The sequence below is a fragment of the Lolium rigidum genome, unplaced genomic scaffold (genome assembly GCF_022539505.1).
Source record: "Lolium rigidum isolate FL_2022 unplaced genomic scaffold, APGP_CSIRO_Lrig_0.1 contig_42592_1, whole genome shotgun sequence".
NCBI classification, from domain to species: Eukaryota; Viridiplantae; Streptophyta; class Magnoliopsida; order Poales; family Poaceae; genus Lolium; species Lolium rigidum.
In genome coordinates this window covers 983-73,071 of record NW_025900542.1, presented here as the reverse complement: position 1 = coordinate 73,071, position 72,089 = coordinate 983, and the positions used below count along the sequence as shown (strand labels likewise).

At 44.9% G+C, this 72,089-nt stretch overlaps 3 protein-coding genes across 4 annotated transcripts; 2 read left to right on the top strand and 1 right to left on the bottom strand.

Annotated features, from left to right (window-relative positions):
* Window positions 1-12,905: 12,905 nt before the first annotated feature.
* Window positions 12,906-20,902, top strand: LOC124681442. Of its 2 annotated transcripts, XM_047216362.1 has the most exons (12): window positions 12,906-13,127; window positions 14,819-15,178; window positions 15,262-15,556; window positions 15,975-16,152; window positions 16,281-16,503; window positions 16,757-16,899; window positions 17,050-17,339; window positions 17,432-17,644; window positions 17,731-18,216; window positions 18,350-19,003; window positions 19,740-20,270; window positions 20,379-20,902. In XM_047216362.1, exons 3-12 carry the CDS (start codon window positions 15,287-15,289, stop codon window positions 20,616-20,618), a joined length of 3,228 nt encoding a protein of 1,075 aa, XP_047072318.1. In that variant the 5' UTR covers window positions 12,906-13,127; window positions 14,819-15,178; window positions 15,262-15,286; the 3' UTR covers window positions 20,619-20,902. The 2 variants fall into 2 exon arrangements, with proteins under 2 accessions (XP_047072318.1, XP_047072319.1); XM_047216363.1 differs by lacking the exons at window positions 12,906-13,127; window positions 14,819-15,178; window positions 15,262-15,556; window positions 15,975-16,152 and having other exon boundaries at window positions 16,340-16,503; window positions 16,740-16,899.
* A 31,455-nt stretch (window positions 20,903-52,357) lies between these two features.
* LOC124681444 (FT-interacting protein 7-like) lies at window positions 52,358-55,728 on the top strand. The gene has a single exon (XM_047216365.1). The coding sequence runs from the start codon at window positions 52,429-52,431 to the stop codon at window positions 55,537-55,539; it is 3,111 nt and encodes a 1,036-aa protein (XP_047072321.1). The 5' UTR covers window positions 52,358-52,428; the 3' UTR covers window positions 55,540-55,728.
* A 296-nt stretch (window positions 55,729-56,024) lies between these two features.
* Window positions 56,025-70,436, bottom strand: LOC124681443 (proline--tRNA ligase, chloroplastic/mitochondrial-like). Its single transcript, XM_047216364.1, has 11 exons — window positions 70,095-70,436; window positions 69,418-69,474; window positions 67,341-67,451; window positions 67,107-67,193; window positions 66,892-67,005; window positions 66,570-66,776; window positions 66,195-66,332; window positions 57,144-57,305; window positions 56,777-56,976; window positions 56,522-56,605; window positions 56,025-56,436 (listed from the first exon to the last, which is right to left on the bottom strand). The coding sequence occupies exons 1-11, from the start codon at window positions 70,422-70,424 to the stop codon at window positions 56,295-56,297; spliced, it is 1,632 nt and encodes a 543-aa protein (XP_047072320.1). The 5' UTR covers window positions 70,425-70,436; the 3' UTR covers window positions 56,025-56,294.
* Between the last annotated feature and the right edge of the window lie 1,653 nt (window positions 70,437-72,089).

The window sequence follows — 72,089 nt, the reverse complement described above, 5'->3', positions numbered from 1 at the left end:
ATAGATCTTCTATAGGAGGTAAATTCTTCACATCTTCAGATTTAATACCTTTCTCCACAAGAGATTTCTTGGCTTCCCGCATATCTTCATCATTTAATTCAATCATATCCCTCTTCTTCAATACTGGTGTTGGGGTTGGTTCAGGTGTAGACCAATCATCATGATTTTGGCTTATTCTATCCAATAATTCTTCAGCTTCGTCCGGAGTTCTTTCCCGAAAAACACAATCACAGACAACTATCCGGGTATGCCCTAGACTCAATGGTTAGTCCACTATAAAATATATCAAGTAAATCATGCTTTTCCAAATCATGTCCAGTGCCGAGCTCTAATAAGAGAACAAAACCTTGCCCAAGCTTCAGGCAATTTCTCTCCATCTTCTTGATCAAAACTATAAATTCTTCTCGGCAGAGCAATATGTTGAGCACTAGCAGTGAAAATATTTTCGAAAGAAAACTTCAAGCAAAAAACTTGGACTATCAATAGAATCAGAGGTAAACTATTATACCAAATCTTAGCATCATCCTTTAATGAGAAAGGGAAAATTTTAGCAACAAAATAAGTACGCATCTTAACATCATCAGAAAACAAGCTACTTAAAGTAGAAAGCTCATTCATGTGCTCTACAACACTCTCTTTTTCAGTACCACAAAAAGGTGTTTTCTCAACAATAGATATATGAGATAAATCAAGAGAAAAATCATAATCTTTATCCTTAATATTTCTAGGAGATGTGGCAAATTTAGGATCAGGAGACAGTTTGTATCTAACAGCATGTTGTGCAATAAGCTTTTTAAGGTTATTTGTACTAGTAGTAGCATTGCATTTATCAATAAAATCATCATCAAGTTTCACATAATCTTCATCAAGGTCATCGACTCTGTGAATTAACAGTGTATAAGTATTTTCATTAGGAGTTTCAGTATTTTCAATTTGTCTAGACCTAGCAATTGTAGCATCTAGAAAAGGACCTAATGAACCAAAGCATTATCAAGCACAAGAGAAGCATCATCAAAATTATCGTAGGAATTTTCAGTATTCAATGTAGTACCAACACGTGAAGCTTGTGGTGGTGAAACAAGTTGACTTATCACGTATGGTGAATCAAGAGCAGAGCAGGTACTCGTAGTTGTACCTTTTCTTGTAGTGGATGGTAATATGGCGACTTTAGCATCGCGAGTTTTACCCATGATGGAGGATTTGCAGCGAACAATATCAATTCAGTGAACTTGCAAATAAAGCTATGTTCCCCGCAACGGCGCTTTAAAATAGTCTTGATGACCCACAAGTATAGGGGATCGCAACGCTCTTCGAGGGAAGTGAAACCCAATTTATTGATTCGACACAAGGGGAGCCAAAAAATATTTGTAAGCCTTAACAAATGAGTTGTCAATTCAACGCACTCGGAAACGGACTTGCTCGCAAGAGTTTATCAGCAGCAACAGCTTTATAGCAAGTAGGAGTGAGTGAAATAACAAAGCAAAGGTGATACGCGTGATGCACACGCTCCGCTGGGAACCCCAAGAGGAAGGTGTGATGCGCACAAAGAGCAAGTTCCTGAAAGAAACCGAGGTTATCGAAACCAAGTAGGAGCCAAAGAAGCTATGTGAAGGTTGTTGCAGGAGGAGTGTAGTGCGGCGCAACACCGAAGAAACCGGCGCCAACGTGGAACTTGCACAACACAATCAAGATACTTTGCCCCAACGTAACAGTGAGGTTGTCAATCTCACCGGCTTGCTGAAAACAAAGGATTAAATGTATCGAGTGGAAGATGATGTTTGTTTGCAGTAGATTGTAAAGAACAATGATTGCAGTAGATTGTATTCAGATGTAAAAGAATGGACCGGGGTCCACAGTTCACTAGTGGTGTCTCTCCAATAAGATAACTAACATGCTGGGTGAACAAATTACAGGTGGGCAATTGACAAATAAAGATTCAATACATATCAATGATGATTACTACTGAGATTTAATCAGGGCACTACGACAAAGTACATAGACCGCTATCCAGCATGCATCTATGCCTAAATAATCCACCTTCAAAGTTAGCATCCGCACTCCTCCAATATTAAGTTGTAAACAACAGATAATTGCATTACATGGTGCGTAATGTAATCCAACACAAATATCCTTAGACAAAGCATCGATGTTTTATCCCTAGTAGCAACATCACATCCACAACCTTAGAACTTTCTCGTCACCGTCCTGCATTCAATGGAGGCATGAACCCACTATCGAGCATAAATACCCCCTCTTGGAGTTATAAGTATCAACTTGGCCAAGAGCCTCTACTAGCAACGTGAGAGCATGCAAGAACATAAACAACACATATATGATAGATTGATAATCAACTTGACATAATATTCTAGATTCATCGGATCCCACCAAACACAACATGTAGCATTACAAATAGATGATCTTGATCATGTTAGGCAGCTCACAAGATCTAAACAATGATAGCACAAGCGGAGGAAGACAACCATCTAGCTATCGGCTATGGACCCATAGTCCAAGGATGAACTACTCACGCATCAATCCGGAGGCGGGCATGATGATGTAGAGGCCCTCCGCATGATGACTCCCTCCGGCCAGGGGTGCCGGAGGCGCATCTCCCCGAATCCCCCGAGATGGGATTGGCGGCGGCGGTCTTCCGGAAGGTTTTCCGTATCGTGGCTCTCAGCAGGGGTTTTCGCGACGAAGGCTTCAAGCAGGCTGAAGGGTAGGTCAAGAGGCGGCGCGAGGGGCCCACACCATAGGGCGGCGCGGCCCCCTTCCGGCCGCGCCGTCGGCTATGGTGCCGGGCCCTCGTGGCCCTCTTCGTAACCCTCCGGCCTTCTCCGGAAGCTCCGCGGAAAAATAAGACCCTAGGCGTTGATTTCGTCCAATTCCGAGAATATTTCCTTTGTAGGATTTCTGAAACCAAAAATAGCAGAAAATAGCAACTGGCACTTCGGCATCTTGTTAATAGGTTAGTGCTGGAAAATGTATAATAATGATGTAAAGTATGTATAAAACATGCAAGTATTGTTATAAAAGTAGCATGGAACATAAGAAATTATAGATACGTTTGGGACGTATCACAGTGTAACAAAGACAGCAGTAGTGATTTTAGTAAACAGCAGGATTAAAATATTGTAGGCACAGGGATGGTTGAACGGGCGTTGCATGGATGAGAGAATTCATGTAACAATCAAGGTAGGGCATTTGCAAATAATAATAAGCGGTATCCAAGTACTAATCAATCCATAGGCATGTGTTCCGTATATAGTCGTACGTGCTCGCAATGAGAAACTTGCACAACATCTTTTGTCCTACCGTATGCATAGGCGCCGGGCCTCTAGGGAAACTATCGTGAAATTAAGGTACTCCTTTAATAGAGTACCGGAGCAAAGCATTAACAGATCCGTGAACACATGTGATCCTCACATCACCGCCTTCCTCCGGTTGTCCCAACTTCGGTCACTTTGGGGCCTCGGTTCCTAGACGTACCAATATGTGTATACAACTTGCAGGTAAGATCATAAAACAATGAATATCTTTCATGAATCAATAACATGTTCAGATCTGAAATCATGGCACCTGGCCCTAGTGACAAGCATTAAGCATAACAAGTTGCAACAATATCATAAAAGTACCATCTACGGATACTAGACACTATGCCCTAACATCTTATGACTATTACATGATCAATCTCATCCAATCCCTACCATCCCCTTTAGCCTACAGCGGGGGAATTACTCACACATGGATGGGGGAAGCATGGCTGGTTGATGGAGAGGAGTCGGTGGTGATGGCGGCGATGATCCCCTCCAATTCCCCGTCCCGGTGGAGTGCCGTAACGGAGTTTCGGTCCCGAGGCGGAGTTTCTCCGCGATGGCGGCGGAGTTCTGGACGTCTTCTGGAAATATGGTCGAACCTGATGCGCGTAGATGTACACGTCCGTTGGGAACCCCAAGAGGAAGGTATGATGCGCACAACGGCAAGTTTTCCCTCGTAAAAGAAACCAAGGTTATCGAAACCGCAGGGAGCCAAGAAGCACGTGAAGGTTGTTGGTGGAGGAATGTAGTGTGGCGCAACACCACTAGAAACCGCGCCAACGTGGAACCCGCACAACACAATCAAAGCACTTTGCCCCAACGTAACAACTGAGGTTGTCAATCTCACCGGCTTGCCGAAAACAAAGGATTAAGCGTATCGAGTGGAAGATGGTGTTTGTTTGCAAAGAACAAGAAAACAAGAGAGAATGTATTCAGATGTAAAAGAATGGACCGGGTCCACAGCTCACTAGTGGTGTCTCTCCAATAAGATAACTAGCATGCCGGGTGAACAAATTACAGGCGAGCAATTGACAAATAAAGATTCAATACATATCAACGATGATTACTATGTGATTTTAATCAATGTAGCATTACGACAAAGTACATAGACTCGCTATCCAAAGATGCATCTATGCCTAAATAATCCACCTTCAAGTTATCATCCGAACCCTTCAAGCATTAAGTTGTAAACAATGAGATAATTGCATTAAGTATGGTGCGTAATGTAATCAACACAAATATCCTTAGACAAAGCATCAATGTTTTATCCCTCAGTAGCAACAACACATCCACAACCTTAGAACTTTCCGTCACCGTCCCGCATTTAATGGAGGGATGAACCCACTATCGAGCATAAATACTCCCCTCTTGGAGTTACAAGTATCAACTTCGCACGCAGCCTCTACTAGCAACTGGAGAGCATGCAAGAACATAAACAACACATATATGATAGATTGATAATCAACTTAACATAGTATTCTCTATTCATCGGATCTCGCCAAACACAACAAGTAGCATTACAAATAGATGATCTTGATCATGTTAGGCAGCTCACAAGATCTATAACAATGAAAGCACAAGCGGAGAAGACAACCATCTAGCTACTGCTATGGACCCATAGTCCAAGGATGAACTACTCACGCATCAATCCTGAGGCGGGCATGATGATGTAGAGCCCCTCCGTGATGATTCCCCCCTCCGGCAGGGCGCCGGAGGTGATCTCCCGAATCCCCCGAGATGGGATTCGCGACGGCGGCGTCTTCCGGAAGGTTTTCCGCATCGTGGCTCTCGGCACAGGGGGTTTCGGCGACGGAGGCTTTGGCAGGCGGAAGGGTAGGTCAGAGGCGTCACGCGGGGGGCCCACACTAGGGCCGTGCGGGCCCCCCTTGGCCGCGCCGCCCTAGCGTGGCGGCGCCCGTGGCCCCACTTCGTCTCCCTTTCGGTCTTCTGGAAGCTTCGTGTAAAAATAGGCCCCGGGCGTTGATTTCGTCCCAATTCCGAGAATATTTCCTTACTAGGATTTCGAAACCAAAAAGCGTAAAATAGAAAGAACTGGCGCTTCGGCATCTTGTTAATAGGTTAGTGCCGGAAAATGTAAAATAATGCTGTAAAGTATGTATAAATCACTCAAGTATTGTAATAAAAGTAGCATGGAACATAAGAAATTATAGATACGTTTGAGATGTATCAGAACCCCCTGGCGTTTTTAGGTCGAAAGGGTTTTTTAGTCGAAAGGGGAGCGTCGGGGGGCCGTCGAGGCGCCCTCACCATAGGGCGGCGCGCCCCCCTCCAGGCCGCGCCGGCCTGTGGTGTGGGGGCCATGGGCCCCCTGGCTTGCCCTTTTGGCCTCGTATCTTCACGGTGAAAATAGGCCCATTGCGATTATTTCCGGGGGATTTTCCCGGAAGTTGAGTTTCGCACTAAAAACAAGACACCAAGCAGGTAATTCCGCCGAAGACAATCGTTAGTCCGTGTTAGTTGTATCCAAAATACACAAATTAGAGGCAAAACAATAGCAAAAGTGTTCGGGAAAGTAGATACGTTTTGGACGTATCAATGGACGTCAGGGGGCCCCACACCACCCGTTGGCGCGACCAGACCCTGGGCCACGCCAACGGCAGGTGTGGCCGCCCTATGGCATCCCTTCGTCTCTCCTCTGGACTCCATCTTTTTTACTGTAAAATATGAACTTCGGCTTTTGTTTCGTCCAATTCCGAGAATATTTCCTGTACAACTTTTCTGAAATACAAAACAGCAGAAAACAAGGAACTTCCACTATGACATCTTGTCAATAGGTTAGTGTCGGGAAATGTATAAAAGTGCAACAAAGTGTAAGCAAAACATATATAAATTGGTGTAAAACAAGCATGGAGCATCAAAAATTATAGATACGTTTGCAACGTATCAGTTAGCCATGTATTCAAGAAGGTACAAGAGAAGAGTTATACCCTGGTTATTCAAGCCTATACTTGATCTAGAAGGTGATAACCATATTTCACTAGTAATACCCTAGAAAGCCAATACCATGATCATCACAATTTGGTAATGATCATAAACCCTAAGAACTTGAGGTGAGAAGAGCTATGGAGAATAATTTGATTATGTCTATGCATGATCATGCTTTGGGGATATAATATAAGTTAAAAGTAACAGGATAAGAAGATATCATCCATCACATGAAACCATAGGGAGACCACTAGCAACCCTAAACCATTGCCAATATCTTAACTAGGGACACAATTGTAGGACAACCACAGTTTGACTAGCCAAGCAACTATGTTAACCCTAGTAGTATTTTGAAGCAAACCATCTTATCAATATTGAGGAAGAACAAACCCTAGTCTATCCTCAACATCTCTAATGAATTCCATGTCATTTAATACTTGGAAACCGTAGACCCACATCTCAGCTCTACTAATGCTTCAAGTAGTAAGCACAAGGAAAACCCTAGTACTAAACCCTGCTGAATGGGTATTAGGCGCGACTAGAGGGGGGTGAATAGGAGCTATGAAAAGTTTTAGGCTTTTCCAATTTTAGGCGTAGCAGAATGTAAAGGTGAGAGCTTTTCACAAGAAAGGTGTTCCTACAATGATGCGATGCAAGCAAGCGATAAGATCAAGTAACGAGCAAGTGTAAGGGGATTGAAACAACCGGGTGGACGGTAGCGGAGACGAGACGCACGATGTGTTTACCGTAGTTCCCTCCACTAAAGGAGGTACGTCTGCATTGAGAAGGTGTGAACCACGAAGGTGCCAACAACCACAAAGGCCTCACATTATTCCTCGTGAACACCCCGCAAGTGTAAGGGGTTTAAAGTTTATGTTCAATCTCTTAGTTTCTCCATATGTTGCTAAAGTTGAGAAGCAGTTAAACAAGCATCATCTGTCATAATAGAAAAATATGCGGAATCTCCTCCGTATCAAAGCAGAGTGAAGGAAAATTTACTCACCGTTGTTGCAAATAAGAGTGCTAGAAGATGTCATGAACCATAAGAAGAAATTGATATGAAGCATCAAATTTCGGCCATTAAGGAATTAAATGAAGAAACTCCTTGTGATGTTTATTTATGTGAAGATTCCACTAAGGTAATTCAAGGTAATACCACTAAATTTTGTAAACCTATTATATCATGTGCTATTGGAACTTCATGCTATCATGGTCTTTGTGATATTCGAGCAAGTATAAGTGTGATACCATATTCTCTATATCTTGAAATCAAGCTTGACATTGATCCCATACACATGGAAGAAACATGTATAACTATTCAACTTGCTAATAAAGGTTATATTTGTCCTCTAGGCATGGGTAGAGATGTTGAAGTATTAGTAGGAAAGATTAAGTACCCCGCTGATTTTATTGTACTCGGTTGCACCCAAGATGCATTTTGTCCTATTATATTTGGTAGACCTTTCTTACATACTGTGGGTGCTGAAATTAGTTTACCAAAAGAGAAAATATTTATTAAATGTGCTGGTGAAATATTAGAATGTAACTTCTAAAAGTTTACTGATAAGCATTTAGAAAAAGAAAATTTTCCAAAAATATATAGTGGAAACTCTTGTTTCTATGGCAGACGTTTCATCGGATGCGGTGGAACGATATGTACTTAATCAAGAAGAGCCATTTAATAATGAAGAAAGAGAAGAATTAGAACAAATATTATATCAACAACTACCACAACTGCAATTGCATATTCCACCTGATAATCCAGGAGTATTACCACCACCAAAAGAATATCCTAGCTTTGAATTAAAATCTTTGCCTGAGAATATAAAATATGCATTTCTTGATGAGAATAAAATATATCATGTTATTATTAGTGCTAACCTTTCAGAAGAAGAAACAAAATTGCTTGAGGTGATGCGTGCTCATAGGCCAGTTATTGGCTATTCACTTGATGATTTGAAAGGTATAAGTCCTGCTTTATACATGCATAATATTAACTTGGAAGAAGATGCAAAGCCTGTTGTTGATTACCAACGCCGTCTTCATCCAAAAATGAAAGAAGTGGCAAGTAAAGATGTAATTAAACTCATTGAAGTAGGTATTAGTTATCCTATAGCTGATAGTAAATGGGTAAGTCATGTTCATTGTGTACCTAAGAAAGGTGGAATCACTGTGGTTCCAAATGATGAAAATAAACTTGTAGCTCAGCGTACTATTACTGGTTATAGAATGTGCATTTATTTTAGAAAGCTAAATAAAGCTACTCGTAAAGATCATTATCCTTTGCTATTCATTAATCAAATGCTAGAAAGATTATCTAAACATTCACATTTTTGCTATCTAGATGGTTATTCTGGTTTCTCTCAAATTCCTATGCACAAAGATGATCAAGAAAAAACTACTTTTACTTGTCCCTTTGGTACTTTTTCTTACAGGAGAATGCCATTTGGTTTATGCAATACTCCTGCTACTTTTCAAAGATGCTTGAATGCTATATTTGATGATTATATTGAAAAGATTATGGAAGTATTCATGGATGATTTTTCTTTGTATGGTACCTCTTTCATAATTGCTTATTCAATCTTAACAAAGTTCTGCAGCGGTGACCAACACTTAGTCCTAAATTGGAAGAAGTGACATTTTATGGTAACAAAAGATGTAGTCCTTGGACACCGAGTTTTAGGAAGATGCACTGAAGTGGACCACGCAAAGATAGAAGCCATAGAGAAGCTACCATACCCCGCGGGATATTTAAGGTATAAGAAGTTTCCTTGGGCATACTGGTTTATTTAGAATTATTCATTAAAGAATTTTCAAAAATATCAAAGCCTCTTGCTAATCTTTTGCAAAAGGATGTTCCATTCTCTTTTAGTGATGATTGCGTAGAGTCTTTTAATGTTTTAAAGAATACTTTGATAAGTGCTCCTATAATTCAACTGTCTAATTGGAATTTACCATTTGAGATTATGTGTGATGCAAGTGATTACGCGGTAGGTGTTGTGTTAGGACAAAGATTTGATAAGAAACTAAATGTCATATATTATGCTAGTAAAACTCTTGATGGCGCCCAAAAAAATTATGCTACTACTGAAAAAAATTAGTTGTGATCTTTGCATGTGATAAGTTTAGACCTTACATGTGGACTCTAAAGTCATAGAACACTCTAATCATTCTGATATTAAATACCTTGTAAATAAGAAAGATGCTAAGCCTAGACTTAGAGTTTGATTTACATATTATTGATAGAAAAGGTGAGGACAATTCAGATCATTTATCTAGAATGGAAAACATTTTGGTAGATCCCACTCCTACTAATGATAGCTTTGCTAATGAAGAACTTGCAAACATTAATGTATCAAGTGCAAGAATATTTTCTCCATGGTTCGCTAATTATGCTAATTTTATTCTTGGAAAAGTTATATGTACCACCTAATTTTACTTATCAACAAAGAAAGAAATTCTTCTATGATCTTAGGCATTATTTCTGGGATGATCCATTTCTTTATAAGAAGAGTGTAGATGGTATTATTAGACGTTGTGTGCCTGAGTTTGAACAACAAAGCATTATAAAAGATTGTTATGATAGTCCCTGTATATGGAGGACACCACGCACGAGATTGCACAGCTACACATGTATTACAATATGGTTTTATTGGCCTACTTTATTTAAGAATTGTGCTACTTATCTTAAAACTTGTGATAAATGTGAACACGTGGGAAGCATTGGTAAGAGAAATGAAATGCCTATGGATTATTCACTGCCTCTTGAACCATTTGATGTATGGGGATTTGACTTTATGGGACCATTCCCGGCCTCCACAACAAAGCATACTCATACTTTGGTTGCAGTGGGCTATATTACAAAGTGGGTGGAAGCAATTCCCACAAAGAGTGTTGATCATGCTACGGCAATGGAAATGCTTAAGGACATCATCTTTTCTAGGTTTGGAGTACCTAGATTTTTTAATTTTGGTGGTGGTTCTCATTTCATTCATGGAGTCTTTAGGAAAACTTTAGCTAAATATGGTGTTAATCATAGAGAAGCGTCTCCATATCACCCACAAACTAGTGGTCAAGTTGAAATAAGTAATAGGGAAATAAAACTCATATTAGAAAAGACGGTCAATAGAGCTAGATCTGATTGGCCAACTAAATTAATGATGCTCTATGGGTCTATAGAACTACTTATAAAAATCATATGCGTATGTCTCCTTATAGAATGGTCTATGGAAAAGCATGCCATCTCCCGGTTGAACTAGAACATAAAGCTAGATGGGCTGTTAAACAACTTAACTTTAATTTTAAAACTGCGGGAGAGAAAAGAATCCTATACTTAGATTTACTAGATGAATGAAGAAATGAAGCTTATAAAAATGCTAGATTATTTAAAGAAAAAGTTAAAATTTGGCATGATAAAAAGATTAAGTGGAAGAAAATTTTCCTTGCCTTCGTATGGGTTGTTGTTGGAAGGTCTTTAGTGCTCCAAATCATCATTATTTCGCCCAAATATGGATCATTATGCCTTGGTTGTGAATCCTCCTCATTATTTCAAAGATCCTATGAAACAAATAGAATAGTTGCATGCTAATGCCGCGGTAAAATATGGAATTCCTAACACTACTTAGCCATTTAGGTGCTGTAAAACACATTGCCTTTTGCTTATATACATACTTAATTCCTTACCGCTTAGGGTCAATGACTATGCATATACATACTTAATTCCTCGCGTCCCCATCTCGAATAATTTGGAGTTAATTTGTACCTCGGAGAACACATATATACCAAGATGTTGCTTTTTTTCCTGCAAAAAAAAGCGTTGATTTCTTGGATCCAACTGGCCTAAGGAAATCTGTCTTCAGATTTATTGACCTCGTCGGGGTCTACTGATCTAGCTGGTGGCTAGTGCCGTATTTCAACGATCATAGCTAAGCTTAGGGAACGGATCTTTATTTGCAGACGTTAGGGTCAAGTGCATCTGCTTGTTCGATCCATCTCCTTTGTTCCATGGACCTCGTGAGTATATATAACTTCTCCTACATGGCTATATGTTCCTGGCCAAATAGACAAATCCGATGGTTAACCGCAGCCAAATACAACTATAACCGGTAAGGTTCTCTTAATGCGTGCTGATGCAACTACATTCTAGTTTGTTTTTCCGGTGCCGTGCCTACCGACGATCAACGACCGATGGGTTCACAAGCAACTTGCCCATACATACAGTCTGGCCATGTTCACCAGCCAAATTTGTGTGCAAGGTGACCCTGAAATTGATGGAGTTAGGCCAGAGTTCAGGTTAAGTTAGTTGTAGCGAAAGCATCAGTAGGTCAATCCGCTTAACCACACACCCATGATCCATGTACACGACCATTAATTGGCTACTCTAGCACCTACAAATAATAGTCTAAACCCACAATGAACACATTTTAACTAAGAATAACCGGCTTGGCATCTTCTCCTGGTTACCTGCTGATGATCCCCTCCATGCAGATGGAGGCATGGCCAGTCTGTCCATCGATCCACATCGCAGATCCAGATTTAGGGCTCCTCCTGCACGTGCTTGCTCAAATGGAAAGGATAAAGACATCGCCTCATAAGCTAATTTTAGTCTAAACTTTTCTAACGCAGTTACAGGTTTAAGCATGACTTCTCACGGCCTTCTCTGAGACGCGACCTTGACAGTGCAATTCAGATAGCCCAAAGACAATACAGTAAATTGCTTAAAATGCGCGGCTAGCTTTTTCCCTTATTCTTGCAAAATACAAATGTCCCTGCAGAATTTTGAGTTTTCTGAAAAACCTCGAAAGGTATAAATTCTGATCGCAATTGCTTGCAAGGTATAAAGCACAATACAAATACCACGTGATGGACTGAATTTGGGGCGCAAGGAAGATATATTAGGCCGGCCATGTGTTCTTCTCTAGCAGGAAAGAGTGTTCTTCTCTAGCAAGAAAGAGTGATATGGAAAATTTTAGTACCTGCATGCCACCACGATTGCAAATTAAGAAACAGTTTTTTGAGAGAAGAATTAAGAAACAATTATGTGGACGTTTTATGGTTTTTCCTAGATTTTTCTTCCACTCACGCCAATTCTCTCGTATTGTTACATTGTGTCACGTTTCATCCTTGTTTTCTTGATGGATATCAATTAGTACGACCATTTTAGTTCCATAAAAGGGATGCAACTTTAAGTTTCTTCTACGTTATAGATAGAGTATATTGTTTTTCATAAAATGTTTCGGATGCTATGATATAAGACCAATCCGATGACATACTACCAGGTCATGATAATTATCCAGAGGATTGGCACCGCGATGACACGATCTTCCTTTTTTCAACAATAATAACTTGATATTAGGACTTCTTTCTTCGCATGATCATCTCCATTCATTCACTGAATAAGACCAAAAATCCTACGCTCCAACGAAGTTGCTAGAGCTCCATGTCGTTTCTTGACCGTGTACGACACTATTTCATTCCACGGCTAAAAGTCCTTGTACGTCAATGAAAGAAAGCTCAGGGGCTATAAAAGCATAAATTTTCAGCAACGAACTCGTGAATGACGTACCGTGGAATAAAGATTTCCCAGGGATATCCTTTTTGTGTGTGAGATCACCACGTATCTCACCGCTCTGTGTCCTCCAGGAACTCCCCCACCTCACAGCGACAGACCACGCGCACCAAGCGAGAGAGAGAGCGGTGGCCGAGTTTGGGAGCAGTTCCTCCTCCTGCGTCGCGCCCGAACCGGAGCATATTCCACGCCGGGATCCCCTCCCTCCCTCCCACATAAACGCAGCCCTCCCCCGGGGAGATAGAGGATGAGATAGGACAGCATGTGTTCTTGACGGGAGTCCAATCCAATCCAAGGTCAGTTGATCCTTCCATTCCCTTCTTTCTCTGCTACCAGGTTCATCTTCTCCTGTATGAGAGAGTTAATCTGGATTGATGCTGCTCGGGGCATAGCTTTTGAGGGGAGAGATCGCCATGGGCGATGCTGTATAGTCGTAGATCCGTTTCTTGGTAGGAGAGGAAGGATTTCGACGGCGGTTGCTCGGCGCAATGCTGGTTATGTTCGGTTGCTTGATCCAATTTGCGCCGCTGTTTTTGCAGTTGTAAATGGGCGTTTTTCTTTTCTTTTGTGGTCGGTTACTCTTATATCGTGATGTAAATGAAAAAAGATTTTTATTTTAGACTTGTATTCTGATGTTCAATTGCTTTTTCATTTGGGCTTTCTTGAAAGTTTTCTATCAAAATGGATAATTTTGAGGAGACATTTGATGATTTGGTCTTCTGCTCGTTGCAGTGTCATATTCATCTTCAGGTGCAAATGCTGAAATGTTCCCTTATTATTTCTTTTCGTATCAACTTTGCTTTTGCCGTTAGTTTTTGGCTTGACCCTATGTTTTCGTTGGCAATGTGATGCTACATCTGCTTTTCCTACACATTAAGGTAGCATGTGGCTGGGGCCGAAAAAATTGTCATCTTCTGAGCGTATCACATTTTTGGGTGATAGCGTGGGTTGTTGATCAATTTGCTAGACGTGTTCTCATCGTTTTGTGTTTAACTAGCCGATCATCCCAAACATTACTTAAGGCTTACTCAATTGCGTTCAATCAGTTGTAAACTTGAAATGTATCATGTATGTGTGTATACCTTACAGGCTTCAAGATTGAAGGATTGTGGTTAATTGCTTTACCCTTTTTTTTTGTGTCGGAAGCATTCTTACTAGTTGAAGCCTGAATCAGTGTAGATGACTCTTTTTGATATTATCTAGTATGTTCCTTCTCTTGTTTCAGTATAGGCTCAATTTGCAGTTTCTATGCTTATCTTTAATAAATCTCCTATGAAGAAAGAAGCTGCGGAAAATCTGTTCCTTTGTTTGGTAAATCAGATCATTAGATAAAGTCCGCTAACATTGTCCAATTGTTGCCCTCTCATCTTTCACCATAGTGTTGTTGAACGCAGTAATATATTCTTTTGCAACTTTATTAAGACAAAAAAGCTACTGGCCAAGAAGCATTAAAACGACCACCTGGCAACCTATACTTATTGATTGAAGCAATCGATGTGCTAGATTTTACTAGGATGGGATGGCTATTTTTCTTTGAAAACAAGAACAAGAATACAAGAACACAAGGGGTCAGTGTTTAGGATTTCTATGTTGTGTTAGATACATACAAATTTTCTAATGTTTGTTTTGGTAGGTTGTTTCTAATACAAATATAAAGTTGCACATGACCAAATACTCCTGCTACTTTGATTCTAGACTTGCAACTCATTTTTTTTATGCTGGCTTCTTTCTCACTAAATACCGGTATTGCTGACAATTATCAACCTCGCAGTATTACATTAACTATTCAATAAATTTATTCTGTTGAGAGCTATCTTCAAACTGAGCTATATCAGTTCACTAGACTTGTTTATTTTTCCTGTATCTGAAAGAGTCTTTTCCATCATTCAACTTATCTCCAGTGGAACTGAGCGCATACAGTCTTTCATATGTACATCAATTTGCACATCGGATCGTTTTACTTATTTACATCCATTTTACTTTTCAGGTTGATCTCTATTCTATGGATGCTTCATTATCTAGCATCCCATTTTGACATGGAATAGCATCATAACCTTATTTAATTCTAATAAAATAATTGGGCTCAGGATGAAGATCTAGTGCCATGCTGTCCTAGATCACTTGCTTAGTTCTTAGGATAACAAAACAGTCTCAGATAGTGGAGATGATATTCATCCAAGTTTTCAGCCAATTCTCCTTGCGGAGATAGAGCTGTAATTATACTAGACTTGTATTTTTCTTAGAATCAACATAAAACTTAGTTGTCATCAGTCAAACAGTACTGGAACAGTGGTGCCGTCTTGAAATACTTGTGGCAAGCAGTTCAGCAGTCCAGCTGCATTTCTAGGTAATATGACATTTTAAATTGAAGAAATGTTATTGTCTCATATTGTAGTGACATAGTACTAAATTGCCTCAGTAACCTTGCAGATACTTTTTGCGTCCCTTAAGTGTCATGGAGACTTCCGTATCTCCGCCAGGCACATCAAAGCAAGCTGTTGCTCGTAGGCCTTGTCCTGGAAGCTCTCTGAAGGATCTATGCCTTGTTTCAAAACAAGGTTCAATAGCTGAAGTGGAATCTGCTTTGATCTTGTTGAAAAAGAGTGGTGCAAGCATTGACGGTAGAAATGCATTTGGCCTTAGTGCCCTCCACCTTGCAACATGGAGAAATCACCTTCCAATTGTCAGGCGGCTCCTAGACGCTGGTGCTGATCCAGATGCAAGGGTATGAACAACTGTATTTTTGTAGTGTGTTTCATATCCTTTTGTTTGAAGACTACTTTTTGTTTACCTAGCCTGAAATCATCAAATTACTGTGTTATTAAATTGGCATTCTACAAATTATATGCCTTAGCAAGTGGGAGCTTGCAGTGCAGATACCACAAGAAAATTGTAAAAATGTTTTTTATCGAGGAAAAATTGAAAAACATATATACTCCCTCTGACCCACAATATAAGATGTTTTGGCAAGCTGATTCCAGCTTGTGGGGCAGAGGGAGTACTTAACAACCACATTGTTCTGAATTTGAAGTAGAATCTACCTATGCTTGGATCTTTACTTGCTTAGTCCAGTTCGATTGCATTATCAAGTGTAATATTAGTTTTCTCTCTAAAGCAATGTATTTTTTTATTTTTTTTTGCAGGATGGGGAATCTGGCTGGAGCAGCCTCCACAGAGCACTTCATTTTGGCCACTTGTGTATTGCTGGTGTTCTTCTGCAGTTTGGTGCATCCCTCAACTTGGAAGACAGCAAGGGTCGTACACCTATTGATCTTCTCTCTGGCCCTGTATCACAGGCCAATGGGGATTCTCCCGATTCAGGTAGCATAATGCTCCATCGGTTTCAGTTTTATCCAGTGCTTTGGTACTGAGTACTGATGTGATTATGTCCTTTTGGCAATTTCTTTAGGCTATGCTTTACAAAATCCTTGTATCTTTTTCAATTTTAGTTGCAACGGAAGTCTTCAGTTGGGGAAGCGGAACAAACTACCAACTGGGAACTGGCAATGCCCACATACAGAAACTACCATGCAAAGTAGACGCCTTGCATGGATCATACATCAAAACAGTTGCTGCATCTAAGTTCCATAGTGTAGCACTTAGTTCTGATGGTGAATTGTACACATGGGGGTTTGGTCGAGGTGGTCGTCTTGGTCATCCAGATATTCAGAGGTAAACACTCGCACAGTATTACAAAAGAACTTCTGTAGAAAGGACAAAAATGATTATCCCTACACGACTTTAGTGCTAACTTGTCTTATATGTATAGATTTTAAAGGACACCAATGAAGCCTAAAGTCGCTAATTTTTTTTTTCAAAAATAGTTGAGCACTAGGGTTGTAGACGTATTTGGTATTAGAATTCCCATTCCTCGTGCTCTTTGTGAAGTTTATTTTGCATAGCTACAGCTATTGTTTTGTTGCAGTGGCCAGACTACAGCTGTGATTACCCCTCGCCAAGTGACAGTAGGATTAGGCCGTAAACAAGTCAATGTTGTGGCTGCAGCCAAACATCATACGGTGATTGCTACAGAGTCTGGGGAACTGTTTACCTGGGGATCAAACAGAGGTATTTGTGAATGTGTGATGCATCTTGAATGCATTTCCAGCAATAAGGAACTTCAAAAATTAGAGCAGCGCACACATGTTATGTTGTTTTAGTCATTGATACTGTTATGGTGTTCTGACGACCTATAACAAAATGTTCTTCATGATGCAGAGGGTCAGCTTGGTTACCCTTCTGTCGATACCCAACCAACACCAAGGCGTGTTAGTTCGCTCAAACAAAGGATAATTGCTGTAGCTGCTGCAAACAAGCACTCAGCAGCGGTTGCCGACACCGGTGAAGTGTTCACATGGGGTTCCAATAAGGAGGGTCAGCTAGGCTATGGCACTTCAAACTCAGCATCCAATTGCATTCCAAGGATGGTAGAGTATTTGAAAGGAAAAGTATTGAAAGGTGTATCTGCAGCAAAATACCATACACTAGTTTTAGGGGCTGATGGTGAGGTAAGTTGATACTTATTGGAACTCTATATTGTATACGCATATTCTAACACCAATAAAGCTAACAGTCCTGGTGATGTCATCCTCTTGTCCAGGTGTTCACTTGGGGCCATCGCCTCGTGACTCCTCGCCGTGTTGTAATAGCTAGATGTCTTAAGAAGGGTGGGAATACAAACGTGAAGTTTCATCGTATGGAGCGACTTCAGGTGATATCAGTGGCTGCTGGAGTGATGCATAGTACTGCTCTAACAGTGGATGGTGCTCTTTTCTACTGGAATTCATCAGATCCTGATTTAAGATGCCGACAGGTTTGGTTGTTACATGTTGAGTTACTACCTCTAAAAGCCAAACTATGTTTTTTTTAGTTATTTACATTTAAACGTTGTCTGAACAGATATTCTCAATGTGTGGAAGGAATGTTGTGAGCATCTCGGCTGGAAAGTACTGGACTGCACTGGCTACATCAACTGGTGATGTTTTCATGTGTGATGCAAAGAAACGTAAGGAGGAAACTCCAATGTTTACTCGAGTGAATGGTGTTAAGCGAGCATCATCAGTTTGTGTTGGTGAAACGCATATGCTTGTAATTTCTAGTATTTACCATCCTGAGTATCCGCCCAAACCCAAAATCCAAGATAAAAAGTCCTCGATAGAATGGAGTGGTATGATGGAAGAGTTGGATGAAGATATCCTTTTTAATGATGTCCAGCCTGAAACTGATCCAGCTGGAAACAACTGTGCAATGAGCAAAGGCATACCCAGTCTGAAAAGCCTCTGTGAGAAAGTTGCAATTCAGTATATAATGGAGCCAAAGAATGCTATACAACTTCTTGAAGTTGCTGATTCTCTGGAAGCCAAGGAGCTCAAGAAGCACTGCGAGGTAAATAAATTAGTGTGCTGCAGCTTGCATGCACTATACATTTGTCACATACAGATATGTATTCATCCTTTGTCTATGCTTAATAAATTTTCGTATAGTGATTTCTGGTACTCTGTTGTTCACTATGATGCAGGATACAGCTATTCGCAACCTTGATTACATTTTCACAGTAGCAGCTCCTTCAATTATGAATGCCTCTCCTGAAATTCTTGCGAGCTTGGAGAGGTTGCTGGATGAAAAATCCTCTGAGCCCTGGAGTCATCGCCGTCTTCCCACAGTGACAGCTACTTATCCTGCTGTCATTGACAGTGATGCAGAGGGAGATGGCACTGGAGGATCCCCTAGATTCAGGGACAGTCAGAAACCTGCATTGAAGTCATATGGAATGCCAAGTTATGGTAACTTCCTTCAGAAAGAAAGCAATGCTGAACAAGCTGTCTCCAAGCAGATCAGGGCACTTCGCAAGAAACTGCAGCAGATTGAAATGCTTGAGGCTAAACAACTGGATGGTCATAATCTTGACGATCAACAGCTAGCAAAGCTAGAGTCTAGAGCTGCCCTTGAAAGTGAGCTTGCAGAGCTTGGCTTTCCATCGGAAGCATTCTCAAGACCTTCAGTTTTTGTGCCAGAAGGTAGGACAAACAAAAAACATGAGGGATCTAAGAAACAGAAGAAATGCAAGCAGGCAGCACAATCTGATACTCCCTCTATAAAAGATGAGGAAAAGGAGCAAAACCACATTAAGGAGCTTTCAGAATTCTTGCCAGCCCAGGGCTCTTCAGAAAAGGTTTGCACACATTCATCTTATAATATCTATATGGCTTCATTTTTCTTAGGTTCTTATATAAACATATATTGTGTCTGCAAATGTGCTTATTATTATAAGATTTCAATGTTTCGTGCCTGGAGTCCTAGCCAGTGAAAGATCTTCAAGCTTCATTAACTGGTCATACTTAGGTGTCTGCAACTCTGAATTTCCGTGCAAGTATCATCTACCTTTTCATCACTATTCATGCATTATATTTTATAACTTGTCAACAAAAACAAAACAGAATATTCTGGCTTCAAATTGATTTCAGAAAAAAATAAGGTTGTACTGTCCAATGCTCTTACCGGTGATCCGTGGTATAATTTTGAGACTGATAGTATCCCTGATCCTAAGTTGCTAGCATCGTTTTGGTATATAATACATTAGGCTTATCTTGGTGGGTTTGTGTGACTTAAGATTTTGCATCGTTGCTTTTTGTGATGCCAACTTTATTTTCTGTGGTCTCATTAAGACCTAGTGCTGAGAAAGTGAGAAGCCATGCCTATCTTTATTCTTTTGGTACCTGTTCTGTGTGTTGCTTCAATGGGAGGCTAAGTATTTGATCCTGCAGAGTATCTTGTTTCTTGCTTTTAAGTAGGATCCTATTTTTGTTGGTATTTCGTTGCAGTACTCTTTTTAATCATCCTTTTGTTGATTATAGCATTCATTATGTTAAAAAAAGCAATGGCACTGATGAAATTATATATTCAAGCAGGAAGCGCGTGCTACTGGTCCAATCAAGCCATCAGAGGATGTCACTTTCAGTAACACAAAAGCCATCTCTTGTCCATTAGGGAACAAAGCTTCCCGGCCAACTTCTTCAAAGAAGAAGAATAAGAAAGGTGGTTTGTCGTTGTTTCTGAGTGGTGCTCTTGATGACACCCCAAAACCAAGCCTGCCTACTCCTGTTGTGCTTGTCACGCCAAAGCAAGAAGGGCCTGCCTGGGGTGGGGCTAAGATAACAAAGGGGCCTGCTTCTCTTCGGGATATTCAAAGTGAGCAGAAGTCGAAAACGCATGATCTCATGACAAGCAAACCAAAAGATCGCCATGAGGATTCACCTGACAGTGCTGGGCGTATGCGACTTTCTTCGTTCATGCCAGATGTGTGTTCAAGTCCAATATCTGTTACGTCTGCTCGCGCAGTTCCTGCTCATGAAGGGGACAAGAGTACACCACCCTGGTCATCTTCAGCTACCTCGCCAAACATATCACGCCCTTCACTCAGGGACATACAGATGCAGCAGGTTGAGCTCATTTTAAATTTTTTCCTTGCGGAAATAAAAGAAAATAACAAACGTGCCCGCTTTTCAATCACATGTCTCTGATCCACAAACCAATTATCTTTTGAGCAGGAGAAACGGCAGCATGGCATCGTCTCCCACAGTCCCAAAACCCGGACATCAGGCTTTGCGATACCATCCCAGGGTGCAGTAGCAGAGATTGGTGGCATCAGGGATAACATCCCCAATCGCTGGTTCAAGCCAGAGAGCGACTCCACATCGTCCATCCGGTCGATCCAGATCGAGGAGCAAGCGATGAAGGACTTCAAGCGCTTCTACACCAGCGTGAGGATCATGAAGCCGCAGGTCTAAGTAACGACGGCCTCGATCATCGAAAAGAGTTACTGATCTTAGGCTCACCGTCCTGTCCCAGTGTACATTCAAGTGTACAGTCAGTCTCCAACTAACTGTAGGAATATACCGTCAAATAAAAAGTTTCAAAGCTTCTCTCGGCTTTCGTTTTTCGCAGAAAGCAACTCATTTAGCTGTGAGATCTGATCACCCTGCTTGGCGGGCATTACCGTCTGCCAATGTTCATAAACTGGTGCTCTTTTGCACTCAGCTTTTCATTTATTTCAAGTCTCACTTTGGGCACCCATTTTGGTTTTGGTTGGTGTGAACTGTTGATCGGGTCTCCCAATCTTCTAACTTGGAGCTCGGTTCCTTGGAACCTTTTTCTTGCCATGCTGGGAAAGTGTAAAAGCTATATTGACTATGTTTCCTCTCATGTCTGGTGAGTTATCAGTAGGTGATTGTAGCTCTTGTTGGTTTGTCATATGAATAGGGTCTATGCGTGTCTGTCTGTGTATGCATGGCACGATATCTTTTTGACACGAAAGTGAGAAAACAGCAAAGACATGTCATGTGCTCCAATAATGCAGCGTACTGATGCTAACCAAGCCTACGGTGCATAATTTACCGGCTGGTAAGCACCAAACCGTAGATCGGTTGGTGCCTTGGTTGTCTCATTTATCTGGAAAAGGGTTCACTGGAAATAATACTGAACAACATTTAGTTATTCAGTTTTTACAACATTATGGCGTCGGCTATTTGCAGCGGTGGAATATGTTTTACCACCATTATACTAATAATATAAGTACTTACACCTTCCAAATTAATTGAAGTTCTAGATTTGACAATTACTTTAGAAAATATACCAGCATCTATACTATATTAAATTGTTTTCATTCGATTCATCGTACAATAGACTTGGTCAAACTAAAAAAAAGTTTAACTTAGCATAAACTTCAAATTAATGTTCCCTACAAAAGAAAACCTTCAATTTAATTTGAAACGGAGGATGTGGCACATTTCAGCTGTTTCAGAAGTTCATAACTACATTAGCGAGTCTTCGACAGCCTTTAGAACTTGAGGTTACACGTATAGAGAAGTAAGAATTAGCAAAATTGTTTAATTTTATAGTGTGAAGTAGTTGATATCAACCTAACTATCTCGCATACCAACACTTTTGAATCTGATTGATATATATACTTGTCATGCTTTTTAAGAGCATTTCCAGTCGCGTCCCCAAACCGTCCCTCAAACCGATTTGGGCGTGCCGGACAAAAAAAACGCTTCCAGCCGCGCCCTCAAAGCCGATTTTTGTCCGGCACCCCGAGCCGTCCCCGTCCCACATGGGACGCACCGGGCATGCCGGACACAACGAAAAGCGAGGCGAAGCGACGCGGGACCGACCCGCCAGCGGCACAGGGAAAATTTGTCTCCCACTCCCGCCAAATCCCGCCCCTCCTGCCACATCGCGCCTATCCCGCCGCGCATTTCTAGCCTCCCAACACATATCCTGCCGCCGATTCATTTCTCCTATCCCGCCGATTCGTTTCTCCCTCCCGCCGTCCACCCGCCGCCGCTACCCTCTCCCCATTCCATGGCGCCGCCGACAGCCCCCAAAACGATGGCCAAGAAAGCGGCCAAGAAGCCGCCGGGCAATGAGACGAAAGGGGTGAAAGCGCCCTTCGCGAAGCCGCGGAAGGCGCCGGCTCCGAAGAAGAAGCCGGAAGGATGGACCGATGATCAATGGCATCAAGATTGTCTGCGCCGGAAGATGGCGACGGCGGAGCGGAAAGGACGGAGGGCGGCGCAGCAGGAGAAGAAGGCTCTGGTGGCGCGCCAGCACCAGCACATGATGGCCGGGTGTATCGCCGCCACCAACGCGAGCCCATGGAGTATGTCTGTGCCGGCGTACGTTCCGGGAGTGATCTCTCCATCGACATCCGCCTTCTACAACAACGGCCCCTCCGCCACTCCCGGGTGCGTGACGCCTAACTTGTCGCCCCACTACCAGGATGTGCTGCCGCATGGCGGTTTCAACCCCAACAACCTCTTCTACTCCCCGGCGTAAGAGCAAGCGCCTCAGCGCGAGCCAGGACCCTGTCCGGACAGCGCCCCGTTCACTGGCCGCAGGGGGCGCTCGAATTCGACGGCGCCGGTGCTGAGGAGGAGGAGGACAGGGGTGAGGAGGAGGAGGAAGAGGAGGGGGTGGAGGACGACGACGACGACGAGGACGGCAAGGAAGAGGACGAGGAGGGTGCCGGTGAGGATGATCTCGTGGAGGTAGACGCAGACGACGTGAGGACGAAGAAGAAGAAGGCGTCGGGCACACGAGGCCCCAAGTGGACGGTTTTGGAGGATCTATGTCTGTGCGAGTCGTGGGCGACGGTGAGGCATGACTCCATCATCGGCGCCAACCAAAAATACGGGAAGTATTGGGCGAGGATTAAGGCCGAGTTCGATGAGCGCAAGCTCATCAACAACGACTACAACAAAGTGACAATGAAGAAGAGCCAAAAGGCAATGTCGACGCGATGGGCCATCATCCAGGCGTCGGTGAACTCCTTCCATGGGTACCATCACGACTTAGTGACCAGAGGCAACAGCGGCGCCAACGTCGCCCAACTGGTACGACTCTTTCTTACATAATCTGTAGCGCCTACATTGTGTTCGATGAAATGATTCCGCTTCCTTTGTTTAGTTCGACAAGGCAATGGATTTGTACCGGAAGAACTCGGAAGGTCACAAGTCTTTCACGTTGATGCATTGCTATAGCAAGCTCAAAATGAACCACAAATGGCAGTTGACGCGTCTGTCGTTGTCCAAGGGGAAAGACGACATTGATCTGGACGCGCCGCTGGCAACGTCGGCATGGCGTCCTACTGTCAACAAGGCTGCCAAGGCCACCATGGCCGACGCTGCGTCGTCTGAGAAGACGCAGGCGTCGATCACGAAATGTCTCGCCGACGTCTCTTCGACCTTTCTCTCCCGCGACAAAAAGGTCGACGAAAGGTGGGCGGAGCTGCTCAAGAGGCAAGAGGAGAAGTTGGAGCTCAAGAAACGCAGGGACGACATGTCCCTGCTGAGAGCGTCGACAGAGGGAATGTCTCCCCGGACGCGGGCGGCGCACAACTTCTTCAAAGGCCAGATCCTCGACGACATCGAAGCCAAAATGGCGGCGGCCGACGCGGCGGCCCAGGCAGCGGCAGCAACCCCAACCCCGGAGCAAGAGCCGGCAGACGCGTCTACCGCAGCATCTGCTGATATACCTGTGTCGGCCTCTGCCTCGGCGTCGGCGACGGAGCAGACGGAGCATGCACAACACCGGGCAGATCGCGACGAGTTCATCGTCATCGACGGGCCTACGTCGACTCAGGATGCGTCGCCGTCGCCCAACCCCTTCTTCTAATTTAGCATGCACCACCGGTCTGTAATATGATCGCGCGCCCAGTACTTTGATCGCCGCTACTCTGATCGCGGCGATTCGGCGGGAACGATCTCTTTTGAATGCAAACTATTTGAATTTTTGATTGGGGGTGGCATTTGGGGAACGCGGCTGGGGAGCGACGTCCCCCAAACACGGCACGAACTAAACACGTCCCCCAAACGCTCAATCCGACGCTTTGGGAGACGGTTTGGGGAACGCGACTGGAGATGCTCTAAACATATTTTTTATGCAGTGAGTGCATCTAGTACAACCATAGCTCGTTTAGAACCGATGATGATTTTTACTCCATGTGAAACCTCAGTTCCTAAATCCGAATGGGACGAGCGTTTGAAGTGACGATCATGTGTAGGGCACGTGAGTGATAATGGTAGGGCGTGGGCGGCAGGATGGGGACAAAGAAAGGGAATGGTCGGCGTAGATTGGCCTCCACCTTTTCGCCTTTCCTGACTCACTGCTTTGCCATTCTCAGTCAGATCTTACAGCTAAACATGAGCAGCACCGCACCACCGTAAAGGACATGCAAAAGCCGTTCTGTTATTCCACGTCGCACCTGCTTCTTTCACACACACACACACACACACTAACGGGGATCTTCTTTGTTCTCAAGATAATACTACTGTAGTAGTATTGTTCTTATTTTCAGAATATGCAGTGGGAAAAGGATTCTTGGAATCTTGATCTCCTGAGCTTTAAGCTTTATAAAGATGAGGTCTAGTGGTAAAAGTATTGTGCCTGGTAGATTCCATATCCTCTGTGGGGGCTCTAGCTGCTGTTTTATCACCGACTTTGATATTATCGGGTTCGTGTTTAAGGTTAAGTCTTTCAGGCGCAATACTAAGTATTGCAAAGTACATGGAAATAAGTAGTTTTGACAAAACAAACGATAAGACATGAACATAAGTGAAAAAAGGTATATTATAAATGCTGAAATAGCTACAGAAATTAGATAGAGCATAGAACACTTTTTATTTTATTTTCTTTTTTGGTTGTGTGCATTCTTGATGTCTTCGGCATCTTTGTGGTGCACAGGATAGGTATAATTGGATCTCGGTGATATTAATAATATTCCCTTCATCAAAATAATAATAATAATAACTTTTCGGGAGTTCCAAAAATAATGACTTCCTAGTTTCAAGAATTTCTGGGACAATTACGCACCTCAAACATGCATTGTATGAATTCTCGGATTTCTGTCTCATGAGTTTGTGTTCGATGGCCTTGTTTGCAGGCACCAAGTTCACCTCCTCTATGTTTCTAACGAATTTTTGTTCCGCAAAAATAATGTTTTGATCATTGACCATTAACCACATGTGGTTTACCTTTAACGTTCCCCTTGAGTCGTATGGCCATAGAGCGGTACAGCTCTTGTATTATGAATGATTCTTGCCACCTTGAAACTAGCTTGCCTGCAACTTGAAACGAGAGTCGAATAGTAAAACTTGATCCCCTACATTGAATCCCCTCTTCTAAATTTTCTTATCATGATAAATTTTAACATTTTCTTTATATATCTTAGAAATTTGATATGCTTCATTTCTCCATTCATGTAGTAGATTTATATCAAGAATTCTCTTTTCACCACCAGTTTTAAAATCAAAGCTTAATTGCATTGCTGCCAAATAAGCTTTGTGTTCTAACTTTAATGGAAGATGTTATGATTTACCATAAACCATGTTATAAGGACACATGCACATGGGTTTTTTATAAGCAGTTCCATAAGCCCACAAAGTATTATTGGTTTCCTTGTCCAGTTAGATCAAGATTTACTATCTATCTTTGTAACATTAACTTGATTTATATATTGATTAATTCAACTTGACCACTAGTTTGAGGATGATAAGGTGATGCAACTCTATGTGTGTCATGATATTTTGCAAATGTTTTCCTAAGAACACCATGCAAAAAAGTGAGAACCAACATTAGTCATAAGGAACCTTCGTACACCAAACCGGGGGAATATTATGTCTTTGAGCTTCTCCGTTGCGGTGAGATGATTTGCGCGCTTGGTTGGAATTGCCTCCACCCATTTAGTAACATGATCAATGATGTCTACGCACGCTTCTATTCTTGTAGACAGTGTTAGGCCTCCAAATGCAGAGGTTTGTAGAACAGCAGCAAGTTTCCCTTAAGTGGATCACCCAAGGTTTATCGAACTCAGGGAGGTAGAGGTCAAAGATATCTTTCTCAAGCAACCCTGCAATTACGATACAAGAAGTCTCTTGTGTCCCCAACACACCCAATACACTTGTCAGATGTATAGATGCACTAGTTCGGCGAAGAGATAGTAAAATGCAAGTGATATGGATGAATATGAGTGGTAATAACAATCTAAAATAAATATGGCAGCAAGTAAACATGCAGTAAAACAGTAAATAAACGGTGATTCGATGTTTGGAAACAAGGCCTAGGGATCATACTTTCACTATTGGTCACTCTCAACAATGATATCATAAAGGAATATAAATATAAGCACTTCACTATGCTACTATGAACTACTCTCCGGCTGGATAACAAACACTAATTCACTGCGTAGGGCTGCAAAAGCAAACCTTAAAGATGTACTCCCAAGTACTAATGATCACCCCACTCCGTCACTTTGAGCATTCATGGGAGGTACTAACACACCACAATTTCATAGAGACATCCAACTCAAATCATAATTCAGTGAACAAGTATTATGTGAAATATAGCCTAAGAGACACACACGGTGCACACACCGTCACCTTTACACACGTGGGACAAGGAGTCTCCGGAGATCACATAAGTAAAATCCACTTGAATAGCATAACGAAGTCTAGATTACAAAGCTCATGGTCACATAAAGATCACACCATGTGAGAGAGGGATAAACCACATAGCTACCGGTAGAGCCCTCAGCCCCGGGGAGAACTACTCACTCCTCATTATGGGAGTCAGCAAAGGTGATGGAGATGGCGGCGGAGTCAATGGAGATGGCTCCGGGGGCAATTCCCGTCCCGGCAGGGTGCCGGAACAGAGACTTCTGTCCCCCCGAATCTTGTCTGTGGCAGCGGCGGAGTTACGGAATTTTTCATGGATGGAGGCTGATTGATTTAGGGTTTTGCGTCGGGAGCTTTATATAGGAGGAAGGGCGAGGTCGGTGGAGACCTGGTGGCCCCAGACCACCCCTAGGCGCGGGCCAGGGCCAGGCCGCGCCTAGGGTAGGTCTTGCCACCTTGTGGCCCCCCTTCGTCCAATTCCGAGAATATTTCCTGTACAACTTTTCTAAAATACAAAACAACAGAAAACATGGAATTGTGGCATCTTGTCAATAGGTTAGTGCTGGAAAATGCATAAAAGTGCCACGAAGTGTAAACAAAACATATAGCAATTGGTGTAAAACAAGCATGGAGCATAAAAAATTATAGATACGTTTGCAACGTATCAACATCCCCAAGCTTAACTCCTGCTCGTCCTCGAGTAGGTAAGTGATAACAAAATAATTTTTGAGGTGACATGAAGCCAACACAAGCTTGATCAAGCATGTAAAGCATTGTGAGCTGGGATCAAAGTACTCTAAACATAGGTCATGATAGATATAATTCAATAGAACTTAGCAACTATGTTATAACATGAAGAGTAACTCAAAGAAAGGATCATGAATAATAGTGAATTGAAAGCAATTGTTTGTTTATTAGCATAGAGTAAACATAACAAAGTGGTACTCAACATGTCCTAATGGAGTAGCAAAACATAAATGCTAGGACACCTTCAAAGTTCATAGGGTGACTAGATACAAGTAATTTAAGAACAAGCAATGGCATAATCATGAATCAATCAATAATAATTTTGGGACTATGCACATTGCACTAAGAATGACAACTATGCTCTCTTAATCGGTGCATAAAGTAGAAGGTGAAGACTCAACATAATAGTAAAAGAGAGACTCTTTGGAGAGTAAGCAAGATAAACAAGTTTTATAAACCTTCCAAAAAGTATGGTACTTATTAGCTTTGAGATCTAATTGCCCCTATGATAAGCATCTTGAATGGTTAAAGTTAATGTGAGTCAAAAATGAGCTATATGCTTGCAAATCATAAGTTGAAAATCTCATGCCCCTTGAATGCGAGTACATAAACCTCATGCTACTCAACTTAGGTCCCAAATAATTTCTTGTCATTGTAAGTATACATGTATCATTGAGAACCGCCAACGGGGTACCTCTTGCGCGATGATAAGGAGGTACTCTTGTAAGAGCAATCCCATGCCAAAATGATAAGACAAACAGACAGTGAGCATCTCAGCAATTTTTTATTTACTATGGGTATAGCTTTTTATTGCAAATGCTTCATAGAATGCTCATTATGGCTTAGCTGTAAATTTCCACCATGAATAATGCATGGCTTAGATTAGCGGCCCAGGCGTTTCTCTAACTCATATACAAACTACATGGACTTACAAGTTTCCATTTTATTTCGCACCGCTAGGCATCCATAAACAAAACAACATGACATCAACTAAATATAAGTGCAATGTCGAAAGTGTTCCCCGTGAAAGCATGGTTATAATAACTCCCAAATTGCAATTTGCAAGCACATAAACTTCATAAGATAGTCACAATGATCAAGTTTATTAAGTGCAAGAAAGTAAATGTGCCATCAAGTTCGTGAGAGCTTTACTGACTAATTTTCTCATGCCAAAATTTAATTTGAAAGATAAATAAAAACATGATGAATTACTTGGAATAGCAATAATGCTACTAGGTAGATATGGTGGACACAATTGGCAAACTTTGGTTATTGGTGGTTGGATACACGAGTAGAGTTCATACTCAGCACAGGCGAAGGATAGCAAAAGCCTGGGAGCGACCAACTAAGAAAGCAATAATGGCCATAATCATGCATAGCGACAAAACATTATCAATCAAAGCATAAAGTGATATTACAAGTTAAAAACTAAATGATCATAGAGGCACATGCTTATACCATGTTATTCGATGTTTGGAAACAAGGCCTAGGGATCATACTTTTACTAATGGTCACTCTCAACAATGATATCATAAAGGAATATAAATATAAGCACTTCACTATGCTACTCTGAACTACTCTGCGGTTGGATAACAAACATTAATTCACCACGTAGGGCTGCAAAAGCAAACCTTAAAGATGTATTCCCAAGTACTAATGAACACCCCACTCCATCACTTTGATCATTCATAGGAGGTTCTAACACAACACAATTTCATAGAGACATCCAACTCAAATCATAATTCAGTGAACAAGTATTATGTGAAATATAGCCTAAGAGACCCACACGATGCACACACCGTCACCTTTACACACGTGGGACAAGGAGTCTCCGGAGATCACATAAGTAAAATCCACTTGAATAGCATAACGAAATCTAGATTACAAAGCTCATGGTCACATAAATATCACACCATGGGAGAGAGAGATAAACCACATAGCTATCGGTAGAGCCCTCAGCCCCAGGGGAGAACTACTCACTCCTCATCAAGGGAGTCAGCAACGGCAATGGAGATGGCAGTGGAGTCGATGGAGATGGCTCCGGGGGCAATTCCCCGTCTCGGCATGGTGCCGGAACAGAGACTTCTGTCCCCTGAATCTTGTCTGCGATGGCGGCGGAGCTACGGAACTTTTCTTGGATGGAGGTCGATTGATTTAAGGTTTTTGCGTCGGGAGCTTTATATAGGCGGAAGGGCGAGGTCGGTGGAGGCCTGGTGGCCCCAGACCACCCCTAGGCACGGGCCATGGCCAAGCCGCGCCTAGGGTAGGTATGGCCACCCTGTGGCCCCCCTTCGTCTCTGCTATGGACTTCATCTTTGCTTCGGGAAAAGTAGGAAATTTGGCTTTTGTTTCGTCCAATTTTGAGAATATTTCTTGTACAACTTTTTTGAAATACAAAACAGAAGAAAACAGGGAACTGACATTATGGCATCTTGTCAATAGGTTAGTGCCGGAAAATGCATAAAAATACCACGAACTGTAAACAAAACATATAGTAATTGGTGTAAAACAAGCATGGAGCATAAAAAATTATAGATATGCTTGCAACGTATCAATCAACTGCAGCCAATATGTGACTATATCCACTTGATGATGGAAAAAGGCCTTATGAAGTCAAAACCTTACACATCAAATGGTTCAAGTGGTAAAGAGAAATTCATGGGTATTTCTTATCTTTTAATAGCATTGCCCACTTTTTTACGTTCATCACATGTTTAACAAATTCATTTGCATCTTTAAATGGAGTAGGCCAAAAGATACCAGATTGCAATATCGTTGCTCCAGTTATCATACCTCCGTGATAACCCCCATATTGGCTTGAGTGGCATTTCATTATGATTTCTTGTTGTTCAAACTCGGACACACAATCGTCCAACAATGACATCAATACACTTCTTATACAAGAATGGGTCATCCCAAAAATATTGCCTTAAGTTATAGAAGGATTTAATTCTTTGTTGGTAAATAAAGTTAGGTGGAGTAACTTTTGCAACAATAAAATTAGCATAATCAACGAGCCATGGTGATTCAACTTTAATACTTTCAAGTTCTTCATCTCACAAAAAGAATTGTCAATAGGAATATGATCATTAGGTATATTTTCCATCCTAGACAAATGATCAACAACATGGTTATCTGGGCCTTTCAAATCAGCAATACGCAAATCATATTTTTGCAGAAAAAACATCATATTAATCTTGGTTTATCATCTTTATTATTCATTAGGTATTTAATAGTTGAATGATCAGTATGCATAGTGACTTTAGAATCTACAATATATGATATAAACTTATCTCAAGCAAATATCAGAGCTAGAATTTTTTTCAGTAGTAGCATAATTTTTTCGAGCACCTCACGTTTACTAGCATAATGAATAGCATTCAGTTTCTTGTCAACTCGTTGACCAATAATAACTCTTAGACCGTCACACATCAAATGGTAAGTTATGATCAGTCGGTTGAATAATAGGATCAGAAGTTAAATCCTTATTTGATGTTTCAAAACAGACTCTGTGCATTTATCATCAAAAGAGAAAGAAACATCCTTTTGTAAAAGATTGGTAAGAGGCTTAGATACCTTAGAGAAGTCTTTAGTAAACATTTGTACTAGAAAAGGTGTAATTCCCCCCTAAACAATAAAATATATTAGGGATTTCTATTTTCGTGCCCTCGGGTCCTTAGTTGTGCTCAGTTTTCCCCAGCTCCTTAGTTTTTCCTCAGTTTTACCCAAACGTTTGTCTGAAACCATCACACGTGATGTAACGGCCGGTTGCCCGACGGTTGATCGTTATCTTCCGACTAGTGGGGCCACGTAGAGCCTGCAAAGACACGTCAGACCATCCATCTTTGTTTGACCGTAAGCATCGCTGTATCCCTGACCAAAACGCGAACGAGTGGGGTTTCGGTATATCAAATGACAAGTGGGGCCATGATGCTGATACAAGGGGCAATACACGGGTAGGATTAGATTTTTAAACGGAGCTCTACGAGCGATGGCACGGAGGAGGTGGCATGCGGGGTGCCGAGATGAGATCGACGTCCACAAAGAACTGCATGAGGCGAGACCAGACGCATTAGATAGATATGAACTAGACGCGTTTAACCATGCAAAGAAGAGAAGAAATGGTCGACGACATCGACGACCACTGATACGTCTCCAACGTATCGATAATTTCTTATGTTCCATGCCACTTTATTGATGATACCTACATGTTTTATGCACATTATATGTCATATTTATGCATTTTCTGGAACTAACCTATTAACAAGATGCCGAAGAGCCGATTCTTGTTTTCTCGCTGTTTTTGGTTTCGAAATCCTAGTAAGGAAATATTCTCGGAATTGGACGAAACTTTCGACCAGGGTCCTATTTTTGCACGAAGCTTCCAGAAGACCGAAGAGATAACGAAGTGGGGCCACGAGGCAGCCAGGAGCTAGGGCGGCGCGGCCCAGGCCCTGGCCGCGCCGACCTACCCCCTGGGCCCCTCGTGTGGCCCCCCGCGTTGACCTTCCGCCTACTTATAGCCTTCGTCGCGAATACCCCTGTACCGAGAGCCACGATACGGAAAACCTTCCAGAGACGCCGCCGCCGCGAATCCCATCTCGGGGGGATTCAGGAGATCGCCTCCGGCACCCCGCCGGAGAGGGGATTCATCTCCCGGAGGACTCTACACCGCCATGGTCGCCTCCGGAGTGATGAGTGAGTAGTTCACCCCTGGACCATGGGTCCATAGCAGTAGCTAGATGGTCGTCTTCTCCTTGTTGTGCTTCATTGTTGGATCTTGTGAGCTGCCTAACATGATCAAGATCATCTATATGTAATTCTATATGTTGTGTTTGTCGGGATCCGATGGATAGAGAGTACTATGATTATGGTGATTATCAATCTATTGTTTATGTGTTGTTTATGATCTTGCATGCTCTCCGTTATTAGTAGAGGCTCGGCCAAGTTTTTGCTCTTAACTCCAAGAGGGGGTATTTATGCTCGATAGTGGGTTCATGCCTTCATTGACACCGGGATCGTGACGAGTAGGTTCTAAGGTTGTGATGTGTCTGTTGCCACTAGGGATAAAACATTGATGCTATGTCTAAGGATGTAGTTGTTGATTACATTACGCACCATACTTAATGCAATTGTCTCGTTGCTTAGCAACTTAATACCGAATGGGGTTCGGATGATAACCTGAAGGTGGACTTTTTAGGCATAGATGCAGTTGGATGGCGGTCTATGTACTTTGTCGTAATGCCCGGATTAAATCTCACTATATTTATCATATCATGTATATGCATTTTTATGCCTTTCTCTATTTGTCAATTGCCCGACTGTAATTTGTTTACCCAACATGCTTTTATCTTATGGGAGAGACACCTCTAGTGAACTGTGGACCCCGGTCCTATTCTTTACATAGCATACAATCTATCGCAATTGTGTTTACTGTTTTCTTTGCAAACATCTTCCACTCGATACGTTTAATCCTTTGTTACAGCAAGCCGGTGAGATTGACAACCTCACCGTTTCGTTGGGGCAAAGTACTTGGGTTGTGTTGTGCAGGTTCCGCGTTGGCGCCGGAATCCCTGGTGTTGCGCCGCATCACATTTCGCGACCATCAACCTTCAACGTGCTTCTTGGCTCCTACTGGTTCGATTAAACCTTGGTTTCATACCGAGGGAAACTTGCTTCTATACGCATCATACCTTCCACTTGGGGTTCCCAACGGACGTGTGCATCTACGCGTATCAAGCTAAATTTCCGGCGCCGTTGCCGGGGAGATCAAGACACGCTGCAAGGGGAGTCTCCACTTCTCAATCTCTTTACTTTGTTTTTGTCTTGCTTTATTTTATTTACTACTTTGTTTGCTGCACTAAATCAAAACACAAAAAAATTAGTTGCTAGTTTTACTTTATTTACTGTCTTGCTCTCTATATCAAAAACACAAAAAAATTAGTTACTTGCATTTACTTTATCTAGTTTGCTTTATTTTACTACCACTAAAATGAGTAATCCTGAAGTTGAAGTTCGTTCTTTTAAGCAACAAGGTGGAGAAAGTTTTAAAGATGCTTGGTATAGAATTAGTAATGCTCATCAAAGGTGCATTAAGAAACACTCCACCACTATCCTTCTTAGGAACTTTTATGTTGGTTTATCTAGTTGGAATAGATATGTTCTTGATACTCTTTCGGGAGGTAATTTCCTAGGTACTCCCGCTTTAGAAGCTAGTTGCATCATTGAGAGTCTAGTTGGAATACCACCTGTTAAGGAAGTTAAAATTGAAATCTCTATTGAAGATGTTATGAAAAAATTGGAAACCATAGAGAAAAAAATTTCAAGTGTTGAAACTAAGTTGGGAATGTTATTTGACAAAACTTATGAACTTGATAAATCCTTAGGAGGAATTGATGAAAGAATTAGTGTCCTAGGAACTTGTGTTGTCCATGATAATCAAACCAATAGGATTGATGAACTTGAAAAAGCTATGGGAACCTTGGGTTCAACCTTTTCTTCTCTCAAGTATAATGAGAAAGCTTATGTGGGTAAAGAGCAAAAATTCATGTATGCTTCTAAAGTGCCTAAACAAAAGAATTACTATAGGCCTAAAATTGCTAAAACCCCTAGCACCACCATAGAAAATTTAGATAATGGAGCACCTAAAGTACCCTCTGCAACAAGTTGTGTTTGCATGAAAAATAATAATGTTGATGCTTCATCTCTCGATGTTACTTGATTTGCACTTTCTGCGCCTAGCTGAAAGGCGTTAAAGAAAAGCGCTTATGGGAGACAACCCATGTTTTTACCTACAGCAATTTTTTGTTTTATTGAGTCTTGGAAGTTGTTTACTACTGTAGCAACCTCTCCTTATCATGTTTTTGTGCCAAGTAAAGTTTCTATGTCAAAGTTGATGTTATATTTGGGATCGCTGCGCAGAAACAGCATTGCTGTCTGTCACGAATCTGGGCACAGTTCTCTGTAGAAAATTCGAAAAAATCTGCCAATTTACGAGCGTGATCCTCAGATATGTACGCAACTTTCATTAGTTTTGAGTTTTTCCATTTGAGCAAGTCTGGTGCCAGCTTTAAATTCTTCTTTACGGACTGTTCTGTTTTTGACAGATTCTGCCTTTTATTTCGCATTGCCTCTTTTGCTATGTTGGATTTATTTCTTTGATCCATTAATGTCCAGTAGCATTATGCAATGTCCAGAAGTGAAAATAATGATTGTGTCACCTCTGAATGAGTGAATTATTAATTGTGCACTAACCCTCTAATGAGTTTGCTTGAAGTTTGGTGTGAAGGAAGTTTTCAAGGGTCAAGAGAGGAGAATGATATACTATGATCAAGAGGAGTGAAAGCTCTAAGCTTGGGGATGCCCCCGTGGTTCACCCCTGCATATTTTGAGAAGACTCAAGCGTCTAAGCTTGGGGATGCCCAAGGCATCCCCTTCTTCATCGACAACATCATCAGGTTCCTCCCCTGAAACTATATTTTTATTCAATCACATCTTGTGTTCTTTACTTGGAGCGTCGGTTTGTTTTCATTTTTGTTTTTGTTTGAATAAAATGGATCCTAGCATTCACCTTGTGGGAGAGAGACACGCTCCGCTGTTGCATATGGACACATGTGTCCTTAGGCTTTACTCATAATGTTCATGGCGAAGTTTCTTCTTCATTAAATTGTTATATGGTTGGAATTGGAAAATGCTACATGTAGTAATTCTAAAATGTCTTGGATAATGTGATACTTGGCAATTGTTGTGCTCATGTTTAAGCTCTTGCATCATATGCTTTGCACCCATTAATGAAGAAATACATAGAGCTTGCTAAAATTTGATTTGCATATTTGGTCTCTCTAAGGTCTAGATAATATCTAGTATTGAGTTTTGAACAACAAGGAAGACGGTGTAGAGTCTTATAATGTTTACAATATGTCTTTTATGTGAGTTTTGCTGCACCTGTTCATCCTTGAGTTTGCTTCAAATAACCTTGCTAGCCTAAACCTTGTATCGAGAGGGAATACTTCTCATGCATCCAAAATCCTTGAGCCAACTACTATGCCATTTGTGTCCACCATACCTACCTACTACATGGTATTTCTCCGCCATTCCAAAGTAAATTGCTTGAGTGCTACCTTTAAAAATTCCATCATCCACCTTTGCAATATATAGCTCATGGGACAAAATAGCCTTAAAAACTATCGTAGTATTGAATATGTACTTATGCACTTTATCTTTTATTAAGTTGCTTGTTGTGCGATAACCATGCTTACGGGGAACGCCATCAACTATTGTTGAATATCATGTGAGTTGCTATGCATGTCCGTCTTGTCTGAAGGATCTATCATTTTAGTGGTTGGAGCATGCAAAATTGTTAGAGAAGAACATTGGGCCGCTAACTAAAGCCATGAATCATGGTGGAAGTTTCAGTTTTGGACATATATCCTCAATCTCATATGAGAATAATAATTGTTGCTACATGCTTATGCATTTAAGAGGAGTCCATTATCCGTTGTCCATGTTGTCCCGGTATGGATGTCTAAGTTGAGAATAATCAAAAGCGAGAAATCCAAAATGCGAGCATTCTCCTTAGACCTTTGTACAGGCGGCATGGAGGTACCCCTTTGTGACACTTGGTTGAAACATGGCATGCAAAGACCCGGTAGTCCAAGCTAAGTAGGACGAGGTGCGGACACTATTAGTATACTATGCATGAGGCTTGCAACTTATAAGATATAATTTACATAACTCATATGCTTTATTACTACCGTTGACAAAATTGTTTCATGTTTTCAAAATAAAAGCTCTAGCACAAATACAGCAATCGATGCTTTCCTCTTTGAAGGACCTTTCTTTTACTTTTATTGTTGAGTCGGTTTACCTATCTCCCTCCACCTTAAGAAGCAAACACTTGTGTGAACTGTGCATTGATTCCTACATACTTGCATATTGCACTTGTTATACTACTTTATGTTGACAATATCCATGAGATATACATGTTATAAGTTGAAAGCAACCGCTGAAACTTAATCTTCCTTTGTGTTGCTTCAACACCTCTACTTCGATTTATTGCTTTATGAGTTAACTCTTATGCAAGACTTATTGATGCTTGTCTTGAAGTACTATTCATGAAAAGTCTTTGTCATATGATTCACTTGTTTACTCATGTCATTACCTTTGTTTTGATCGCTGCATTCATTACATATGTTTACAAATAGTATGATCAAGATTATGATGGCATGTCACTTCGGAAATTATCTTTGTTATCGTTTTACCTCGCTCGGGACGAGCAGAACTAAGCTTGGGGATGCTGATACGTCTCCAACGTATCGATAATTTCTTATGTTCCATGCCACTTTATTGATGATACCTACATGTTTTATGCACATTATATGTCATATTTATGCATTTTCTAGAACTAACCTATTAACAAGATGCCGAAGAGCCAGTTGCTGTTTTCTGCTGTTTTTGGTTTCAGAAATCCTAGTAAGGAAATATTCTCGAATTGGACGAAACTTTCGCCCAGGGTCCTATTTTTGCACGAAGCTTCCAGAAGACCGAAGAGATAACGAAGTGGGGCCACGAGGCAGCCAGGAGCTAGGGCGGCGCGGCCCAGGCCCTGGCCGCGCCGACCTACCCCCTAGGCCCCTCGTGTGGCCCCCCGCGTTGACCTTCCGCCTACTTATAGCCTTCGTCGCGAATACCCCTGTACCGAGAGCCACGATACGGAAAACCTTCCAGAGACGCCGCCGCCGCGAATCCCATCTCGGGGGGATTCAGGAGATCGCCTCCGGCACCCTGCCGGAGAGGGGATTCATCTCCCGGAGGACTCTACACCGCCATGGTCGCCTCCGGAGTGATGAGTGAGTAGTTCACCCCTGGACCATGGGTCCATAGCAGTAGCTAGATGGTCGTCTTCTCCTTGTTGTGCTTCATTGTTGGATCTTGTGAGCTGCCTAACATGATCAAGATCATCTATATGTAATTCTATATGTTGCGTTTGTCGGGATCCGATGGATAGAGAGTACTATGATTATGGTGATTATCAATCTATTGTTTATGTGTTGTTTATGATCTTGCATGCTCTCCGTTATTAGTAGAGGCTCTGGCCAAGTTTTTGCTCTTAACTCCAAGAGGGGGTATTTATGCTCGATAGTGGGTTCATGCCTTCATTGACACCTGGGATCGTGACGAGTAGGTTCTAAGGTTGTGATGTCTTCGTTGCCACTAGGGATAAAACATTGATGCTATGTCTAAGGATGTAGTTGTTGATTACATTACGCACCATACTTAATGCAATTGTCTCGTTGCTTAGCAACTTAATACCGAATGGGGTTCGGATGATAACCTGAAGGTGGACTTTTTAGGCATAGATGCGGTTGGATGGCGGTCTATGTACTTTGTCGTAATGCCCGGATTAAATCTCACTATATTTATCATATCATGTATATGCATTTTTATGCCTTTCTCTATTTGTCAATTGCCCGACTGTAATTTGTTTACCCAACATGCTTTTATCTTATGGGAGAGACACCTCTAGTGAACTGTGGACCCCGGTCCTATTCTTTACATAGCATACAATCTACTGCAATTGTGTTTACTGTTTTCTTTGCAAACATCTTCCACTCGATACGTTTAATCCTTTGTTACAGCAAGCCGGTGAGATTGACAACCTCACTGTTTCGTTGGGGCAAAGTACTTGGGTTGTGTTGTGCGGGTTCCGCGTTGGCGCCGGAATCCCTGGTGTTGCGCCGCATCACATTTCGCGACCATCAACCTTCAACGTGCTTCTTGGCTCCTACTGGTTCGATTAAACCTTGGTTTCATACTGAGGGAAACTTGCTTCTATACGCATCATACCTTCCACTTGGGGTTCCCAACGGACGTGTGCATCTACGCGTATCAACCACCTCAAAACTTTGACTGACCGTGTCGGACACGAACGCGAGCAATGTAGAGAAAACTAGTGTCTCTCCTTTCTGGCGTGTATAGGTGGGTGCTAGGAGAGTGTGGTGGCGAAGGGAAAGACCTCGCGGCGGTGCGTGGCGTCCAGCATAGCGGGTCGGCGTGGCCGTGCCCACGGCGGCGTGCATGCATGTTCGGCATTGGCATCAGCATGTACGTTCGGCATTGGCCTCGGCGGTATCTCCGGTGTGTCGGTGATCGAATGAGGGGACGGGATTGAGGGTGCATCCCGACGTTGACCTAGCAGATGGCGGCGAGCATAGCCGTTCTGACCATGACGATATCGGCATCGGCATCGTTTGGAGGCTGTGGTGCTCGAATCAAGTTGGGATTTGTTTCTCGTAGGCCAAAATGAATTTGAAACAAGTTTCATGTTGAAGGTTAGGTAACGAAAGTTTGTAACTATCCCAAAATTATACTAGCGCCATGGTGAGGTTCTTTTTGATAGAGCTATACGGTTGGGCAAACTTTTTTGACACTTTTTAGATAGGGTTCCTTGTTGTTACACGTATGGCATCATGTATGGAAAATTTGGGGTCATTTGGAGATGTTCGAAAAAATCACTTTGCTTAAGCGCATGTCGTTTCGTCTCGCTGAAACCAGACTTTTCTAACAAGGTGATTTTTTCTACCTTCTCTAAATAACCTCAAATTTCATACAGCTGATCTTCTATACATAGATAGATAGATTGTTTCGTTTTTACATTTTTCGAACTTTTTATTTCCCTTTATAATACCCAATTGATTTTCGGGTCAAAACCTCGAAAAACGAGCATCATGTATGGCATCATTTTCACCCTAAATTTCAAATTTTCTGAAACTTTCCCTTTTAGATATTCCCTGTTGTTATAGGTATGCCATCATGTATGCCAAACTTGGTTAGGTCTCACTGAAACCAGCTTTTGTAACAAATTAGGTGATGGTTTATCTTTTTTTTTTGCGTGAAAAGTAATGGCTACAACAAATCGGTTATGGTTTATCATATTTTTTGCGTGAAAAGTAATGGCTATAACAAATTGTTGATGGTTTATCATTTTTTGCGTGAAAAGTAATGGCAACAACAAATTTGTGATGGTTTATCATTTTTTTTTTTGCGTGAAAAGTAATGGCTACAACAAATTGTTGATGGTTTATCATTTTTTGCGGCAACAACAAATCGGTGATGGTTTATCATTTTTTTTTTGCGTGAAAAGTAATGGCTACAACAAATTGTTGATGGTTTATCATTTTTTGCGGCAACAACAAATCGGTGATGGTTTATCATTTTTTTTTGTGTGAAAAGTAATGGCTACAACAAATTGTTGATGGTTTATCATTTTTTTGCGTGAAAAGTAATGGCAACAACAAATCGGTGATGGTTTATCATTTTTTTTGCGTGAAAAGTAATGGCTACAACAAATTGTTGATGGTTTATCATTTTTTTGCGTGAAAAGTAACGCCTAAAATAGTTTATAATTTTTAGCGCGTGAAAAATAATACGTGAAAACCGCCCTTCGACATACTTAGAGGGTGGAAGCTAATTAACCGCCAACAGAGAGAGAGAGGGGTTATCCCGCCCGTTCCCTATATCATACGATCAACGGTCGGCGGGCACGATCCGCGTGACATGGGCTAGACCAATCGGGGCGATGATGCACGTCTGCGAGAATTTGTGAAGAGAGAGGGCAAAGCCGAGTACTATCAAGAAACCAAGGGCACTCGAGTAGTAAATAGACTAAGGGATTCAAATATGAGATTTAAAAAATGGAAAATGCGTGTTTTGTACAATGAAACCCATCTTGGCCTACCTCAAACTATTTGCAATACAAATCTACATGAGTGTGAAAATTATGGCCTCATTTAGACAAAGTATGATTTGGGGGAAGCTGTTTTGGGAAGGGCTTATTGTGGAAAACCATGCACCTTCATAGCTACTAGGTGATTTGAGAAGTGGCAATTTGTGGTAAAACTTGATTTATCTATGATTTATCTATGATTTGAGAAGTGGCAATTTGTGGTAAAGACTCTATGAGTAAGTGCCACTCTTTTTCGGATTTTTTTGCACATTAAATGACTCATTTAACTAGTTAATCTCATTTGTTGACTCTCTGTTGACCAGCCACTTGAGGGTAAAACTGAGTATATTGCACTAGCCAGTATTAGCACTCGAGAGGAAAATTGAGCACACAAAAAATGCTAGTATAAGACTCGAAGGTATACCTGAGTATATCTAAATTTCCAGGGTTAGACTCGAGGACACGTGCAATTGTTGACGCGTAGACGCGGGTCGCGGTGGAGAAGTCGAGACGTGCAATCGTGGACGCGTGTCGCGTTGCGAAGTCCAAGACGTGCAGACGTGCACCTGTGCACGCGTAGGACGCGGGTCGCATTAACCACCCCTCGCCTTTATAGACGCCTCCTCGCACTCTCTCTGTCACTCTCACTCGCTCACGCATCGCCAACTCTCTCACGTCCCATCATCTTCTCCAAAGCAAAAAACCCTCTCCCTCTCCCTCTTCCTCTTCCTCCGCCGGAGAGATGGACAAGGAGAATGCCAATCCCATCGTCGAGGTTGGCTCGAAGCGCGACGCCTCCATCTTCGGCGCCGTCCCCTCTACGGACGACGCCACCGCCGCCGCCGTCGCCGGTGCATCGGAGGCTGCTGCCGTCGGTGGCAGTCAGATCCCAGCGGGATGGGAGCCCTACGACCCCGTGTCGTACGTCCCGCCCCCGAACCCCTACGACACCTCCCTGGAGGACCCATGGAACGAGGTAACTACGGTTTGCTTCCTTTTTTGTTCCCCATTCCTTTTTGAACCCTATTTTTGCTGGTGTAGATGGATCCGTAGATGGATGAGTATTGGGCTAATATTTGCGCCGATTTTATTCCATTTTGTTTTGATCACTTCTTGATTTCATTTAAGATTTGGGGTTCGGTTGTTCGGTTAATTTATGCAAGTAATATTGGATCTCAATCAGTTAATTTATGCAAGTAATCATGGGATCTCAATCGGTTATTTTATGCACTAATCAAAAGATATCAACCGTTTAATTTTGCAAATAATCTCGAATGTGTTCAAGTTCAGATCTAGAATCTGTTTCTTTGCCTATGATGAATGGTTGGGCACAAATTTTTACAGGGAGGGTTCAGCGAACCATTGCTGTGTACAAATCTGTTGTGCATGAGCTTTAGTTCGCTAACTCCTTCCCTGTAGATATATAATCATGTCCACTCTAACTGAGGCTGGCTCTGTTTTTCTTAACTTTGTTATCATGTACGTTAGTCATCGTTGCAACTCATTCACTAGTTTCTGTTTGATATGGATCGGATGTACGGCAGCGACGTCGGTAGCGACGAAGAGGAGGAGGACGTCAAGACTCGCCAAGTGTCTGCGGAGGCTGCAGGTCGGCCGATACATCTCCTACTTCGCCAAGGAGGTGTACGAGTGCCCCTTCGCACCGGGAGACTCGGCGCCACGGACTTCAACCGCCTCGTCACGCATGCCGAGAACATCAGCAACACCTTCCCCAAAGTCGGCACGACGGTGAACGTCCACTCCTTCCGCGTCAAGCACGGGCGCTCGGCATGCACCTCCGCAGCTTGCGGCGGGTGGAGATCTCCGCCGGGCGCATGCCTCCGCTCAAGCCCAAGGCTCCCAAGGGGAGCAAGAGCAACAAGTGGAGGCAGAGCCGGATGGGGTAGGCGGAGTCCTAGACGTGTGCTGCTGCTCGCTGCTGCCTCCTAGTTTGTTGTTGGGATCCCTTTGTTGTTAGCTAGGGATCCCTTGTTGTTATGTTAGTATGATGGTGCTTGTGAAGAACTCGTTACTATGTTGGCTGTTGTGTATGCAGCCTATTATCTATCCATATTATCTAGGGATTATCTATCCCTAGTCTACTATATTTTGTTGGTCGTACTTAGTTTTCTTGATTTACTATGATTGTGAATTTATCGTACATTATCCTGGAGATTTGCTTCTAGATTTAACTACATACATATGGACCAGAGGGAGTACTAGATTTGCTGCCATATTGGGCAAACAACGAGGGCCAAAAGGCACAAATAATTGAAGAAAGTCGAAATGCAAGCTTCTCTAGATTTTATACTAATTTGGTGAAAAGGACAGAGAGAAAGAGGGGAAAAAGGTGCACTTAATAATGCCAATTTTGGGCCGAGAGAGACAGAACCCAGCTCCTGCTCACGTGCAACCAAACGCTTCTCGTCCTGTCCCACGCGGTCCCTTTCTACCAGCCCCACGCGACGCGGGCCCACACGACGCGGCCCCACACGTGACAGAGCGGTCAACTAAACGGGAATCCTGCCGTCTGAGCTGCTTCTGCGGGTTTCAGACAAACGTTTGGGTAAAACTGAGGAAAAACTAAGGAGCTGGGGAAAACTGAGTACAACTAAGGACCTGAGGGCACGAAAATAGAAATCCCAATATATTAACATGGGGAGGAACATATTTACTAGCTATACCATCTACAATTGCAACATGTCCTAGAATGCTTTTTATACCTGATGTTATGTGTCATGGATAGGGGTGTAAAAGGATAGGATAATTGCTGCACCGAACTCGTTTTCGAGTCTATTCTGAAGAATCCATATGTGGTTTGTGAAAGATCGAGATGTCGCCTAGAGGGGGGGTGAATAGACAATTACAATCTCTTGCGGATTTGTCTTGTAAGAATGCGGAATTAAACTAATGTTTAGTTTACAAGCACAAACCCTAAATATGCTAAGCTCAACTAAGTGTAACAATGGCAACTAGAGCTAAGCAAGATAGGCACAAGATATATGTAGCACAAGTGATAGCAAGATATATGTACTTCAAGCACGATGGCTATCACAAGGTAAGAGAGCTCGGGTATAGAAATAACCGAGGCACGCGGAGACGAGGATGTATTCCCGTGTTCCCTTGCTTTGCAACAAGGTACGTCACGTTTGGAGGAGTGGAGGTCCCACGAAGGATTCCCCGCGCCACGAAGGCTCACCCTATTCTCCGAACCACACCCACGAAGGATAATGTCCCTTTCCTTATGGTTAGCTTTTCCTCCGCTCCGGAGATGGCAAGCTCCACAACCACTTCACAAGCTCCACGAAGGAGAAGCCCGGGCCTCTTCACAATCTTCTTGAAGAGATCACCGGAGCACCAACCGCCAAGCCAACTAGGAGGTTTCCCTCCAAGAGTAACAAGCTCACGGTCTCTCACTCGAACTAATCATGGTGGAGAGCTCAACACTATGCAATGATGCAAAGCAAGAACACTAGAGGTGTTCAAGTCCTTCACTCTCAAATCCCACCCAAACAACAAATGCTAGGATGAGATTGGAGAGGAAGAACAATGGGGAAAGTCAACAAAAGACTCCAAGATCTAGATCCCAAGAGTTCCCCTCACTTAGAGAAGAAATGGATTGGTGGAAGTGTAGATCTAGATCTCCTCTCTTAGATCCCTCAAGAATTAGCAAGAACTATGGGAGGAATCAAAGGGGAGAGCAAGTTCTTCAAATGGAACAATGGAGGTGAGAGAAAGGGAAGAACTAACTCAGCCCAAGGTGGAAGAAGGGATATTTATAGCCCAAGAGCAAATATAACCGTTGGGGAAAAGTTGGGCTGAGTCAACCATCGGAGAGGCCGGTCAACCGGGCCTGGGACCGGGCCGTCCGGTTCAGGACCCGGTCGGACCGGACCACCGACCGGGCCATCCGGTCCACGAGACCGGTCGACCGGGCTAGTGACCGGACCAAGCTGAAAAGCTTACTGGATAGTGCCCGGATGGCACCGGTCCAGGGGCCGGTTTGAATCCGGGCCATCCGGTCAGACGGCCGGTCACGCCGGGATAGAAACCGGGTCAGCAGGAAAACATGTTTTACTAAAACTCTGATAACTTTTGTGTCCGGACCCCGATTGACATGAAACCAATTTTGTTGGAAAGATAACGACGAATAGAACCCCAACAAAAACTGAAATATGGAGACTCCTCACAGAACATTTTAGATGATTTTAGAGAGGGAGTCTCCCACCGTCAAGAAACGGTGAAGACGTCCAAACTCGAAAACGCAATAGAAGATGCATGCGGATTCCGTTTTCGATGAACTTGGGCTTGTTGTAAAGCTAGCAACAAGCTCAAGAACCTCCCACGGAGAAACACCAAGAAGCAATAGGGATATGCAAAGTATGCAAAGGATTGAGCTCCCTAAGACGATGCGATCAAGTTACCCAACCGAGAGCCCCTCTTAATAGTGCGGCTATCTATCCTATAATCCGGTCTCCCATCAACCACCTTGAGATCGGTAAAAGGAAATCCTAGCAAGGCCATACCTTTGCCTTGCGCATCCCGCTTGATCTTGATGATAGCTCTTCAAGCTCCACACAAGCCGGAATGCCTCAACTTGATCATCGTTGCTTCGTGAAGACTCACAAATGCTCCCCCATACACCATGATGGGAAAGCTCCATTGATGCACATCTTCACAAGTCCATCATCGCCACATGGACGGCAAGCTTCAAGTATGTGATCCACTTGAGATGCTCATCTTGAACTTGCACGACTCAACCTTGTATCTTCTCATACTCTATTGTACTATCTTGAGGTGTATAAAGAATTCTTCACTTGGAATCAAGCACTCAAGATCTTGGTCATTCATTGCTTATCATATAGGATAGAGCATGGATAATATTGAGTTCCACATAAGAAATCCATCTTCATTTCTTCTTCTTGATCATATCACATATAGATATATATCTATCTCCAAATCGATGATCTTGATGCCAATACACAAGGTATATGTTTATCTTCATGGCATCCATACTTGAATCCAACACATGGACTACAAGTAGTACCTATGGAATATTCCTTCATATAAACTCAATGAAAACATTAGTCCATAGGGGTTGTCATTAATTACCAAAACCACACATAGGGGCAATATACTCTTACAGTTTGAATTAATCCAGCGGATAAGGATATCTGATTCTGAATATCACACCAAATATGGTATAGGATCTGGTATACAAAATAACACCTAGATAACCATATCTGAAAATTATTTAGCATTATCTGATGGTTTTATCCGAAAAATACGATTTTGATTCGAAATGTCAAAGCTAATAGAGCATATGAGAGTAGTTAGTGAGTTTCCGAGTTTGTGCATTAAACAATAATTCTGTTACGTAACTCTATCAAATATGAGTATTTTGGTAAACTAGTTTTATCAATTATTTTTGGTTCTATGGTTCGTGGATCTACTTATGTGCGTGTATATCTAATTAATTTTGTTTCCGCTCCATTTCTGTTCTGAATTTGTGGTCTCAACATCTCGTATGTCCGGATTCGAATCTGCAACCTGTCATTATTCATCTGCTCCGAATCCATTGACAAAATATGGTATAGGATACGGTAACAAAAAAATCCGATCAGATCCGTTTACATCCCTACACGTGGATATGCTTCTACATTGGCTATATCCCCTTGAATACCTCCACCTGAAATTTTATGCCCAAGAACAACTCTTTCTGTCACCATGAAATGACATTTATCACAATTCAAGACCAATTATAAATCAATTGGGCTAGACTCATTTTGACCACTCGTACATCTTCTATTCTATTGAATGGTATACCTGGGAAACAATTTGAGTGCAAAATGGGAGTCGGGCAGGGGGGGTCCCATTTCTCCTCTGTTTTATCTCTTTGGTTATGATTTGCTGCAGTCTGTGCTGAATGATTTGGTGCAACAAGGGTTATTGTCACTTCCTATTCACACAAATGATCCTGATTTTCCTATTGTACAATATGATGATGACACTTTGCTCATTCGACCTGCTGACAAGGATCAGTTGTTGCTCATAAAGGAAACTTTGAAGAAGTTCTCATTATCAACTGGACTAAAGATTAATTTTGATAAGTCTCAGATGTTACCCATCAATGTTCCAGAGGATTTACTCCAAGAGTTGGTTGCTGTGTTTGACTGCCAGGTGGGTAAAATGCATTTTACCTATTTGGGTTTGCCTGTTGGCACTACTAAACCAACCATCACTGAATTATCCCCTTTGGTGTGTCGCCTGGAAAGGAAGTTATCCTCCAGTTCTAGTTTTCTATCCCAAGGAGCACGTTTGCAACTAATTAATTCTGCTTTGGCTTCTATGCCATTGCACTTTCTGTGTTATTTGCAATTGCCTATTGGGTTGACTAATCAGTTGGACAGAATTTTGAGACAGTGTTTGTGGAGGGATAAGGATGGTATGCCTAAACAGTCTTTGGCTGCATGGGAATTGGTATGTAAGCCTAAATTGAAAGGAGGACTGGGTATTGTTAACTTTCAAAAGCAGAATGCAGCCTTACTGATTAAATTCCTGGATAAGTTCCATAATAAGAAGGCATTGCCTTGGGTTGATCTGATATGGTTTGCACATTATCAAGGCAAGGTGCCTCATGAGGAGAAATTGTGTGGATCCTTTTGGTGGAGAGATGTCATGAAACATGTTGACAATTTTAGAGGAGTGGCAACTGTAATTCATGGCAAAGGAGATACTTTATTATTTTGGTCAGATAATTGGAGGGTTAATGGTTCATCCTTACCTTTGAGTCATAGATACCCCAGGCTGTTCTCTTATGCTCTATTACCTAATGCTTCTCTAGTGGAGATGTATCATGCAGAGGATTTGGATTCTATGTTTTATTGGCCATTGTCTATTCAAGCTTACCAGGAATTGGGAGATATCAAGCAAACTATACAGGACAATCCTTTAACACAGGGGAATGATCAGTGGGTCTATATTTGGGGTGAGCATTATGCTTCTGCCAGTTTTTACAAGCATATCCATGACTATATACAAGTGCCTAGTGTGTATAAATGGCTCTGGAAATCATGTTGCATAATGAAGCATAAAGTGTTTGCTTGGCTGCTTCTATCAGATAGACTAAATACACGGGATCTGTTAAAGAGAAGACACTGGCATGTAACTGAGAATGAGCATTGTGTACTCTGTCCAGGAAGAAATTATGAAGATCGCATACATTTGTTTTTTGAATGTAACTTCAGTATGAGAATTTGGAATTACCTATAGATTGAGTGGACTGGTAGTGAGGACATGCAGCAAGTTCTGACGGGAGCAAGGAAGAGTTTTGCTAGGCCTTTTTTCATGGAAGTGCTCATCCTGGCATGTTGGAATATTTGGTTACTCGGGAATGGAAAGATCTTTAGTGCTGAGGTCTGCTCTTTCACTAGGTGGAAGGGGAAGTTTCTTCATGACATTTCTTTGCTGCAATATAGGATCAAAAGGAAATATAAGGATAGGTTGATTGCCTGGATTAGGTCTCTGCCTTAGAGCCTTTATCCCCTTCTGTACATATTTTGTTTTTCTTTGCCTTTGGACTTTTGTACATAACTTTGTTTAATTTGGAGTAATAAATTCACTGTGGGGCTGTTGCCTCACAGTCCTGGGTTTCAAAAAATATTATTGGTCCTCAAACCGCTGCAAAAATTTCTTAAGATTGAATAGGCAATTATCGAATGAAGTACAATAACCTAAAAAATAAATCATGAATACTTCCAAGATCTTTTCAATGTAATAACAAATAATGGAATTAATGCATATGTAAAAAGTAGCAGGTGAATTCCATTCGGTGAATGGCATGCTCCTATATGCAAAAGTACCATATGGGTATATGGGCATGTAAAAGTAGTTATTTACTGGTCTTCTTTATGCATAGGAATTCGGAGAAGCTAGAATAACCACCAACATAACAAAAGTGTGATTGTTTAGACAACTTTTAAAGCATTTGAACAATAAATGGCAAAGGGTAATGTCCTTACGAGTAGATTTGTTTAATTTCCTATAATCAATGAACATTCTATAACCAGTAATAGTCCTTTTTAGGGACACAGTGAACATGACTTACCCATTTTCTATCAGCTATAGGATTAATAATGAAGTCTTGAATCAACTTAGTTATTTTAGTTCTTACCACCTCTTTCATGTTTGGATTAAGGCGGCGTTGATGATCAACCATGGTTTTTCCATCTTCTTCCAAGTCAATTCTATGCATGCATAAATTCGTACTTATACCCTTAAAGTCATCAGAGAATATCCAATGGATCCCCTATGGGCCTTCAAAACATTAAGAAAAATATTCTCCTCCTTCTTTGAAAGGTTAGTACTAATAATAACAGGATATATCTTTTTATTATCAATGCAGGCATATTTAAATGCTTAGGCAAAGGTTCCAAATCAAAAGTAGGATCGCGCTTAGGTGGAGGAGGATTCCTCAAATCATCAGGTGGAATATTCAATCTCAAAAAAAGATATTTCCACCACGCCTGATGAAAAGAAAGGTACGGAAGCAAGAGTTTCCACTCCATTTTTAGTTTTAGGTTCGTAGTGCTTTCAATAATGAATATCAAGATTAAACTGTGTACTCACTTTATTAAATGAAGGAGAAGAAGAAAAATTCTCACAAATGAATACTCATAATCCAAATATAACACATTACCATTATCCCGATCCCAGTTCTTAGTATTTTCATAAATCTTCTCGAATAGTTCCCATACTTCATCGACACTTTTATGAGTAAAACTCCCCTCAGAAGAATTATCCAAGAATTCCTTATGGCCTTGGGTGATCCTTACATAAAAAGTTATTTAAATAACCATTTTAGAGGGGCCATGAGCATGATTTTTAAGAACAAGACCCTTAAGTGTCTCCCCAAGCTTTAGAGATACTTTCTCCTGGATTAGACCAAAATTTATAAATATGGATCTATCACGCCATAAGCTTTGATAGGAGCATAATATTTCATAATAATATCCTTCTTAAGATATTCCCAATCAATTTTGTTAATGTGTTTCAAAGAATGATACCAATTCCTTGCATCACCCTTCAATGATACATAGAATATTTTTTCTTGACTTCATGGAGAAATACCGAAAAGCTTAAAAAGGAAAAATATGGCTTCAATATTACATAAATGATCAGCAAGTGCCATACTTCCATTTCATGTACATGATTCCTTCATAACAACTTTAATAGTGCTGGTACGAATAGTGAATGCATCAATAATATCATGAGGTTATTCTTTCTCTTTGAGCATGTGCATATAGCTTAATAAAGATAAATCAATGACTTGATAAGAAGCCATAGAAACTTAAATAAAGTAAACAAAGCTGACAACAAATAAAAACAACTTCAATGTAACCTTACCAAACTAGCTTACCAAAAGCATTGCGATCCTCGGACGCCAAAAAAATATCTTCATGACACACAAGTGTTGGGGATTAGTTATAGTACCTTTAGATAAGAGTATCATACCCATAGGAATTGAGGAACTGATTCACTAGAATGACAATAGTCAAAAAATAAAGTTGCAATGGTTTTGGGTATTTCGGTTGTATAGTTTCCTCAAAAGTACAACACATGACAGATAAAATGAAAATAGTAAAGTAAAAAAAGTAAAAACTATTTTTGGAGAAAGCATGGTCATGTGTGCATGAAAAAAAATACAATCTTGGGTGTTCACTTATGTGAATCAAGTGTTCCCAAGGGCGACATGAATTTTAAGCACATGATTCTCATATGAATATAACGAGCATTTTGTCAAGTTTGATTACTATATTGGACGGAGCCTAAGATAGGTGCAGCCATATGCATGGGAAAATACACCCCTAGTGATTGATCCTAAGGATATTTTCATGAGCAAACAAAGAATGTATTAAGACAAAAGTCCAACCACCGCTTAAATTTTTAGGGTCCCCGATAAATAAACTCCCTATTGGAAGTCCAAGACTTGGGTGATCAATTGTGTCACTTCACACCCCTCCTCTTTTCCCTACTCGAAGGTGCAGTTCTTTGAGTACATGAAGGTGAAGTACTATGCAGTCGACATTTTCATAATACCATTATGGAACCACATCAAATAAATAAACCTGACCAAATACTTGACTCATATTATACAAAAATCGTGGATATGACATTCTATGCCGTCAGAACATAGGGAACTACTCACAACTCATAAACATGGTCATTATGAGTGGCGTAATGAGTACAAAACAATCTGAAAATATATTCTCACCACCAAACAATCTCAAACAACCAAGTACAATGATGCACTAGATATTACAAAGACGATCCAAGGTTTCTATCTACCCAAACTAAGAGGAAGTGAAGTTGATCACGGAGATGTGATGGTGCTACGAGATATTACAAAGACGATCCAAGGTTTCGATCTACCCGAACTGAGAGGGGGTGACGTTGATCTCGGAGATGTGATGGTGCTGAAGATGAAGATGATGGAGATGTTGATGATGAGACTCCCCCTATGCCAAGTAGTTGGTGGTAACGATGATGGCTTCAATTCACCCTCCACGGTGGTCATGGAGCGGCAGAATATGCTCTCTCCCGAGGAAGGAGAGGACTTTCGCCTCCGCCACCACCTCTGAAAATCGTTAATTATGGCATAACTTTTTCTACGCGACGGAGACTGTCGTAAAAAGGAGAGGGCAAGGAGGTGCACGAGGGGGAAGTTGGTCCCCATGACACGGCCATCATGGTGGGGCCTACTTCGGTACTTGTGGCCCTCCCGTTGTCACTTCAAAGCTCACGAGCTTGCTTCTGATGAAAAACTGACGTAATGTTTTTCCCTTAATTAATTGAGCTCTGTAAGGTCCCAGAACAGAAAAAAAAAATGAGGTTTTATGGCTCGCAGAATTAAATGCCAAAACATTGGGACTTTGGAAGAATGTCTCGTAAATCATATAAAAGTTGATAAGCAGCTTCAAAATCATGAATATATATATGATGGTAAAACACAGATCATATGACACACATATGGTGATGCAAAATGCATGTATGAGATGTTGCACCCGAAACCGGCTTTTGTTCCATTAGCGGGACCTTTGGCGCACGAAATCAGTCGGTTTCATTACGTGCCAATTCATTTGCGATTCCCAAAACTCAACGTAACTAAATGAAACATGGCAGCATGTATATCAAAACGTGAGATTGGATGAATACAATGGCACATGCACGAAAGATCACGTGCACGTGACAAGCATTTCTCCTTTGCACCCCCAATCTCACACACCAATAGTGAAGAGGTGAGGCTCCGCAACGGACACCTTCATGGTTGTTGTTTGAATCGCTAAAGATGGGTTTCACCCGGAGAAGGAACCTAAAGTTGCATTTTCAGTGCCTCCACGAATGCGAGTGAGGCCCATGAATGCGGGAAATAATTTTATGAGGTTTGGTCCATAAATTCACCCGCATCGACCAATTTCAACAGAAAACATGTGCCTAGAAGAGAAAAAAATATACATGACTGGATGGTGTGATTTTAAATTTAACCAGCCAAGCACGCCACTTGTCAATTGGAGATTGTCCACTTGTGAACCAGGCCCTTGGACTTATTTTCCCATGGATGCCACCAGATTCTGGGATCAAACACAGTATACTACTTTCTTCGATCCATATTAGTTGTCACTAAAATATATGTATCTAGACATATTTTATTTCTAGTTACATTCATATCAGTGAAAAGTTCGATCCATATATTTTTAAATGCACATGTGCTCAAACCAATAATAACATGTGCAGATTGGTTCCAATAGCATAAAATCGTTGCCCATTTTCCTACAGATAATACTCCACTTTTATTTGGGAAACACTATGCTCCACTTTTCAATATAAATTAGGTGCTTGCGCATGAAGATAAGCACCTTCATTCCATTGCCCTACACGGCTATACTCCTTTTCCTTTTCACACTTAATTAAACAAACAATTAACTCCCCCTAATCATTTTGTAGTTTGACACCGCGTGCCATGCAATTCTCAGTCTCAAGCTCTATTTATAGTCTTCCACTCTCAGTCACTGACACGCTCGATACGCACAAGGCACAACCCCATGCCTCCTGAGCTAGACTAGACGACTTTGATTCGATCCATACGATCGATCGCCGGCACGGCCGCGCGCATGCTGGATGGCGACGGTGAGGAAGCTGGTGGTGGAGGTGGTGGAGGCGCGGAACCTGCTGCCCAAGGACGGGACGGGGACGTCCAGCCCGTACGCGCGCGCCGACTTCGACGGCCAGCGCCGCAAGACGCGCACCGTGCCGCGGGACCTCAACCCGGCGTGGAACGAGCCGCTCGAGTTCAACTTCCCGGGCCCCGGATCCGGCGGCGTCGACCCCGTCTCCGGCGAGCCGCTCGAGATCGCCGTCTTCCACGACGTGCGCGTGGGTCCCAGCCGCCGCAACAACTTCCTCGGACGCGTCCGCCTCGACGCGCGCCAGTTCGTGCGCAAGGGCGAGGAGGCGCTCATCTACTTCCCGCTCGAGAAGAAGAACTTCCTCAGCTGGGTCCGCGGCGACATCGGCCTCAAGGTCTACTACCTCGACGAGCCCCTCGCGCCGCCGGAGCCTGAGCCGCCTGCCGCTGATCCTCCTGCAGCCGATGCTGAGGCGGCGAAAGATGTGCCGGTGCCCGCGGACCCACCACCGGTGCAGACAGAGGAGCCGAGCCCACCGGCAGAGGTGCCAGCAGCAGAGGCAGCACAAGGAGCGCCACCAGCCGGTGACGAAGCCAGCACAGAGATACCACCACCGGAAGCTGGCACGGCAGCGCCGACTCCGGCGACGGAAGATGCACCTGTAATGAGTTCGGAAGCGGTGCCAGCTGCGGACGGAGCGGCGTCGGAGAGGCCGCCGGAAGAAGAGACCCCGCCGCCGCCACCGATCCCGACGCCAATGCCAAGGCAGGTGCCGGTGCCGCCGCGTGCAGCTCCGCCACCACCGGATGTGCCGATGGAGCGATCCAAGCACGACCTGGTGGACAAGATGCCGTACCTGTTCGTCAGGGTGGTCCGCGCGAGGGGGCTGCCGGCGAGGGCGCAACCGCACGTGCGCGTGGCCGCCGGCGGCCGCCACGCGTCTACCAGGGAGGCGCGCCGGGGCGCCTTCTTCGAGTGGGACCAGACCTTCGCCTTCGCGCGCGACCCGAGCATCGACTCACCGGGCCCTACGCTGGAGGTCTCCGTGTGGGACCTCCCGCCAGACGCCGACGTCTCCGTCGCCGACGACCGCAGCTTTCTTGGTGGGCTCTGCTTCGACACCGCCGACGTGCACGCGCGAGACCCGCCCGACGGGCCGCTCGCCACGCAGTGGTACAGGCTGGAAGGCGGGCGCCGCCTCGCCGGCGCTGATCTGATGGTTGCCACGTGGGCTGGCACACAGGCCGACGAGGCCTTCGCCGAGGCGTGGAAGGCGGACTCCCCGGTATCGTCGTCGTCTTCAGCCGCCGCCGCATCGCGTGCCAAGGTGTACGTCTCGCCCAAGCTCTGGCTCCTGCGCATGACCGTCATCGAGGCGCAGGACACGCTCACGGCAGCGCCGCCCCGCGATGCCGGCATCTCGGTGCGCGGTACCCTGGGGTTCCAGACCCTTAAGACCCGCACCACGGTGGTTAACCGCAACGGCGGGCCGGCGTGGAACGAGGACCTGGTGTTCGTGGCCGCCGAGCCGTTCATCGACGATGACTGCTTCGTCATCTCCCTCGAGGTGCGATACGGCAAGGAGGCCTTCCCCGTGGGCTCAGCGAGCATCTCGCTCGCGGCCATCGAGCGGCGGGTCGACGACCGGAAGGTGGCGTCCAAGTGGCTGGATCTGCTTCCTTCCGACGAGGCCATGAGGAAAGTGGGCAAGAGGGCGGCCATGCACATGCACGGCGGCCGGCTGCACGTGCGCGTGTGCCTCGACGGTGGCTACCACGTCGCCGACGAGCCGCCGTACGCAAGCAGCGACTTCAGGCCGTCGGCGCGGCAGCTGTGGCGCCCGCCCGTCGGCGTCCTGGAGCTTGGCATCGTGGGGTGCAAGGGCCTCCTGCCGATGCGCACAGCGGAAGGCAAGGGGTGCACCGACGCCTACGCCGTGGCCAAGTACGGTCCCAAGTGGGCGCGCACACGCACCATCTCCGACAGCTTCGACCCGGCTTGGAACGAGCAGTACACGTGGCCCGTGTACGACCCCTGCACCGTGCTCACCGTCGGCGTCTTCGACGACCCGCTGCCGTCGCTGCCGCCGGACGGCGGGAAGGACGCGGCGTGCTCGCGGCCGATGGGGAAGGTGAGGATACGGCTGTCCACGCTGGAGAACGGCCGCGTGTACCGAGGCATGTACCCGCTGATCTTGATGCTGCCCACCGGCGCGAAGAGGATGGGCGACGTCGAGCTGGCCGTCCGCTTCGCCACGTCCGGGACGGCGCTTGACGTGCTCCACATGTACAGCCAGCCGTCCCTGCCGGCGATGCACCACCTGCAGCCTATCCCGGCCATGAGCCGCGAGACGCTACGGCTGGCTGCTGCGCGCATCTCTGCGGCGCACCTGGCCCGTGCCGAGCCGCCGCTGCGGCGGGAAGTGTCGACGTGGATGCTGGATGCGGCGGAGCCCCGCGGGTTCAGCATGCGGAAGCTGCGCGCCAACTGGAACCGCGCCGTGGCGGCGCTGTCGTGGGTGGCCGACGCGGCGCGGTGGGCGGAGGACACCCGGTCGTGGCGGAACCCGACGGCGACGATGATGGCTCACGCCGTGCTCGTGCTCCTCGCGTGGCACCCGGACCTCGTCGTGCCGACGCTCACGCTCCACGTCGCTGCCGTCGGCGTGTGGAAGTACCGGCGCAGGCCGCGCGCCCCGGCGCCGCACCCGTGCGTGCGCGCGTCCATGGCGGAGACGCCGGACAGGGAGGAGCTGGACGAGGAGTTCGACACGATACCGAGCGCGAGGCCGCCCGAGGTTGTCCGCGCGAGGTACGACCGTGCCAGGATGGTCGGCGCGCGGCTGCAGGCCATGGTCGGCGACGTGGCGACGCAGGCGGAGAGACTGCAGGCGCTCGTGTCGTGGCGAGACCCGCGTGCAACCGGGATGTTCGTGGTGCTCTGCGTTCTCGTTGCCATCGTGCTGTACATGGTGCCCATGAAGGTGGTGGCCGTGGTCGCCGGGTTCTACTACCTCCGGCACCCCATGTTCCGGGACCGGATGCCGGCACCGGTGATCAATTTCTTCCGGCGGCTCCCTTCTATGTCTGAACGTATCATGTAGGATCACACGAGCAGTGTCAGTGCGGCATGAGTCTGGTCATGGATACTGTCAGTGTCAGGGCAGGCGCCATGGACTGCAGCTCCGAGTTTGCATATTGTCGTAGCAATTTCTAACTTTTACGCTAGAACAATAAAATTTGTTACTACTACAAGTATCGTTTAGTATGAAACACATGTCAGCCTCGCTTCAAGCTAGTTGTGATGATTCTATTTAAATTACGGTTCATCTTGCAGTGCCCCTAACTTCTCTCTAAGTGAATGATCTTTGTTACTACTACAGTATCGTTTAGTCTGAGAAATCACCTTGAGGATTTTTCCTTGGCAGCATCATTGATTTTGGATAACTTTTCTTAGCGTAGAATTCTTGATAACTATGTTGGAAAATACTCCTACATCATTGAAATACATGTCAGACTCGCTTCAAGCCACTTGCGATGATTGTATTTAAAATTTTGGTTCTCTAAACTAATGATCTTTAAATGAAAATTTGTGTCAGGAAATAATACGTTTGGAAAAACAGGATATTAACCAATACAAACTTGGCAAGTAACTTTGGTTATGCAGTGGCACTCTTGTGTTCTGTTAAGATGGGACTACAATCATCACACAAAATATAATCTAGCTGGTCACGAATTTACACGTAAAATATCAGCAGTACGAGCATTTGATTGACCAGTAAAGGCCGCAGTGAAACTGTGGAAATAATAAAACAAAATCTGCAAACTAACTGTTTTTATCTGGTAGCACAGAGATGACCTAATATGACTTGGCAAAAATGGCAACTTCATCAGCTGGATTGCCAGTCATGAAGCATTTCTTCTCACCCTCTGGCTGCTCGAACGGGAAGCACCTGATGGTAGCACTAGTCTCTTCTTTCACCTTAAGCTCATCAGCGTCGCTAAAGTTTACAACAAACCGATCAATTACAAAAAAGAAAAATAATGTTGAGCAAGTAATACAAAGTTTTCCAAACTTGACTTTACCTAGCTGACCATGGACCTCTTGCCCATTTTCCTTCGGCGATGGCCTCCTTCAGTTCTCCATATGAGCTTACATCAACTATGTTACTGCAGGGATTAAAAGGGATCATCTTGGTTAAGAAGAAAAGAACCCTTGAAAGAATCCATATGTTGGAGACAAGCACATAATTTCAAGCTTTTAACATTAAACAGTGAACACGCCTATGGAGAAAGGGTGGTACATGAATACAGAAAGCAGAAAATTGGACATAAGAATACCTATCACGAAATTCGATGGCCTTCTGTAAAAGGGATGCCTGAATTTCCTCTAGACGGCCTTTTATATGGTCCACCAATGTTGATGGTTCCATAGATACTCCAAACTCCTTTCCTTGCTTTCCAGGGACATCTCGCCTAGAAATCACAACACTCCTGTTTTTTACATCACGGGGACCTAGTTCAATTCTCATAGGCACACCCTGTTAAAACAATGGAAAACGAATATGTCAACATCAAGCCTGTATAGAAACATGAAGGGAAATTAACTGGAGCAAGGTGTGTTACTAATGTACAATGAAGACTCAGATACAGAAAATTAATCATTTCATCTTAATTAAGCTGGTCATTATGGAAAAGTGATTATTACCTTCATCTCATAGAAGTTAAACTTCCACCCGGGGGTTCGCAGCTCCGAGGCATCCACTTTGACTCTAATGCCTGCTTCTTTGAGAGTGTTTTCAACTGAAGCTACAGCTTCCATAACCACACCTTTCTCCTCACCCTTTTTCCAAATAGGCACTATTACCACCTGCATTAAACAAAAAAATATTGTTAAATCCTACTGGCAAGTGAATCAGTTTGGATGCTGACAGCAGATAACACTAAACAAAATTCTGCAGAGAAAAGGACATAAAACTTTAATTGACATGTTTGTGAAAAACTGAATGTAGTTCCTCTGTTCGTAAGCACATGTTTAAAAAAAAACATTGACCAACGGGGGATCCCCTTGGCTATACGTTGTTAGATAGCTGAGGAGCTTGGACTTTGTGGCCTAACCTCTCTAGTGGAAAAAGACTGCAATAACAATGGAAGACTGGAACCCCGCTCCTGCGACCCGCGAGCGCCCCGCGCCGCTGGCCGCCACCGCCGGGCCTGCCGTTCCCGCCGCTCTGACGCCGGCCCCCGTCAACCGTGCGCCCCTGCCCCCTCCGCCTGCCCATCTGCCGGCCGGGTTCCGACCTCAGGTACTCCGCTCCCCTGCTCCGCTTCCTGCCTCAGATCTGGCCCAAGATTCGTCCCCTGCGCCGCCGTTCTCTGCCGCCGTTGCAGGTGACTGCGAAGAAGTCCCGGAAACTCCTGTCTGAGGTGCTGGTCCGCCCCGCCAGCCTGGAGCCTGGAGAAGCCGCTGCTCGATTCAATGCGGTGGGTGGGTGGGGAGGCCTGCACCGCGCCATTACTGCGCCTCAAGCTGCTCCTAGCCTCGCCCCTACGCACGCCTCCCGCCCGCCTCGCTCGGGGCTCGAGGAAGACTTTCGCGGGCAGCCGTCGCATCCTCCGCGCCGGCCGGCTTTGCCATCAACGCGCGCCGCATTGAAGCCCGGCCAACGGCCACCTCCACCAACCTGGCTGCTGGGACGCTGCTTCCACTGCCTCTACAAAGGGCGTTGGGGGCATCGAGCGAGTGAATGCCGTGACCCCGTCAAGTGTCGTCGCTGTTTCCGCTCAGGCCACAGGGCTCGTTTCTGCTCTCACCCGGAGGAGCCACCACCAAGCTCGTCCACCTCGTCGCCCGCCCCGCGCCGTCGGCTTCCTCCTGCGCCCCTCCCGGTGCAGGCCCGCCACGTCGCACGCGCCCCCGCCCCGCCAAGGTCTGCTGCCGCCCAGGTGCTGCTTCCGCCTCCTCCCCAACAAGCTACTCGGGCTCTTCATCACCAACTGCCCACCATGCCTCGGCTTGACGACGCCCGCCGCCCTGCGGAGGACTTCGTCGTCATCCACACCTCCGTGGAGATGAACGCCGAGGCGGCCAAGCTCATCACCAACGCCGCTTACGTCCGGTTCGACCGGCCGCCGCCCCGCGACGCCCTTGCCACCATGCACCACGCGCTGGTGACCACCGCCGTCGCCCTCAACGACGACATCTTCGTCACCGAGCACTTCCCCGAGCCCTACCTCGCGCGCTTCATCTATCCGCACCACCGCAACGACCTCGTGGGACGCCACGACTTCCCCTTCGAGGGCCTCAGGGTGCAGGACAGGCCCTGGCGGCTGGAGGACAACGCCGAGCAAGTTGACCTTCGGCAGCATGTCCAGCTGTGCGTTGAAAACGTACCGCTGTACCTCTGGAACAACGACACGGCGGTGCAGCAAGCCATCGGCCGGGCTTGCTCTCTGGATTATGTGGAGGAGGCCTGCAAGAACAAGACCTACACTAAGGCACTTTGTGTCTGGGCATGGGTGCAAGACCACGGCTTGGTGCCGAGGGTGCGCCGGGTCACCCTACCAGGGCCCTCCGCGCCTCTCGGCGTGCATGAGCGTGGGAGAAGGGGACTCGCGGCGTCGGTGCATTATGCACCTCGACATCCTCGAGGACATGTCCATTGAGGATAGGCCCATGCCGGGCAAATTCTCCTGGCGTTGGGGCCATGTTGATGGCGAGCGGCTGATGCGCGATCAAGCCGACCGCCTGGTGGACGACAGCAGCAGCAGGAGAAGGGATCGCCGTGACGAAGACGATGACAGGGACCGGCATGGCCGGAGGGGCTGGCGCGAGACGATCCGCCGCAGCCTCTCGCGCGGTGCTAGGCGAAGAGACGATGGGCACACTACTCGCGATCAAGGCCGGCAGAGGGATCGCTCGGGCAACCGCGATGGTGATCGCTCTGGTGGTAGACGCAGGGCATCCAGCGCGACGCCGGTCTTGCTGCGGCGGGCTGCGGAACAGCCGCTCCCGGCCACTTCGGCAGGCTGCTCTCCCGCCATGCTCGCTCCTCGGCGCCCAGCCTCTTGCCCTTGCTCGGCGCCTTGGCCCGTACAACCTCGCCGACCGCCGTTGCTCACGCCGTGGTGGAACCCCGCTTGAGCCGCCGCCGGCTCCCGCGATCGACGCAACGCCGGCCACACCTCCGAGCCGGGCATGCCACGCTCCCTTGGCATGGCTCTCCCGCACCCCGTCCCGGCGCCGTCGCCGGATGCGGCCGCCGATGCCGCGCGGGTCACCCGGGCCTGGCAGCTGCTCGCCGCTCCCCTGCCTCGACATGAGGTTGGCCTGGCCCGTGGCCGTGCTCGGGTGCGGTCCACCTCACCGCGCGCTACCAGGAGGCGCTCCAGGGCGGCCAGGACGCCGCCGGCCACGCCTAGTCCTCCTTCCCCAACTGCGGTGTGCCCTTCGTCGCCAAGCTCCAAGGGCAGCTGCCCTCCCTTCTCGATCATGGCCCACGAGCAAGGTGGCTCGGCCGTGCGCATCTGCCTGACGCCCTTCTCCGCTTCTTCGACCAGTAAGAGCGCCATGCGCGCTATGCAGCTGATCGCGCCTTCGTCGTCTACTGGTTCGAGGCCACCAGGCTTTGAGGCCTCTCCAATGCCTCCTCTGCTGCTGGAGGGACCGCTGTGTTGGATAAAGTCCCTGTACTGTTGTCTCTGTGGAGAGGCTGCTGCACATGGTCCTGTGGAGGACTGGCTGCAGCATACATGGTCCTTGTGAAGGACTGCTGTTAGGATAGGAAAGTATCTTTGACTGCCTTTAGAGGCATCAAGGGTCGGCGATTAGCGGCACTACTCGCTTTTAGGGGCATCAAGGACTGGCGATTAGACTAGCATCTTAGCATATTCGTGGCTGGCTAGCAGCTATATATCTGTATCCCCAACCCTCAGGTTGGTCATGGCATTGTGTGAGATGTGTGACAAATAAACCAACGAAAATTGCCCCAACTCTCCTAGTGTCATCCTCTTCTTCATGAAAGTGAGGCTAGAGATACTAACACGCTGGTCCGCACCCCGCCTCGTCGGCAGGTTGCACGCACCACTGAGGTGCTTGGACCTCTCTTTAGGTTGGCGGAGCCGGCGCTGCTCTCGCCGCCCATGTCTTCTCCGCCCATCAGGCCGGTGGCAAGACGCAAGACCTTAGCTGGCGTGGGTGTCGCCCGCACCATGGGTTTTTCGATCAGGCGCAACAGCGACAGGCTCAAGGCTCGGCGCAAGGCGGCTCCGATCGCTGCGGCCGCGGAAACAGCTGTCTGCAAGGGCCTTGGCATCATCAAGGACGGCCAGGAAGTCACGGAGGAGGCGATGGAGGAGTTCGCCCGGCGCTTCAAAGGTCAAGTCTCTGAGGACGTCCTCGCGGCCATGCGTGTCCTCTTCAAGGTCGGCACTCCGGAGGAGGAACAGCTCGACGATGCACTCGTCGCCGGGAGGAGGTGCCGCCGGACTTGATCAGGATCTCTCGCTCATCGACGGCGGCAGCACAGCGGCCGTCTGATTTCCTAGCTTTCTGCTGCCTTAGTGTACCCCTGTTCAACATGTTAGAACAACCTTTCTGCTTTTGCTTTGGGTGGAGCTGTGCCGTTCTCCAATTCTCCATCTCTGCTTGTCCCTGCTCCTGGAGTATGTTCCAGAGTTTGGGAAGTGTTGACCTTGTCGATGGCCGTGCCGCTTGCTTCTCATTTGCTGCTCCAGAGTAATCTATGTTTTGATGTTAGCACAACCTCTTAATATCCTGGGATGGAATGTTCGGGGACTTAACGACCTGGATAGACGCGACACGGTGCATGAAAAGATAGCCTCCTCCTCTTGCCAGCTTGTTTGCCTTCAGGAAACCAAGTTGGCGGCTGTTACTTCTTTAGAGGCGGCTTACATCGGCGGCTACAGACTCAAAAAATTTGCGGAGCGCCCCGCGAATGGCACTAGGGGTGGTATCCTGCTCCTTTGGGACGACTCTTCGGTCTAGGTCACCAATGTGCACCTCACGGAGTTCTCTCTTTTGGCCGACGTTCACCTCTTGCACTCAAGTGAAGAAGGCGATTTCAAGATCACGGCGGTGTATGGTCCCACGGCCGCCAATCGCAAGGATGATTTCTTTGCGGAGTTAGTGGCCCTTAAGCCTGCTCCTGGGGTGCGCTGGCTGGCTCTTGGTGACTTCAACCAGATCCCGCGCGCTTGCGACAAAAACAAGCGAAATGTTAATACGAGTCGAATCAACCGCTTCCGCAATGCGCTGCATACTTGCGAGCTGAATGAGATTCACCTACAAAATAGGCGTTTCACCTGGACAAACGGGCGGGCAAGTCCCACTTTGTGCAAGCTGGACGCCTTCTTCTGTAATGCGGACTGGGATCTTCGTTTCGACACACATGTCCTCCACGCCCTTTCATCCTCGCTTTCCGACCACTGCCCTCTCCTTTTGGCGGACGATAGTGGGCCGCGACGGCCTCGTAGCTTCAAGTTCGAGAACTTCTGGACCCGCATTCCGGGTTTCAGCGATGTTGTCAAGGGTGCTTGGGATGAGCCTACTAACCACGTTGAACCCTGCCATGTTCTTGTTCACAAGCTTCGTTGCACCGCCAACAAGCTTCGGCGTTGGGGTAGAGGCCTCTTCTCCAACACCAAGGTTATGTTGCATGCCGCCTTGCTTGTTATCCTGCACTTCGATATGGCTCGGGAATTCAGGGATCTGTCCTTGGGAGAGAGGGACCTCCATGCGCGCCTGAAGAAGAAAGTCATTGCTCTGGCGGTTGTGGAAAGGGCGAGAAGGAAGCAGTGCGCCCGGATCACAAACATTAAGGAGGGCGACGCAAATACAAAATTCTTCCACCTTCGAGTCAATGCTAGAAGAAGGAAAAACCACATTTACCGGTTAAGGCGCAACCTTGGTTGGGTCACCGACCATGCGGAAAAGGAGGAACTTGCCCATGCCCACTTTAGTGATGTCATTGGCCGTGGAGAATCTAGAAGGCAAGATTTCATGTGGGACGAGCTTCATTTCATCAACCCGGACTTGGGGGTTCTTAGTGACCCAATCACGGAGGAGGAGGTCCTCAAAGCCATCAAACTCATGCCGACCGACAAGGCGCCCGGCCCGGATGGGTTCACCGGCGCCTTCTTCAAGTATTGTTGGGCCATTATCAAATACGATGTGATGCGGGTGATCCACCAATTTGGGAACTTACATGCCGCCAATTTCCATTGGCTAAATACCGCCAACATTGCCCTTCTTCCTAAAAAGGACGGGGCGGAGGACATTTCGGACTTTAGGCCTATTAGCCTCATTCATGGGATCGCCAAGATTATTGCGAAAGTGCTTGCCCTTCGCTTGGGACCACTCATGGACGACCTCGTCTCCAATGCCCAAAGTGCCTTCATCAAAAAGCGAAGCATACACGACAACTTCCTCTATGTCAAAAATCTCGCCAAACGCTTACACAAGTCCAAGACGCCCGCGCTCCTCTTCAAGCTTGACATTAGGAAAGCCTTTGACTCCATCCGTTGGGAGTACATCGTCGACCTTCTCCAACGGCGCGGGTTCCCTAGCCATTTCCGCAATTGGATCACCGCTCTCTTAACCACCGCCTCCTCTCGGGTGCTCCTCAATGGCGTCGCGGGCTCTCCCATCAAGCATGGCGGAGGTCTTAGGCGAGGGGACCCCTCTCGCCGCTCCTCTTTGTGCTCGCCATTGATCCTCTTGCCCATATCCTCGATGCCGCCACTAACCATGGGCTCCTTCACAAAATTAGGGGACGCGGAAACATTCTCCGCACCTCGCTTTATGCGGATGATGCGGCCATCTTTGTTGCCCCCATCAAGGAGGACATTCAAAACTTGGCGTCCATCCTTCATAGCTTTGGTGAAGTCACCGGCCTTTGCACAAACTTTCTTAAGAGCTCCGTGGTTCCCATTCGTTGCGGGGACATTAATCTTGATGACATCCTTGAGGGCATTCCGGCGGCCCGGACCACCTTCCCCATGAGATATCTTGGTCTTCCTCTATCGGTTTGGCAACTCAAGCGCGTGGATTTCCAACACCTTGAAGACAAATGCGCCGGCAAAATCCCCACTTGGAGCGGCAAATTCATCACCACGTACGGGCGCACGGCTCTTGTGAAGTCGGTAATCACCTCCCAAGCAACCTACTACCTCACTACCCTTGCCATCCCTCCCGGTACAATCAAGTTCATCAACAAGCTACAAAGAGCTTTCCTATGGTCGGCTAAGGAAACAACCACCGGGGCCAAATGCAAAGTTAATTGGAAGACAATTTGTCGACCCACTAAACTTGGTGGTCTTGGGGTGAAAGATTTGGACAAGTTCGCCACGGCTCTCCGTCTTAGGTGGCCTTGGCACGAGTGGAAGGACCCTTCAAAGATTTGGGTGGGGTATGGCAATCCGTGCACCGACTACGACATGGACATTTTTTATGCCTCGACCACCATCACCGTTGGTAATGGGAAGAAGACCCCTTTTTGGGAGGCCCCTTGGTTAGGAGGTAGAAAGCCCAAGGACATTGCACCGCTCATCTTCGATACCTCTAGGCGCAAAAAGTGGAACGTCAACCAAGCCTTAAATGCAAATGCTTGGGTTAGCAACATCAAATTGGGTGACGACTTCACCATGGACCACTTCGCGCAATTCATCGATCTTTGGGTCCTTTGCCAAGATATGCACCTTGTTGCGGCGGTGGATGATGACATTACTTGGAACCTCACGGCAAGTGGCATTTACTCCGCCAAGTCGGCCTATGAGGTGCAATTTTTGGGGTCCGTCACCTCCTTCCTTCACAAGTCGGTTTGGAAGGCTTGGGCCCCTCCTAAAGCTAAATTCTTCGCTTGGCTTCTCAACCAAAACCGCATATGGACCGCCGAGTCTACAAAAACGAGGGTGGCCAAATTGCGGCTTATGCCCCCTTTGCAAGCAAACCATGGAGACGGCCAACCACCTCTTCATTCATTGTAGATTCTCCACCCGGCTTTGGGAAAAGGTGGCCGAATGGTTGCATAACTCCGTCATTCAACCGCGGGATTGGGTGGGTCTCTCCATTGAGCTTTGGTGGCGCAACATGACGAACTCTCAAATGCCCAACCGCAAAGCCTTGTCCTCGCTTGCTCTCCTTGTCACTTGGGAGTTGTGGAATGAGCGCAACGCTAGGGTCTTCAACAACAAGCATGCCACCGTCGCCGTTATCTTAGAAAAAATTAAGAATGAAGCCCGCTTGTGGGTTACCGCCGGTGCTAAGCACCTGGGCAAAATCATGCCGGGAGAGTAGTCCCTTGTTGTTGTTGTACTTGTTCCGACTATCTTGTCAAAACTCTTCTTCTTAATTAATCGATCGGGGCAAAGCTTTTGCCTCCGTTTCAAAAAAAAAAAAAAAAGATAGCTGAGACCTCTCGAGCGATTTTTTCACGCAGATAGCACCCCGTTTAGTCCGAGCGCTTCACCTGCGACTCAAACCAGGGAGGGCCACCTCAAACAGCCTGAGCTCTTCTAGCCACCACCAGCGCTTGGTTCTCTTCGTAAGTACATGTTCTGGACATTCTCTAATATGCAACTTCCTATGTTAGTTTAAAATAAAAACTACAATATTATAAGAATATCTTTAGTGTTATGAGGGAGATCTCGGGAACACCCAGCGTTCAAGGAATTGTGAAATTCCTTCATCTCACTGAGATCATCAACACCCAAGTTCTGCTATCCCAAGAGGAGGATCAAATCATTGGATGCTGTCAGCATACTTAACCCTGTTTGCAGCATGGCTGAATCACCACTGTGGATATCGATTTGGAGAGGGTGGGGCGCCTTTGAAGTGTAAAATCTTGCGGCGAGCAATTGTTGCTGGACTGACCCTCGTCTCGAATGAGGTCCGCGGAACAAGCGTGTCTGCGCATTGTGTGATCTGGAGCATGAGACTATGTTTCACCTTCTCTCGCCAGGTATGGAACCAGATGCTCGCCAATTTCTCCCTGCAGGTCATCTGTCCCCAGCCTACAGATGTCTATGCTGACTGCTTCAAGACCACGGCCGATCGTGCCTGCCGAAAAGCTGAAGGGAGCCATGTCTCTTATAATCCTCACAATGTGATGCCTCTGGAACCAGCGCAATGACTGCACCTTTCAACAATGCGAACCCAAGCTGCTGTTATTTGGTTGACGATATTATGCAAAGCTCGGCTGCAGATGGTTGCCGGCCTGAAGGCTATCAGGAAAATGTCGCTGCACGCCCGACCCCTTGATGCCACGCTGAAGACTGGCTAGCTAGGTGTACAGTTTCAGTTTCTCTATTGTTAGCTTTTTCTTCAGTTTTGCCGTTTCTTTTGGCTAGCCTAGGACACCCCCCTTTGTTTTGTTTTCTTTCTTTTTCGTTCTTGGTTGTTGGCTTTGTGTCATCTTGATGTTTCTTCTAATAGAACACACGCATTTGGGTGCGTGTTCGAGGAAAAAAAGAATGTCTTTATGACGAATCTAGTGACACTATTCTCACATAACCAAACTGATCATATATGTTATCAGTCAAAGATTGAAAGGTTTCGCGGCACACTTGTCAGGCATCATCTATTTCAGAACAGAGCTAATGCATTTCTTCCAAATTTTCACAGGGATGTAGTATTAGTGAGTAAATACAAGAAAGAGGATCAGAGGAAGGAAAAGAATTAAGACAGGCAGATGGGCCTGAGCTATGTGCACAAAGATGTGAGCAATAAGTGGGAAAAGACCTGAATGGGTGCAATCCTTGGTGGAAGCATTAGACCAGCGTCATCACCGTGGGTCATGATAATCCCACCAACGAACCGAGTGCTGATAGCCCAAGAAGTCTGCCAAACGTGTTCAAGTTGACCATTTTCGTCCATAAACTGCAGCAAATGGGGAAAATCAAAATCATGGCTGTAACTAAAGCAATATAATAATTCAGCAAGAAACAATGAAGGTGACTCCAAATGCAATATACGGGAAGCAGTCAATCTGAAAGGATTGCAATAGGAACTTCTAATAGCAGCAACAGCATACAAATCCATGTTACATAACTGATCGAGTACAAGCAGCGTGCAAGGAGCCAAGAAACTGGAGACAGTTGGTAAACAAACAGCAACCTGTGTTTCAAAGGCACGGGAGAAGTTCTGCCCAAGGTTGTGACTAGTTCCAGCTTGTAAGGCCTTCTTGTCACCCATCATTGCTTCTATAGTGTAGGTCCGATCAGCACCAGCAAATGTCTCCCGTTTTGATTTCCTGCCCGGAATAACTGGGATAGCAGCATGCTCATAAGAAAATTTAGTGTATACATTGATCATCTGCATGGCCTGCAGAGTGATAAGAAACGGAGCCGCATTAGAACATTTCATTCTTTCAGATCTGTGCCGATACATAAATGGTACTGAAAAATTAAGTGCATGAGCAAAAGGAACTTGCACAAACCTCCTTCTCCGCCTCTTCAAGGGTGGCATGGGCTGTATGACCTTCTTGCCATAAAAATTCAAGAGTTCTGATGAATGGCTTAGTCCTCATTTCCCATCTTGTAACATTAGCCCACTAGAATAATAAGAAATATTTAATACATTGCTTTTTTTCAAGATAATTTAACACGTTGACTGAAAGTGGGCCTGTTGATCCAAGTCTGGCTATGAAGTTACCTGATTAATCATGAGAGGAAGATCACGATAGCTCTGAATCCATTTAGTGAACATGTGATTTACGATGGTTTCACTTGTTGGTCTTACCTACAAAGCCCTCAAGAATGGAAGTGCAAAAGGTTCAGCTTTAGAGACAATCCACTAATAGAAGCCTCCATAATATATTCATAAGCATTGCTCCTACTGTATTGCCGGCCTATGTACAAAAGTCACAAGACTAGAGCAATGCATTACCACAAGCTTTTCTTCCAGTTCTTTTCCTCCTCCGATGGTAACTACTGCAAGCTCGGGACTAAACCCTTCAACATGACTGGCCTCCTTCTCTATGAATGAGTACGGTATGAACTGGTACACCAAAATAAGATCAAGGATAAGAAACTATAGAAAGAGGGATGGCAAGAACAAAAAATAAGACCAAGGATAAGAAACTATAGAAAGAGGGATGGCAAGAACAAAATATAATTCGAATAAAAATGAGACAAGCTCCGCGTGAAGAAATAATCACACTAAATGCATTAAAAAGTTTGGTAAAACAGAGTAGCAATAAGATAATGAATATGGATCCTCGTAATATGTTTTAGGAAGGACATATGTACATGCTTCCTCTGAATATGAGATCTTGTAAATTTCACTTTTGAAGAGTCAATGTTTACATATTGGAAATAAGATAATTATTTCGAAACACAGTTAGGAATCATATCCTGCCACGTATCAACAGACCAAAATCTCCATCAAGGCAACATCAAATGATATGCTCTTTCCGTGGCGGAGGGTGGAGTGAAATTCAAGAGGGGTCAAGCCCAGAAACAACAGCAAGCCTTGCCCAGATGTTTGTTCCCCTGGTCAACGTTGTCAATCATCAAAATGCCTAGATCGTCAAGGAAATAGTACAGGGAGGTGCTCAGAGCCCAACATGGCAACTGTTGGAATTCGTTGTGTCTATTTTACATCCCAAACAAATAACAACAACTAGCATCCTACACATCAGGTTCTAAGATCAAAACATAGATCAAGGCAGAGATCCTAACTGTTGGAGAAGATCAGTAAGATACACCTCAAGCTCAACATGCGAGCACTTGCTGACCCTTGGTTTTCTGAATACCTCCTAAGAATTGGCAAGGAAATGGAAGGAAACAGTTGGCAATAATTATGTGCGTCTCCCTGACAACATTGTGATCAGTTATACCGAGAGAAGCAACAGGCTCATCGAAGATGTGTTCCCATTGCTACATGTGAATGCTAGATCAGGAGAGTACATGAGCACATATGCTGTTCTTTCAACCATGAAAGAGCAGGTGGATGAGTTGAATGTGAAAATGATCGATAGGTTTCCAGATGAAGAGAATGTATACTGTAGCTTCAACTCTAACGAGGATGATTTGCAGAACAATCACAATTGACTTGCTCAACCAAATGGATTGCCTCCGCGCATGTCTTGAAAGTCAAGATCAACTGCCAACCACATTGCTCTGGGATCTTGATAGAGTAATTGTTCTACAAGTCATCCTCGATAGATTAGAAGTTATTGTATACATTCTCTTCGCCTGGAAACTTGTTGATCATCTTCGCATTCAGCTCATTATTGGTAGAAGGAATAGCGTGTGTGCTCATGAACTCTCCTGATCTAGTAACCGGTCACAATGTCGTCAAGGAGACGGACATGGTAATCGCCAATTGTTTCTTTCATGTTCCATTGCTGGTCCGTAGGAGGTATTCGGGAAAACCAGAGTCATTCTTTGCTCACATGTTGTGCATGAGTGGTATCTTATGGATCTTCTCCCACCAATAGGATCTCTGCAGCATAGCATCCGTGATATGTGCTCTTGTCCCTCTTGCCACCACGAAAAATCAAGACATACACTGCTAATTTTACGAAAGCATTCTACTAACGTATATGCAAAATATTAGAGCTAAACTAAAGTAAGTGATGCCGAATTCCATGCATAAGCCTTTGTAAGTTATACTAGTAACAAGAGATAAATTGTGTTGTGCTAACCATAGAACAGCAGGATAAATTGTGTTGTGCTCTTGTCCCTCTTGCCACCACGAAAAATCAAGACATACACTGCTAATTTTACGAAAGCATTCTACTAACGTATATGCAAAATATTAGAGCTAAACTAAAGTAAGTGATGCCGAATTCCATGCATAAGCCTTTGTAAGTTATACTAGTAACAAGAGATAAATTGTGTTGTGCTAACCATAGAACAGCAGGAACAAACTAACTTATTAATAAATCAAGACTTTGGCATTGGCATGAGTGGACAACAGAAAGAACAGTACAAACAGATGGGGATTATGATGTGCTTACCTGAGGGAAGTACATGTTGCTGTGCCCTGTCTCCTTGAACTTCACATTCAAATAATCCTACAGTGACAAATAAAATAACAAACATATTCAATTGCATACATTGCACCCAAAAAAAGATTTTAAAATGCGAATACAACAAGAGTAGAAATTATACCGAAATAATATAGGTACAAACTTCCCAATGAAAACAATAAATTCTAGCTTCTTAGCTTAATAAAAGTAGCCGGTACACTTCACGATCTGAAGAACCCTAACTTTAAAAAATGTGAATATAACAAGAGTGCAAAATAAACTAAAATAATATAGGTACAAACTTCCCAATTTAAACAATAAATTCTAGCTTCTTAGCTTAAAATTACTCCAGACAAATATTCCATGGACGCACAAGCAAAGATTTTATAAAAATGCTAATTAAGTCATGCCAGGAAGTGTGAACTAGAAGCCTACGAATGGAATCAATAGCAGGTCCAAGAGGCAAAGGAAGCGCTGCCATTTTCACAATTTGCACATACAGTAAGCTAACAGCAGTTTACAAAAAAAATCGCCGCTTAGTAACACTACCAGGCAACTGCCGTTTTCTGTTTACAGCAGCAATGCCGAATTCAACCCAGCAAGCACAGGCATTATTAGCGCTCGCCGCGCGCAGTGTAGGAAGGAGGACATGAGCACCAACCAACCTGGATGGCCTCCCAGATGGCGTAGCCGTAGGGGCGGATGACCATGGTGCCCCGCACTGGCCCGTAGTCGGCGAGCTCGGCCGCGGCGATGACGTCCGTGTACCAGGCGTTGAAGTCCGTGGACCGCGGCGTGACCTGCCCCTCCCTGTCGCCCCCGCGGGTCTCCGTCCGCGCTGGCGCAGCCGGGGAAGCGCCCGTGGTCGTGGCGGCGGCGCAGAACCTTGCCGCTGGCGCCGCGTGGAGGCAGCGGCCGCGGTGGCGGAGCAGGGCCGCCGGCCTGGCCGCCGCCGGCGCGAGCAGCCGCGAAGGGAGGCGCAGCAGCGACGCCATCGGAGGGGATGACTGGTTGGATTGGGATGTGTGCTGGGAGCACGAATGGTTCCGCTATTTCTTGACGGGCTGGGCTTGGTTGGCCTCGCTGTAGATTCATATGGGCTATTTAGGTTAGGGCTTTGAGACCAGGAATTATGAATTAAGGATGTAGCCGCCGCTTCACCATCTTGAAGAAGATACTGAAAATATTTAAAAGAAAAAATTAAAACCTCCCATAGGCGAGAGGCCGTAGTCCGCCGCACCTCCAAGGCCAAAAGGTCAACACAAACGAGACAGACCGGCGGCGTCACCGGCGAGGAGGGCGAAATCCTAGATTGACTTTTCCTAAATCACCTCCTCTCCCATCTGCACATGTCGGTTCGGGTTTAATCGGATGCCTATGTTTTTCAATGCATTTGTAGGTGATTTGCAAAGAAAATAAACATGAATGGTCAATATGACTAAGGTTTGATTCAAGATTGCTCGGATGAACCTAGGTCCAAAGCGATTGTTGTTTGTTTCTTCGTTCACAAGGAAAGAAACCCTAGCCGCCGGGTCCGGCCCCCGCGTCGCCCTGCACGGGGGACACGGGCGGAGGGAACCCTAGTCGTCGGGTTTGGTCGCCTCCCTTCCTCTCCGCCACCTTCGATGTGCTCCGACGGGCAAATCCCGTGCGGCAATGGGCCGCGGCGGGGATCTCCTATCGCGGTGCGGGCGCAGGCGTTTGGCTCGGTGGTGGCCTCTTCTGTGTTGGAGATATGCCCAATAGGCAATAATAAAATTATTATTATTATATCTTTGTGTTTATGATAAATGTTTGCATCTCATGCTATAATTGTATTAACCGGAAACATTAATACTTGTGCGTTTTGTAAACATAAAAGGGTCCCTACTAAGCCTCTTGTTTGATTAATAGATGATCTAGTTTCATGATCATGAACATTGGATGTTATTAATAACAAGCATATGATCAAGTCATTAAATTCGTCTTGCTTCAAGCTTTAACATACATAGTAACCTAATCCTTCGACCATAAGATCATGTTAATCACCTACACCGGATGGATGCTTTGATGACATCAAACACTACTCCGTAAATGGGTAGTTATAAAGGTGGTATTAAGTGTTCGGAAAGTATAGGTTGAAGCACGTGGATCAATAGTGGGATTTGTCCATCCAAATGACGAATAGATATACTTGGGCCCTCTCGGTGAAATGTCATCCAATTAGCTTGCAAGCATGTGATTGGCTCACAAGGGATGTCTGATACGTCTCCAACGTATCGATAATTTCTTATGTTCCATGCTACTTTATTGATGATACCTACATGTTTTATGCACATTATATGTCATATTTATGCATTTTCTGGAACTAACCTATTAACAAGATGCCGAAGAGCCGCTTCTTGTTTTCGCTGTTTTTGGTTTCAGTAAATCCTAGTAAGGAAATATTCTCGGAATTGGACGAAACTTTCGCCCGTGGTCCTATTTTTGCACGAAGCTTTCGAAGACCGAAGAGATAACGAAGTGGGGCCACGAGGCGGCCGGGAGCTAGGGCGGCGCGGCCCAAGCCCCGGCCGCGCCGACCTGCCCCTGGGCCCCTCGTGTGGCCCCCGCGTTGACCTTCCGCCTACTTAAAGCCTCCGGTCGCGAAACCCCCGATCGCGAGAGCCACGATACGGAAA

Coding starts and splice junctions, on each gene's coding strand:
- LOC124681442 (XM_047216362.1), top strand. CDS start 15,287: ATGGAGACTTCCGTATCTCCGCCAGGCACATCAAAGCAAGCTGTTGCT. Junction 17,340..17,431: donor TTTTAGGGGCTGATGGTGAG/GTAAGTTGATAC, acceptor CCTCTTGTCCAG/GTGTTCACTTGGGGCCATCG. Junction 18,217..18,349: donor AGCTCAAGAAGCACTGCGAG/GTAAATAAATTA, acceptor ACTATGATGCAG/GATACAGCTATTCGCAACCT.
- LOC124681444 (XM_047216365.1), top strand. CDS start 52,429: ATGGCGACGGTGAGGAAGCTGGTGGTGGAGGTGGTGGAGGCGCGGAAC.
- LOC124681443 (XM_047216364.1), bottom strand. CDS start 70,424: ATGGCGTCGCTGCTGCGCCTCCCTTCGCGGCTGCTCGCGCCGGCGGCG. Junction 67,452..69,417: donor GCAACATGTACTTCCCTCAG/GTAAGCACATCA, acceptor TTGGTGTACCAG/TTCATACCGTACTCATTCAT. Junction 66,777..66,891: donor TTGAAGAGGCGGAGAAGGAG/GTTTGTGCAAGT, acceptor ATCACTCTGCAG/GCCATGCAGATGATCAATGT.